Genomic DNA, 72089 nt, shown 5'->3' on the forward strand with positions numbered 1-72089 from the left:
GAGATTATTCAGAATATAAAAGTATTATAAAATTGAAGTGGTCAGAGAGAATTAAATATTTGGGAGTGGTAGTAAACGCAGACTACCAGTCTCTATATAAATTGAATTATGTCCTTTTATTAAAAAGGATTAAAAAGGATTTGATTGAATGGAAAGATTTTCCATTAACGTTAATTGGTCGAGTAAATTGTGTTAAAATGAATAATTTTCCTTGAATTCAATATTTGTTTCAGTCTATACCATATTCACTTTCAAAGGCTTTTTATCAGGACTTGAATAGGGCAGTGCTGGAGTTTTTATGGAAAGGAAAATTAGCCCGAGTAGCTTTACATAAACTTACATGGAAATATGCTTTAGGTGGACTGCAATTACCTCACTTTCAAAATTATTATGATGCAGCTCAGTTGAAATTTGTTAGCAGATTGATGGATATGAACCAACCTCCAAGTTGGGCAAAGGTGGAAATGGCTTGTATATCTGAAGTTGAGATACATCAGTTTATATTTAAATGGGAATGTGATATGCCGGATTTAAAACATTTGTTAAGGATATGGTTTAAAAGAAACAGGGTTTAGGATCAAAGGGTAAATTACCAATTCAAACCCCATTATATCATAACCAGCTTATTCCTTTTTCAATGTTCAATAATCATTTAAAGAGATGGAATTCTCAGGGCATAAAGATAATTCAGGACTGTTTTGAAGAAGGCCAGTTTCTTTCTTTTATTCAATTGAGGGAGAAATTTGATATATCTGTAAATTCTCTGTTTGTGTATTATCAACTCAGAGCTTTGATAAAAGATAATTATGGTAAAGAGATGAATTTACCCATGTTGATGAAATTTGAGTCTTTGATTTCTTCTGTACCTACGAAAGGTTATATTTCAGATATGTACCAATTGTTACAGGATAGTATGGATTAACTGGAATGTGAGAAATCTAGGCTTAAATGGGAAAGTGATTTAACATATTTTTCCAGAAGATAATTGGGAGGTTATGTGTTCTGATAGTGTAACTAAAGTAATGAATGCACATTATGGAATGGTCAATTATAATTTTTTACATTAGTTATATTTGACTCCAGAGAAATTGAAAAAATATGGATTCAGTAATTTGGATTCTTGTTTTAGATGTGGACTATGTACTGGGACTTCTTTACATGCTGTATGGTCTTGTTTTAAAGTACAACCATTTTGGGAAGGAATTAGATTGGTTTTGGAAAAATTATTTAAGATTAAATTACCTTTAGACCCATCAATCTTTTTGTTGGGATATATGGTTTCTTTGAAAGGATTAGGGTTGGATAAATTTCAAATTGCATTTGTACGTTTAGTGTTATCTGTACTTGGAAAGATAATGTGGAGGTTAATATAACATGCTGACATAATAAATTGAGAAATTGTATTATTATGGAAAAAATTACATGCAATCTGCATGATAATTATTCATTTTTTGTTAAAATGTAGTCTTCTTATTTGGAGTATATGTATTTAGAAATACTTTGAAATATTCTTTATAATCACTGTATTATCTTTATATTTGGCTCCCCTTAAGGGGGCTGGCTGAAGGAGTGGGAAGGTTTTTTTTAATAGGTAGATATATATGTATATATATATATACATACACATACACAAAAAAAATTGTTATGTTTGATTGTGTTGTTTAAATTCTTTTAAATAAAGTTTTCAAAAAAAAAGTTCTTAATTGTAGAAAGCAGAAGAATGTTCGGTTTGACAATCCAAATTTGATCTTCACCTGTTTGAATGGCATCAACTACCCCTGATCATAACAGTCTCTGGTACACCTGATCCCTTCTGGTACCAGGTGTCCAGGATCTATTGCCCAGAGTCATGGGTATTAAATTGTTCCGGGTCGAGGACATATTGGAAGACCTTCAATCCGATATATTGATGTATTTTATGCCATGCCTGGCATATATGTTTCAGTATGGTGTTTCTGTCTTTTTTATATTAATTTAGTGTCTCATTTGAATATAAATTCTCCTGCTATCTTTTCCCCCATTGTGTGTAGTCCAATTTGTGCTCAGGAAGAGTGCCCCCCCTCAAAGTGTGAGGCACTAAACCTCACCTGGCATGCCCAGAAGTATTTCTTCAAATCTGGCAGTGTTAGGCCTCCTAAATTGTATTCCCATGTCAACTTTTCCATGGAGTCTATAGCCATCTTGCACAGAATTCCTGACACTCTCACTGAGCCTCTCAAAGAAGCACTGGGTTAACGGGATGGGCAATGTTTGAACATATTTTGTAGTCTTGTCATCACAGTTCACTCTACCCACTAATGTTATGGGCAGTGTTCTCCATCTAACCAAGTCCTCTTCAATCTTCTGGAACAAGGGGAGATAATTTATCTTACATACATTGTGTAAGACTTTGTCCACTTTTATCCCCAGGTATTTAATGCCTTCCTGTGGCCACTTAAATCGACTACCCTTTTGGCAGGGTCTATAATCCCCTTTCATTAAAGGAATGATCTCGCTTTTGTCCAAATTTACTTTATACCGTGAGACCTTCCCATAATCCTCAATGTGATCCTCAGTCTGGCCAATAATTCCCCAGGGATCATCAAACACACTATCAATCGTCAGCAAATAGATTGATTTTGTGTTCCACCTGGCCCACCGTGAATCCCTTTTTGTCTGGATCCCACTGAGTGGTTTCTACCAGTGGCTCAACAGCCAGAATGAACAGTGCTGGGGACAATGGGCAGCCCTGTCTACTGGATCTACTCTACAGGAACCCTGGAAACATCTGCCGGTTTGTAATAATTTTGGCCTGGGGTTTATGATACAGTATTCTCACCCAATGTTTGTCCCAGACCAAATTTCTCCAGTTCCTTGAACAGGAAGTCCCACTCCAATCTGTCAAAAGCCTTTTCCTCATTCGGGGATATGGCTCTTCTGGGTCTACCCCTGACTGTGCTAGATGTATTATAGTAAGCAATCTATCTACATCGTCTGCAGATGGCCTTTTTTTTTTAACAAATCCAGCCTGATCTGGGTTTGTTAATTTTGCCAAATGTTTTGCCAACCTATTGGCCAGTGCTTTTGCTATAATTTTAAAATCTGCATTCAATAGTGATATAGGCCATAGGAGGCAGCTTCAACGGATTCTTTTTTCGAGATCATTGTGATAATTGGTGTTGAAAAAGACTCCGGGAAGGTTATGTGTTTCTACCTGTTCCACTACCTTCATAAGAAGAGACTTTAAAAGGTCCTTAAATTGTCTATAAAATTAGGCGAGGAAACCATCCTCTTCTGGAGATTTACCCACCTGTAGAGTGCTCAGAGGGTTCAATCTCTTCTCTAGAAAAGAGGGTATCAAGTCCCTCTCTCTCCTCCTGATCCAAATTTGGCAGTTCCAATGGAAGCAAGAAATAGCCTGTTTTAGCAGGGTCTCTCCCCCTCCCCATTCTGATTTATACACTTCTTTCTTTGGCTTGGCTTCGCGAACGAAGATTTATGGAGGGGGCAAAAGTCCACGTCAGCTGCAGGCTCGTTTGTGGCTGACAAGTCCGATGCGGGACAGGCAGACATGGTTGCAGCGGCTGCAGGGCAAAAATGGTTGGTTGGGGTTGGGTGTTGGGTTTTTCCTCCTTTGCCTTTTGTCAGTGAGGTGACACTTCTTTATAGAATGTACTAAATGTATCATGTATTTATTTATTTATTTATTTTGGCTAATACAAAATCTTGCCTTCCCCCGTTTAAATTGGATTAATTATCCTTGAGACCTCTTTCACCCTCACCTGCCAGGACAAGACCTTGTGGACCTTTGCCCCCAACTCATAATATTGTTGCCTAGATCTTAAAATCAAACCTCTCCATTTTATATGTTTGCCACGTATTGTATTAGAGTTATTTATTTATTTATTTATTGAATATTTTATTTAAAAATCTTAAAACCACAATTACTTTTCAATTAATGATGAATTTTATATATATATATATATATAAAATATATGTGTTAGATAAATCATGGGAAGCTCCCAGTCCCCTCCTCTCCCTGTTTTTTGCTTCTCTCCTGTCCATGGTGACAGGCCTCCAGATCGACTCTCTCCTTCTTGTGCATCACTTCCCAATGCTCTGTGACTGCCTCTGCCACCTTTCTCACTGCCTTCATTGCTGAATATCTCCTTTTCCATTCAGCCCTTCCTTAAACCCCTATCTCTCTGATGGATTCTATGTTTCCACCACCCTCCTCCCCCGCCCAAACTTTAGTTCCATTAGACCTCTTTTACCAGTTGTTCTCCCCTGTTGGTAGATTCCAGTGTGAAAATGGACCTGAGATTACTTGACAAATGAACACATTATCTGAAATAATGCCAGGGTTAGCATTTTTAGCCAATTAAGCCCAATTTCCTCTGTTAATTTAACCAATTTCGATTTCTATTCGCATGTACAACTATTCCTGCTGCTTGTGGGTGATGGAAGCAGTGGAACTGCTGATCTATCGTCAAATCTTTGCATAATTCTTCATTTATTTTTGCAACGTGGAGTCCATTGACTGAACTTAACATCAGGCAGTCCATAATGTGGGGTAATTTCTCGTGGCAAGATTTTACAACAGTCAGGGCAGAATTACTGGAGGTAATTGCTTCAATTTACTGACTAAACACTTCCACAGTTACCGAACAATATTTGTAGCAATGCAATAAAATCAAGTTGCAAACATGAGAAAGATCCACTTGGCAAAGGGGGTCTTCCTGGTGGAACAAAAGAGTTCCCTTTCCAACACAAGGCATTCTTCGTCCCTCCCTTTGTGGCAGCCTGATGAACCCACCAGGTAGTAAAAGGCTATTAACCATTCCTTCCTTGTCAAGGTGGGTACAAGTATGTACATAATCAATTAACAGCGGTAGAAATTTGGCGAGAACACAAGCCTGACCTACCAGTGTCGACCACAAATTTGTGGTGGGCCCAGCAGTGAGGTGACGTCCACATCAACCATTCAATGCACTCCTGTAGCCGTGGTCACTGCTGCTGCAATCAAGTCAGCTTTCTAGAGAGGAACCTCTGAAATCCAAATGACTCAGACAGAGACCTGCGTTGTGCACTGAGAGCCTGTGCAGTTCAACTAGTGGCGGTATTCACAGATATCTCCCTACAGCATGCTGCAGTTCCCACTCGTCTCATGAAGGTCACCATCCTACTAGTAGTAAAAGCACATTAACTGGACTAAATAACCATCGATCAGTGGCTCTGACACAAGGTAACAAGATAAAGGAACAGAAGAAGGCCACTTGGCCCATTAAGTCTGTTCTGCAACTCTACCCTAACCTGAACTATACTCACACCTAGTTCCAATTTCTAGCCTTTTCCCCATATCCCCTAATGTCCTGACCAATTAGATACTTATCAATCTGCTTAAACTCTCCCAGTGATCAGGCCTCCACCAGTGTATGCGGCAAGGAGTTCCACAAATCCACAACCCTCTGACATTTTTTCTCATCTGTTTTAAATGGATAACTTTTAATTTTAAGACTTATCCTTGATTCACCAACCAAGGGAAACCTCTTCTCTATATCCACTCTGTCAAAACCTTTCACCATTGAAAGGTTTTCAAAACCCACCATCAGGAAGTGCTTTGAGATGGTTATCATCTTCTTCATTCCACCCAGTCTTGACTCATTTCACTGTCTATTGTTCAAACAGACACCATCTTCCTGCTCCTCCACTCAGCCCTGGAGCACCTGAACACCAATGTCACACAGTGAGGACAACCTCACCTACAATATCATAGTTCCTGGCAAACCCATCCCAAAGTTTAGGATCTAGGCCAACTTGCTGTTTGATGGACCCCAATCATTGAAAATGATAGGAACATCTAATCACACCCAACAGTGGTGGGCCTTGAGGATGTGTACTCAGTTTCTATACTAACATCATCAATTGTACAGCTGAGTACCACTCCAACTCCATCTTCAAATTTGCTGATGCCATCACAGCAATGGGCTGGATAGCAAACATTGATGAGATAGAATACAGGAAAGAGATTCGGTCTTGTGGCCTGATGCCAAGGTAACTTCTCTCTCTTGTTAGGATGACAAAGGTAATCAGCAATGATCAGAGAGGGTAAGGGACCACATCCCTGACACCACCAACAGCACTGAAGTGGAGAGAGTAGACCACTTTAAGCTCTTGGGAGCAACCACATCCAGTGACCAACGATGTTGACCACGGTCAAGAAAGTGGACTAGCACCTCTATTTTTATATGTCCCTCAACAACTTCTACAGGTTCACCACTGAAAGTATTTTTTTGCCCTGGGATAATATAGTATCTAATTTTTGTATTTATTGAACCTTTAATTCATTCAAGTTTACAGTGTCTGCAGACTTGTGTTTCATTATTGTAGATTTTTAGTTTTAATAGTCTTTTTTTTAACGAAGTACCTGCTCAGCTGCGTAAGTAAGAATTTGAGTGCACATGTACATTGTTCAATGTGTTTGACAATAAACTATCAGTAAACTCCAACCATTTTGAAATTCCAATGGTTCTCTGGCTATCACTGATATTTGTCACATTTCCCTCGAAAGGGCCCCCTGGATCGCACACTCTAATCAAAGATGTTTTTTTTTAAAGTGAATTTATGATGTGTTGCAATATTATGACCAGATAGTGCAACACAAGGAACTTTGACCCACTCCCTGCACCGACCATGAATCTAATGTAAGCACCTTGTTTACCTGCACATGGTTGTATTTCTTATTCTAAATGCTTAAAGATTCCAATCGTATCTGCTTCTACGTTCTCCACCGATGGTGCATTCCAGGCACCCACCTCTCTATAAAAAGAAATACTTTGCACATCTTTAAGCTTTCCCACTCTCACCTTAAAACTATGCCTTCAAATGTTTCTAATATCCATCGTGGGGAAAAGACTATCCTAGTATGGCCTCTAATAATCTTATGTACATGTCAGATGCCTCCAGAGAAGACAATCTGCATCTTTCCAATCTCTCCTCATGCACAGAATACTCCAAATGTGGCTTCACCAAGGTTTCGTCCAGTTGTATCATGACCTAGCAATTTATTTTTATACTCAGCACCCTGTCTGATGAAGCAAAGTACTTTGAATGCCTTCATCACCCTGTCCATTTGTGTTGCAGCTTTCAGGAAGCTTGAACCTGAAGATCCCGCTGTATATCAGTGGTCCAAAGGCTTCTATTATTTATTATATGCTTTCCCCTTACATTTCGTCTCCCAAAGTGCCAAGCCTCACACTTGTCCAGATTAAACTCCATCTACAATTTCTGCTTTAGCTTATACCTTGCTGAATCCTTTGACAACCTTCTTCATTATCCACAACCCCATCAATTCTTGTGTTGTTTACAAACTAATCAGTCTTCCTATATTTCTATCCAGATACTTAACGTATTGTATATCATAAGTGAGATGTCCAAACCCTGATCCCTGAGGAACACCTTCTGTGTTCTATGGCCAAATCAATTTTGAATCCAATCTAGTAAGTCTCAGTGGATCTCATTTCTGAATCTTATATTGCAGTCAACCACGAGGGAATCTGATGAAAGCTCTATCACATGCAGTGCCCTACCTCACTGATCATCACTTCCTCAGAAAACTGAATCAAGTTTGTAAGACATGACTTAGTGTATGAGTGAAACACAAAATTCTACAAGTGCTGTGATTGTAGTGAAAACACACAGAAATGTTGGAGGAACTTAGCCAGTCTTTTCAGTGTCCATAAAAAGCAAAGATAAACATTGCCAACATTTCAGCCTCAGGCCTGCAAGGAATAAGTGAGAAGCAGGAAATCTCTGGATGCAAACAATGCTGGCTGAGGGAGGAATCCAGACCAATAAAAGGTGTGAATTGGACATGATAAGAGGAGAGGTGAGAATTGATCAGGTCTGTGCAAAAGGAGACAGGGAAAGGAGAGACAAATCTGGGGGAAGGCAACAGGGAAGAAGTGAGGGGGGTTATCGAAAGACAGAGAAGTTGATATTAATGTCATCCATTTGGAGGGACAGCATATAAAGCCATACTAACTATCACTATCTCTTTGCTTTTCCAGATGCAAGTACATCTTTAAGAATCTTCTCCAATAACTTGCCTGCCACTGACTCAAGTCTCAATGGCCTATAATTTCTCAGTGAGTCTTTATTGCCATTCCTACACAAAGGAACAAGCTTGGCTATTCTCCACTTCTCTGGGTCCTCTCCTGTGGCTAAAGATCTCGATGAAGACCCTGTGATTTTGCTGTGCTCAGTATTTGTTGTGAGGGAAGAAACAAGTTCAACAAGTCCTAAGAGAAGCAAGTCTGAACACAGGCTGGCTGAATGGTGGTTTTTATTCACATGTATAGGGGAGTTGCACCAGGGATAAAAGGCACACACACTCACCAGATCATATGATACTCTCACAACCGCTCATAATGGAAAGCTTTATAATCAAGTTACAACCTACGTTACCCATCAGTCCTTGAGACAGTGCAGGAATAGCTCGTAACTACTCTAAACTAGGGACAGTGATTTCTAAACACAACACACAGCTCCCAACCCTTTGTGTACACCTTACCAATGACTCCAGCATCGCCCACTGCTCACAATCTAGAAGGGAGCTGGGGTTCATCCCAGAAGAGAAAGAAGCAGATGGCTCACACCTGCTGGGCTTTAGATTCCCATCAGCTGGAGAGTCCAGCCCGGGTGTCGATGAGGCAATTAAAGAGGCCAATGGCTACGTGTGAGCTAACCTGTGGGCAGGGCTTGAGCTCGATTAGCAAGTGAGGTGACTTCTGACTATGTTCCCGATGGAGAGGTCTTATGACCCTCTACAATTCACTCTTTGGTATTCTAGGATAGATCCCATCAAACTCCAGGGGCTTATTTACTCTAATATTCTCAGGAGCTCCTACACCAGTGGTTTTCAAACTGCCCCCCCCCCCATCCCTACGGCATAAATGCTCTGTGATTAAGGTGGTATGTGAGTGGAAAGAAAAAGGGTTGAAAGCCACTCTTTTAATCGTATCTAATTGACTCAGTTTCATAACTCCAAAGAAAATGGGCAATTTTCTCAAGCAAAATATTTCAGTAACTATTGGGTCTAGAGCAATGATTCTCAACCTTCCCTTCCCACTCACAGACCACCTTAAGCAATCCCTTACTAATCACAGAGCACTTATGACACAGGGATTACTTAAAGTGAATGTGAGTTTGGGGGGGGGCCAGTTTCAAAACCGTGGTCTAAATTCATCCCTTTAATATCAGCATACCCTCACTGATCTGGCAATCCTGTAAGTCCCTGCTGAATTCTGATGCGAAGTGCTTGTTTAGTACATTGCCCGATGTCATGATAATGAATATGCATGAGATGTATTAACCTGACCGGAAGTCAGATGGTATGCACTGGAGTTGGAAGGTGCAGGATGATGAAATAAGGGAAGCAGGAAAATAAAGACACGGAGATGTTCAACTGGTAAAGCACGCGGTGATGGTGTTATTAATTTCACATTTCGGGCCACAAATGTGACATTGGCGACGTGGATAAACATTTTGGATTTTAAATGTGATAAACATTTTGGATTTTGAATTGGTGGCTTTGAGCTGGAAGGTTTTCTTCATGGCAGTCACAGGAGCTGAATTTCTAGCACTTCGAGGTGTTCCTCATTTTGACCCGACGGGTGATGCAAGCACTGTGAGTGTGAAGTGGAAGGCATGGCTGGAAGAATTTGAAGCCTACGCCGACAGTCGTGGCCTATTTCTTGATAGCAGTACGGCGGAACAGAAAACGCAGCGGAGGGCGTTACTTCTCTTCACCACAGGACCCGCAGTTCGGGAAACTTTTAAGACGCTTTCGAATACTGGAAGGAAGGAGGAATACCAGAAAGCCGTGGATGCATTGAATGCACACTATGTGGTGACACCGAATGCTACATTTCAAGGCCATTTGTTTCGCAAAACAAAACAAGAAGATGGAGAAACGGTTGCCCAGTACGTGACGAGATTGTGACAACTGGCTGTGGGATGCAATTACGTGGTAGCTGATTTGGACAACCAGTTATTGGATCAAGTTGTGCAGCACTGCAGATCAGACAAACTCAGAAGGCGACTGCTTGAAAAAGGGGGTGAGTTGAAACTTACAAATGCTTTAACAATGGCTGCTGCATTAGAGGTTGTTGAGGGGCAATTTCATACCATGAAACTGAAAGACAACTCAAGCCAGCCCAGTAAAGACAAAGTTGGTCAACAAGTAAATAGGCTCTCACATAGCCATAGCCAGCCAAGAAATATACCGACACATGACTTGGAGTGTTACAGATGTGGAAACAGGTCATTTTGGAAAAGACCCATGCTGCCCAGCAAAAGGCAAAGTTTGTAGAAAGTGTGGAGGTAAGGACCACTTTGCAAAGAAGTGCAAAAGCAAGTCAAATGCAAACCAGAATGGGAAGAGTACAGCTTCTAAGGGCAAAGCTTGGGGGAAAGGAAAGTATCCTGGAAAGAAAGGCACTATTCGCCATATAGAAGGTGACCCAGAAAGTGATGATGATGATGACAACCAGGATGGGCAGAAATACTATCAGTTGATGTACATCATGAGAAGGTCCCAGTGATAATTGGTGGTGTGACAGTTCCGGTCATTGTAGACTCAGGCAGTGACAGTAATGTAATTGACCGACATTTATGGGAGAAATTGAAAAGAAAAAATATCATTTGTACATCAAAGAAGTGTTCAAAGAAACTGTATCCATACACAGCAACCAAGCCATTGCAGACCATTGGATGTTTCACTGCAACTGTTGAAGCTGGTGACAAGTACACCGAAGCAGAGTTTGTTGTCATAGACGAGAGGGGAGAATCATTGCTGAGTAGACGCACGGTGCAAGACCTGGCAATACTTCATATTGGAGCTCGTGTCAATTCAGTTCATTCATATGAGAATATGAAGCAAGAATTTCCCGCAGTTTTCCAGGGAGTAGGAAAGCTAAAAGGTCGACAACTAAAGCTACCAGTGGACAAAACGGTCAAACCCAAGGCGCAACCAGTGCGCAGAACTCCATTTGGACTTCGTGGGAAAGTCGAGGCCAAAATCAAAGAGTTGATCGAGCAAGACATTATTGAACCTGTAGAACATTCAACACAATGGGTCAGCCCAGTAGTGATCGTGCCCAAACCAAATGGTGACATAAGACTGTGTGTTGATATGAGGATGGCCAATTAAGCTATAATTCGAGAATGACACCCCATACCAACAGTGGAGGAAGTACTTCAGGAGTTAACTACCAGTCAGGTGTTCTCAAAAATTGATTTAAAATGGGGCTATCATCAATTAGAGCTGGACCCAGAATCCAGGGACATGACAACATTTGTGACTCACTGTGGATTGTACCGGTACAAGAGACTATCATTCGGAATCAATGCAGCTCCTGAGATCTACCAGTACGAAATCCATCGAGTGATTCAAGGCATTCCTGGAGTTGCCAGCATTTCTGATGACATCATAGTCCATGCAGCTACAAAGGAAGAGCATGACAGACGGTTGAGGTGTGTGCTATCCAGACTACAGGGGGCAGGCCTTACCGTGAATGGAGACAAATGCCAGTTTGGTGTCTCAGAGATGGACTTCATGGGACACAGGCTTACACGGGAAGGACTGAACCCAGCTGATGCCAAGGTGAAAGCTGTTGCAGATGCACGTGAAACCCAGAATGCAACAGAGATGAGGAGGTTCTTGGGATTGGTCAATTATTGCGCAAAGTTCATCCCTAACTTTGCTACACTGGCAGAACCATTGAGGAAACTAACCAGGAAAGGTGTACCATTCCATTTTGGCCCTGAGCAGAAGAAAGCATTCACAGCTCTGAAACAAAGTCTGACGAATGCCGATACTCTTGGATATTATGATCCAGCTGCACCAACCAAAGTCATAGCAGATGCTAGTCCTGTTGGTTTAGGAGCCGTGTTGGTCCAGACGCATGATGAAGGACCAAGAATCATTGCCTATGCCAGCAGATCTTTAACAGATGTTGAAAGGAGATATTCTCAGACAGAGAAAGAAGCACTCGGACTTGTATGGGCCTGCGAGAGATTCCATACATATTTGTATGGCATTGAATTTGAATTCATCACAGACCATAAACCATTGGAGGTGATCTATGCCGCCAGGTCCAAACCGTGTGCCAGGATAGAACAATGGGTGCTCAGACTCCAACCGTACAAGTACAGAGTAGTCCACATTGCTGGGAAAGCAAACATTGCTGATCCGCTGTCCAGATTGTTGAAAGATGGATGCCCACAATCCAAGTCAGAATTGGGGACAGAAGCAGAGAGTTTTGTACGTTTTGTAGCTATCCAGTTGACACCGGGAGCTGTGACAATGAGGGAAGTCAAGAGAGAGTCCGAACATGACTCAGAACTCATGGAAGTTAGAGAATGTATCCAAAGTGGACAATGGGACAAGTGCATTCACAAGGCATATATTCCCATTAGCGACTAACTTTGTTGGATCAGGCAGTGTGTATTGAGGGGGTGTAGATTGGTGATTCCACAGAGGTTGAGACTGAAGATCGTATCATTAGCTCTTGAAGGACACCTAGGTATTGTTGGTACCAAGCAAAACCTCAGGAATAAAGTATGGTGGGGGCGCGGCAAGATGGCGTAAAGATCAGATGTGCCTTCCAGTCCTCTCCTGACTCTATCTTATTGTTTTGTCTAGAAATGCCCGTTAAAATTCTTTAGAAGTTTAGATAATTTCAGTGCTGTTAATTTAACTTATGATGGTACAGTTGGTGGAAAAGAGCAAAAAAAACGACAACAGATCATCAAAAAACTACATTTTCCAAAAGTTTTGGAGCCTACCTACAGGAAAGACACCGGGACTCAGCGTGAAATGGATCCCAGGAGAGAGGTACAGTGTTCGGATGTAGAGCTCTATGTTACATCGGTAGAGCCCCCTAAAGAGGGCGCCAAACAGCCTTTAGAACAAAGAGTTACTTAAAGGCATTTGTCAGCTGTAGAGGTGGCGCTGCAAACTGCATCTTTTGAGATACAAGAACCTATACAACTTGATGTACTGGGAGAATTTAATACATTGTGGACTGGGGAAAACCCCGGCCAGCGTCTTCCAGTCATTGCTGGAGAGGCTGTGGCTGGGGTTTCCACACGCAGTCATACTACAAGGAAGGCAACCAGAATGAAGGAAGGAATAGAAGATCCTTTGGAGAAGAAACAGGAATCTGTTGAGCCAAAATCTCTTCCAATTGAAAAGATTTTTGTGAATCTTGAATCTAAATTATCTTATACAATGCAGGGATTATCCAAGATTGTGACTGATCTTGGTACTAGGTTTAATACTTTGGTGAAAATACATTCTCAACAGATGGCTGAGTTTGGAGCTTTTAAGCTTGAAGTGAGAGATAAATTTAATTCGTGTCAAGAAGATATAGACGAAATACGGGATCAAGTTTTTGATGTGACCAAAATGGTCGAAGACTTACAAACTCAAAATAAAAATTTGGTGAAAAAGATTGATTATTTGGAAAACCAATCCAGACGGAACAATATAAAGATTATTGGTTTACTGGAAGGTATGGAGGGACCAGACCCAAGAAAATTTTTTACTGAATGGATTCCGCAGGTGTTGGGTCAAGAACATTTCCCGGAAGGTATAATACTGGAACGTGCTCACAGAGCCTTGCGTAGAAGACCTATTTCAGGTCAAAGTCCAAGACCTGTTTTGGTTCGTTGCTTGAATTATTACGACAGAGAAATAATTTTACGAGTGGCTATTAGAAATGCACAACAGAGAAAATCACCCTTGATGATTCAAAATAATCGAGTTTTCTTCTATGCGGATTTGAGTCAAGAAGTTATGTTCCAACGACGGGAATTCAATCCTGCTAAAGAGTTGTTGTGGAAGAAAGGTTATAAGGCAACCTTTAGATATCCAACTGTTTTGAAGGTTTTTCAAGATGGTTGCCAACCAAAGTTCTTTGATTCTCCAAAGGAAGCTATAGCATTTGCTCAAGAGCTGCCAATTACTCAGTTTCAACAGAGACATAGTCCGCTGCGATCTCTAAGGAGACAAGAGATGGAAGAAAAGAGCCGTGCTCCAAGAAGGAATGGTTGTAATGGTGACAGCAGTTGGAGCTGATTAAAAGAAGAGTTGTCCTTTTTTTTCTAATGTTTTTTTTTAAAAAAAGGGATATTAAATAATGATGATGTTAGTTTAAGATGAAGTGAGAGTTGGGGGAGAGAACTGGATAGGCACTATTTCCTGAAAGTCATCTGCTACGTGTGAGTTATCTCACACCCATTTTTTTTGGGGGGAGTTACCGCATTGCGCGGTTTAGACGGGAGGGGGTATTTTTAACCTCCTACCCATTTTTTTTCCTTTTTTTGTATTATTAGATTAAAGAGTGAAAGGGGTTTTTTTTGTTTAAATATAAAAAAAGGCATAAGAAAGTATTTGATAGTTTAAAAAACTAAAAATTGATGTGGTTTTTTTTGTAAAGTTTATTCAGTAGATAAGAAATATCTGAAATTTAAATGTGAATGGGATGGATAAGTTTTTTTTAATATATTTTTTCTTTAACTTTAAGGTGAAAGGAGTGGTAATTCTATTGTATATTATTTTGCTATTTTAGTTATAGAACGAAGGGAATAATGGTGAAAGTTATAAATTGAATTGTATAATTTTTAATGAGGCTTGATTTTGTTTGTGGTTTATGCTCCATTTGTTTGAAGATATAGATTTCGTTGTAGATGTGTTTTTATTATTCGGATATCTGAATTTTAACGTAATGATTGGGGATATTTATATGTGGTATTGGAGCTTTTATTGGATAACTATTTAAGAGTAAAGGGAAAAATGGTGGAAGAGTACTAAAATTGAATTGTACAATGCTTAATGAGGTTTGAATTTTGTTTTAAGATGGTGGTTTATGTGACTAATATGATGATAGATGTGAAGTTAGGTGATATTTGGTGAAGGTTTATCTCAATAGAGAAAGTTTTTTTTTCATCTTTTTTTTCATGCTATAATTTTTTTAAGAATTGATTATTGTTTAAGAATTTTTGATAGATAATGTTACTAACTTTAATTTTTTATATTAAGTTTGAGTTAAATATATGTTTCATCTTAACTCCGTTTGTTAAATATATGCATTTAAGTTTGATTTAAATATGTTTTTTAAGTCTGATATTTTAGTATTAATTACTTTTCTTTTTGTTAGTATTTTAATCGATTATGTTTTTGTTTTTTTTTTGTAAGTGGATTTTTTTTCTCACATATATTATTAACTTTATTAATTCTTCACTCTTTATTTTGGGGGAAGGGGGGTTGGACTAATTTGAGTTGGGTTATTAATGTGTAATAATTATTGGGGAGGGTATAGTTTATTTAGATTACTGATATTGTATTGTAATTTTATTATTTTATTCTTAATTTTTTTAAATGTAATCCTATATGTTAATTATGTTATAAAATCTTAAATAAAGTTAAAAAAAAAAGGAGTAAAGTATGGTGGCCAGGTTGTGATAAAGACGCAGAGAAATTCGTCAAAACCTGCCATGGGTGTCAACTCACAAGTAGGAGTAATCCTCCAGAGCCGATCCTGAGTACGCAACTCCTGACAGGACCGTGCATCGATGTAGCTGTTGACTTTCTCAGACCTTTACCAACTGGTGAGACAATCATGGTAGTGGTAGATTACTACAGCAGATACTATGAGTACTCTGTGATGAAGTCAACGACCACTGAAAAAACAATACAAGCATTGGCAGAGATCTTCGCGAGATATGGATTGCCTGTTACGCTATACTCTGACAATGGTCCACAGTTCATTTCTGAGACATTTGCTGAATACATGAGGACCACAGGTATCCACCATCATAAAGTAACTCCTAAATGGCCGCAAGCCAATGGGGAAGTTGAGAGACAAAATCAGTCCATCGAAAAACGATTACGGATTGCTCATGCAGAAGGACAGAACTGGAGAGAAGCATTGCTATCCTATGTAGCTGTTTATCGGGCAACGCCTCATGCAACCACAGGAAAAAGTCCAGCAGAAGTACTTTTTGGGAGGAAAATCTGCACAAAAATGCCCGAAATAAAGGAAATCAGGGATGACCAGGAGATGAGGGACCACGATGCTGAAAAGAAGGGAGCAGCAAAGCTGTATGCAGACTCGAGACGTGGGGCCAGGAACTCAGACATCATGCCTGGAGATAATGTTCTTGTAAGGCAAGAGAGTGGTGGTAAGCTAGACACACCTTATTACCATCAACCCTACACGGTTGTATCCAGAAGCGGCAGTATGGTGACAGTCAAGTCTCCAGCTGGAGTCCTGTACAAAAGAAACGTGTCTGGTGTCAAAAAGTACCAATCCAGAGCGACACCAAGTGAAGTGGTTGGAAGTCCAATACGAGATGCTCAACCTGAGGGACCAGATGATGTTCCAGAGGTAGTTACCAGCATTCCCGATGAAGTGGCCAGAATACCAGAAACACCAGAGGCCGCAGCAAGCAGTGTTTCCGGTGCTGAGGGTGAACAACCAAGTTGCGACAGTAGCACTTCAGGAAGGCCGAGACGGGACAGGAAACCACCTAAGCGATATGAAGATTTTGTGCCATACTTCTAATTGTGCCTGCATTATCACGAAAGTGAAAGTTTGTGATAGTTGGAATGAGCTTCAATGAAGCGCAGTAATGTTACTCACCAAGGAAGAGAAATGATAATGGGAACATTTGGACAGTGATTTGATCAATACATCATAAAGTGCATGTATGAGTGCTGTGTGAATTGCATTTTGTTTAGTCGACTATTTGGTATTAAATGAAAAAAAAGGATTTTGCATATGAGGTGAGCATTGTATTAGTATAATTACAGAAGAACAGTTGAGCTATTATATTACATTGGGTTATAACATGTTTATGTTACATTTTGTGAAGAGGGAATTTGAAGTTGTTTTTGTTTTGAATTTGAAGTTGTTTTGTTGGTTCAGAAAGCAGAAAAATGCTATTGATAGTGTTAAAGTGTTTACATTTAAACATAAAGATATAAAGTTTATTTCTGGTGAAAGGAGGGATGCCATGATAATGAATATGCATGATATGTATTAACCTGACTGGAGGTGGAAGGTACAGGATGATGAAATAAGGGAGGCAGGAAAATAAAGACACGGAGATGTTAAACTGGTAAAGCATGTGGTGATGGTGTTATTAATTTCACATTTCGGGCCACATGTGACACCCATTTCCCCTAAATGCTCCTACCTTCTTCCAAGATTCCCCCTTGGTTTTATATAAATTAAATCCTACTTGCAATGGCCCTTTTGGCCCTCCTGATTACCTTTATTTTCGTCAAGGACCCTGTCCGATATCAGCTTCCTCAACCTTGCTTATGGGGAAATAGGAATAATATCCAATATTCTGGAGGGGGTGGGTGGAAATTCTGGCACCACAAATATCCAAAGCAACTGGATGATCAGAATGTTACATTTGCCATTTAATGTAGTCAATCACCCCATTAGATCAAGCGTCAATGGCTCCTCCACTGTAGCCAGGAGAGCCACTCACTTTATTGCAGAAGTTTAAAATGACCTCCCAACCATCAAGTTTTGTCTCCCTTTCCCATACATCACCAAGTGTAGGTTGGCAAAGTGGCCAGTGAAGGAAATTTCAGTGTAATTCCACCTGGTGTAATGATTTCACACCCATCTGTCACTCCCAGCGACCATCTCTGATTCAGTGGGTTATCCAGATGCTGATTTTTAATTTTAAACCTAAAAAAAAATTTCACTTTAGAAAAACAGCGTGTTCTCAGGAAGAACATTACCAGCTGACTACAAGGCAGCAGAAAACATCAGCACTGGAAAGCTGGATCTCTGGACAATAACTCGGTAACTTCTGAATGCTGGGTCAGGACCTCCAGCATTTCCACCATCTTATCTCCACTAACGTCCTTTGTAGGGAAAATCAGCCTCATAATCTTGTTGCTAACACTTTGGTTAATGGGAACAGAGAAATGAAGGCTGTTGTGTACCTTAGAGTCAGGCATGGAAAGGGCCCAGAGGTTTTCCACAGCAATCATGAATCCAATTCAAAAATTGTGAAAATGTAATATTTCATTTAAGGGAAATGCTTCACTCTGATTAATTTTAAGTTAGTTTTTACAAGAGGTGTTGTACAAAGTGGGCTGACCGGCTGCATTGGCCTGGATTTGCAGCAACATCTCTGAGCAGAAAGCTCTGCGAAAGGTAGTGGACACAGCCCAGTACATCACAGGCACATCTCTCCCCACCATGGAGAATATCGGAGAGCAGCAGCAATCATCAAAGATCCACACCACCCAGGACATGCTGTGTTCTTGCTTCTGCCATCAGAAAAGAGGTATTAGGTGCCACAGGACTTGTATCACCAAATTAAGGAATCGTTGATACCCCTCCACCATCAGATTCCACAGTTTGATTCAAAGACTCATTTAAGGACTCTCACTTTGCTCATTATTTATTACTGAAAACCATATTTATTTTTCTTGATTTGCACAGTTTATTTACATTTCTTTCTTCTTGTGTATAGTTACATTTACCTGTAATTAGACATTTTGCTTGGCCTTCAGAAAAATAATCTCAGTTTTGTATGTGATGTCATCTACAGGGCCCTCAAAAGGTTTCAGGTAAAGACATTTTTTTCCTTTACTTGATCCTGTGCTCCACAATTTTACATTTGTAATCAAATAATTCACATGTGATTAAAGTGCATAGTCCAGATTTTATTCAAGGTTATTTGTATACCCTTGGTAATGTACATACTCTGACAATAAATTTGAACTTAGACTTTGATGTCGCCTGGATTGGAGAATGAGGCCAGGTTAGCAGACCTAGGGCTTCTCCCTTTGGAGTGAAGAAGGATGAGAGGTGACTTAACAAGATCATGAGGGGTTTAGATAGGGTGGGCAGCTAGCATGTTTTCCTGGGTTACATCAGCAAATACCTGAGCACATCCCTATAAGGTGAGGGGAGGAAAGTTTAGGGGAGACATCAGGAGTAGTGGGGCCTGAAATGCATTGTCAGGGGTAGTGGTGGAAGCTGGTACTATAGGGACATTTAAAAGCCTCTTAGCAGATGATACAAGAAAAGGGTTGAGTATGAGGTAGGGAAGATATAGATGTAGGTTTATATCGGTCAGCTCAACGCCGTGCACTGTGCTGTAACGTTCTATGCTGTGTAGAACGAGAATTCACAGACACTTCCAATATCAGTTGTTTTCAACAAAAGATAACATTCCATTTACAGGGACACATTCAGCGTGGATGCTCCCCACCTAGCCAAAAAAACGACCATTTAAACTAATCCCATTTTATTCTCACATTCTCATCAACTGTCAGATTTCACCACTCCGCTACACACTAGGGGCTAATTATAGCTCAGGTCACTCATCGGAATGCTACTGGTACGATGTAACCCAGTACTACCTGTCACATGGGTGGATGGTCGGTGTCTAAATTGATTCCCCCACCAGGCTTGCCTGGTGAGGAGGGTGGCTGGATACCCTGCAGGATGAAAAACAAGACTTGTCAAAGGGTGGATGAACCCTCTCGTGGAATCAACAGCCGTCGAGCAAACGTGCCATGAAGTGTGGAAAGGGCATCCTTGCATCGAAGTTTGGCCAGGCCAGGGGGGCGTGGCAAGATGGCATAGAGGGAAGACGTGTGGTTCCACCTTTCCCCCAGTTAGACTTCTAAATACCCTACTTTAAAACTTGTAAAAGTGGTTAAAAATAGTATCTACATATTTTGGAATAGTGAAGGATTGAAATAGCTGCAAACGTAAAAAAATCAAAAGCTCAATTGCAAAAGAAACTACTTACAAAAGTGTTGAAGAATTGAGGCCTACCTATCAAGTTGAAGCCACAGAGTTATCGATTGGAGCCCCCAAGTCTCAGAGGACTCCTGCTCTGTTAAGTATTACGCTGGTGCCAATCGCGCATCCACAAGATGGCGCCAGTTCAGCGACGAGCTTGGCCGGTTCTGACTCGTGCACCCGTGAGTCTGGGTGCATGGGCAAATCGGCCGAGCGAGGACAGACCCGCGAGCCCACAACATTGCCTAGTGGTCCAGGGGTGCGCAGTGTAGCATTGGAAGCCGTACCTGCGTGGTCGGTGGTTCTGCCGGGCATACGTGGTGCATCGCGGGTCCGTGAATTATTGGATAAGGTGTGGGCTGTGGGGGAGCCCGAGCGATGGCAGGCTGACGAGGTCAGCACGCTGTCATCGGGTGTCCAAACTCGCAGCCGCACCGGAAGAGGACCTACTGCGTTTGAGGAGGAAGAGAGTTCAACTTTATTGGAATTTACACAGGAAGAAATGGGGCCTGACATCAGAGAAGGTAGGCCTCAAAAGGAGCTGATGGAACCTGGACTGGATTCTTTGTTTACAATCTTGGAAGGGATTGCTCATCAAATGGAAAAAAATGTCAATGCAGATGTCTACTTAGATGACTCAAGGATTTATGGAAGTGAAAACTAAAATGAATACTATGTGTAAGAAATGACTTTTATGAAGTAAGATATTACTGTAGTTAAAAGTGATGTTAGTAGATGTATAAAATCAGTGGATACTGTACAAGATCATTTAAAAAAGATTGAAGAAGCTTTTTTTGAATGTAAGAATCAAGTGGAGCGTAATAGAGAAAAAGTGGAGGATTCGTTCGTGGATTGGGAATTTTGGAAGAAGGAATTATTAAAGAAGATTAATTCATTAGAAAATCAAAGGTGAAGAAATAATGTAAAAATAGTAGGTCTTCCAGGAGATATAGAAGGTTCTGATCCAGTAAAGTTTTTTAAGAAATGGATTCCTGAGGTGTTGGGCAAGGAATTCTTCTGGATGGTCTGGTGTTAGATCAGGCACACAGAGCATTAAGGAAGAAACCGTTTCCAGGCCAATTCGGTGTTTGAAATATCAGGATAGAGAAATGATATTGCGAATGGTGGTGCAGAAGGCATGGCAAAACCAGGCTACAATGATGGTCCAGAATAACAGGGTGTTTTTTGATGCAGATTTGAGTCAAGAAATTTTTAGAAGGCGCCGAGAATTTAATTCAGCTTAAGATGTATTGTGGCAAAAGGGATATAAATTTGCCTTTTGTTAACCTGCTGTGTTGAAAGTTTTTATGGGAACTTTCAATCTCAATTCTTTGAAAATGACCATGATGCATTAATCTTTGCTAATTCATTGCCAGATTTACGAGGAAATGGACGATCACCACTATTGTCACCTAAGAGGAGGGTAAATGGGAAGAATGGAAAACACGGAAAGAATGGGAAAAGAGTTGAATTGACGCAAAGTCTTCTTGATATTGAGGACCTGGAACAATCACTGGGACTGGAATCACTGGGTTGACTGTTTTTGTCAAAGTACTGTGTGAAAGTCTGGGTGGGGGTGGATGACACTGAGACCTTTAGTCACCTGCCACTAGTGGGTTTTACCACACCCAGAATTTTAGGGGACTACTACCCTTTAGTAGTTTGTTTTGGGATTTTTTTTTTCTTTTCTTTTTTTTGGAGTTTTTATATAGGGGGGAATTAGAATATTAAGGGAATTAGAAGGGGAGCATTATTTTATAGTAGTGGAATATATTATTAGATTAAGAAATGTCTAATTTGAATTTTGAAACTTTTAATGTCCAGGGTTTGAATAACCCAATTAAACGCAAACGAGTTTTGGCTTATAAAAGAAAAATGAAAGTTGATATTGCTTTCTTGCAAGAAACACATTTGACCGAAAAAGAACATTTGAAATTGGAGGGAGAGTGGGTTGGTCATGTGTTCTCTTCTTCTTTTAATTATAAGGCGAGGGGTGTTGCGATTTTAATTTTTAAGAAATTACCGTTTGAATTGGAATCGTTTGAGGGAAATGCTGGGAGGGTTTAGATGGTTAACTGTAAAATTTTTGCTGAACCATGGACTTTGTTAAGTGTTTATGCACCTAATGTAGATGATGAATGGTTTATGTCGGAGGCTTTTTTATTGCTTAATCAGACCAATAATAATATTCTGGTTAGGGGAGATTTTAACTGCGTTTTGGATCCTTTATTGGATAGATCTCCAAAAAGTATGAGGAAATCAAAGTTGGCAATACAAATAGGAGCTTTGATGAAAGATTTGAATTTGGTTGATGTTTGGAGGAGAGTGAACCCTACAGAGAAAGACTTTTCTTTTCATTCATCTAAACATGATTCATTTTCTAAAACAGACTTTTTCTTGGTTTCGGCACATTAACAGGATAGAACACTACAGGTTGAATATAAAAGTCGGGTTATATCGGACCATTCTATGTTATTTTTCTCCTGTGTAAGTCCAGAAGTGGTGCAATCGTCTTACAGATGGAGGTTCAATACAATGTTACTGAAGAAACCAAAGTTTATTACTTTTATTAAGGAGCAGATTACTTTGTTTTTGGCTGAGAATGCCAATTCAGTACGTAGTAATTTTATACTCTGGGATGCTTTGAAAGCATATTTACGAGGGCAAATTATTAGTTATACTACAAAAGTTAAAAAGCAATATGTGTCGGAAAGTTTAACATTGGAAAAAAAATTACTGAGTTGGAAAAGGATTTACAGAAAGATGTTACAGAAAATAAAAAAGTTGTTTTAACAAAGTTGAAATTACATTATAATACATTACAAACTTATCAGTATGAGCATTTGATTTAATGATCTAAGCAACGTTATTATGAATTGGGTGAGAGAGCTCATAAGGTACTAGGTAAAAACAGAACAGACATTCCAAACTATTAATGCTGTGACAAAGAATTCAACGGTTACCCATGAACCTCAGGAAATTAATGACCAGTATTATTCATTTTACCAGAAATTATATACTTCTGAGGGAAAGCAGGACGTTGGTTCTATTGAATCTTATTTATCTAAATTAAATTTACCTGTTTTAGGGGAGAACGAGGTTAAAGAATTGGAAGCTCCATTCACAGATTTTGAGATTAAAGAGGCTATACAGGAGATGCCGAATGGAAAGTCGCCAGGAGATGATGGATTCTCAGTTGAATTCTATAAAGTATTTTATGAAGATTTATCTTCTATATTTGGAGATGTATTGCAGCAAGTAACTGAGGAGCAGTTGTTACCAGAATCTTGTTCAAGTGCTATAATTAGTGTGATTCCTAAGAAAGGTAGGGACTCGTTGAAAGTGTCTTCGTATAGGCCTATTTCCTTATTAAATGTAGATTATAAAATTATAGTGAAGGTGTTAGCAAATAGACTTTCCAAATATTTACCTCAGTTGATACATATAGAACAAACAGGTTTTATTAAAAATAGAAATGTGTCTGATAATATCTTCAGATTGATAACATTGGTCAATCCATTTAGACAGCAACCCAACCACCGCTGGATGCGGTAAAAGCCTTTGATAGGGTTGAGTGGAATTTTTTAATTTAAGGTGTTAGAGAAGTTTAATTTTGGCCCTTATTTTATTGGTTGGGTTAAGGCTTTATATACAAACCCAATTGCTGGGGTGGTGACAAATGGCCATATTTCTTTACCATTTAAATTAATGCGATTGACTCGACAAGGTCACCAGCCTTATTTGCATTGGCTATCGAACCGTTAGCTCAGACAATATGAACAGAATGATAAGATTAAAGGAATGAAAATTGTGGATGATGAATACAAGATTAATTTGTTTGCAGACGATGTGTTGGAATATTTGACAGAACCGGAACAATTTTTGAAATATTTACGATTGTTTGTTAAAATTTGGGGAGTTATCTGGATATAAAGTAAATTGGGATGAGAGTGAAATATTGCGAGTTGGGGATGGAGATTATTCAGAATGTAAAAGTATTATAAAATTAAAGTGGTCAGATAGAATTAAATATTTAGGGGTGGTAGTAAATGAAGATTATCAATCTTTATATAAATAAATATAAATTAAATTATGTTGTTTTAAAATGGATTGGACTAAATGGAAACATCTGCTGTTAACATTATTTGGTTGAGTAAATTGCATTAAAATGAATATTTTTTCTCGAATTCATTATTTGTTTCAGTCGATACCATGTTTACTTTCAAAGGGTTTTTTCGGGATCTGAATAAAGCAGTGTGGGAGTTTTTATGGAAGGGAAAATTAACACAAGTAGCTTTGCATAAACTTACATGGAAATATGCATTAGGTGGATTGCAGTTACTTCATTTTCAAAATTATTATGAAGTAGTGTAAGGTAAAACATCATGAGATGGGAATGTGTAAGGAGTTACCCTGCCCTGTACAGGGCTGTAACAAGATGTAAATGCATCCTTGTACTTACAAGATAAGAGAGACATTGATGGATTGAGAGGCAGGAAGCTAGCAGGGAAAGGATAGCAACAGTTTTAGTCATTGGACAAGTAATGATATGATGATGTTCTAAGCACATATCCAAGGGTATAAAAAATCACCATTTTGCTGATAACGGCAGAATGCATTCTCCGACTAACATGTTTAGTCGCAAGTGTTACAATCCGGTAATAAAGAACAAAGAACCCTGATTTCGACTCAGCCTGGTGTTTGTCTCACTCATTCATGAACAAAGCAGACCTAACAGTAGCTCAGTTGAAATTTGTTAGTGGATTGATGGTTATGGACCATTCTCCGAGTTGGGCAAAGGTGGAAATGGCTTGTATATCTGAAGTTGAGATACACCAGTTTATATTTAAGTAGAATGGGAATTTATTGTGGGAATATAATATGCCGGTACTAAAACATTTGTTAAGGATATGGGTTAAATGAAATATGGTTTTAGGATCAAAGGGTAAATTATCAGTCCAAACCCTCTTATATCATAACCAACTTATTCCCTTTTCAATGTTCAATAATCATTTAAAGAGATGGAATTCTAAGGGTATTAAGATAGTTTTGAAGAAGGCCAGTTTCTTTCCTTTAACCAACTGAGGGAGAAATTTGATATATCTGTCAACTCCTTATTTGTGTATTATCAACTTAGAGTTTTGATGAAAGATAATTATGGTAAAGAGATGAATTTACCCATGTTGATGAAATATGAGTCTTTGATTTCTTCTGTACCTAAGAAAGGCTATATTTCAGATATGTACCAATTGTTACAAGATGTGATGGATAAACCGGATTGGGAGAAATCTAATCTTAAATGGGAAAGTGATTTAACTTATATTTTTCTGAAGATAATTGGGAGGCTACGTGCCCTGATAGTGTAACTAAAGTGACGAATGTGCGATATGGAATGGTTAATTATAATTTTTTGCATCTGTTTTATTTGACTCCAGAGAAATTTTTAAAATATGGGTTTAGTAATTCGGACTCTTGTTTTTGATGCAGACTATGTATTGGAACTTTTTTACATGCTGTCTGGTCTTGTGTTATTGTACAACTGTTTTGGGAAGGAATTAGATTGGTTTTAGAAAAATTATTTAACATTAAATTGCCATTTGACCCATCGATTTTTTGTTGGGTTATATGGTCTCTTTGAAAAGACTGGGATTGGATAAATTTCAAAATTTGTACGTCTAGTTCTGTCTGTAGCACAAAAATGTGTGGCTAGTACTTGGAAAGATAATGTGGAGATTAATATAACACGCTGGCATAATGAATTGAGAACGTATTATTATGGAAAAAATTACATGTAATTTACATGATAATTATTTGTTTTTTGTTAAAAAGTGCTTTCCTTATTTGGAGTATATAAATTTGGAAATATTTTGAGATATTCTTTATATTAACTGCATTGTTTTTATATCTGGCTCCTCTTAAGCGATCTGGCTAAAGGGGTGGGAGGGTGGGTGGGGTTTTTTTATATAAAAATTTGTTCTTCACTTTTCTTTGTTATGTTTAACTGTATTTTGATGAAAGTCTTTAAATAAAGTTTTCAAAAAAAAAAGAAGTTTGGCCTGGCCATTCACTGCAACAGAACTTCCCCCACCATGGACCTCACCATGTCGCTGGATCCGGGAGGGGATGTTGAGAGGGTGAGTCTGGACTGGTACAACTCACCTAAATCCATTCACGCACATGCTGTTCCTTTCTGAGGAGAGGGGTATCCTCGTATCAAACCCCACAAACTGACTGAGAGGAACCATCATCCTATGGGATGAAGAGCCATAAAAATAAATTAACTATAAAACTGGAAAGGATGCAGAAAAGCTTCATGAGCATTTTACTCACACTGGAAGGTTGGGGTTATACGATTGGCAGTTTTATTCCCTGATCTATGAGGCTGAGGTGTCACTTTATACAGTCCTGAGGGGTGTAGTAAAGCTAAATAGCTATTTTTCCCAGGGTAGAGGAGTCTAAATTTAAGGTGAGCAAGGAAAGCTTTAAAGGGGACCTGAGGGACAAATTTTTGCATAGGGAATGAGCTGCCAGAGGATGCTGTGAAAGTGGATATAATTTATTTAAAAAGCATCCAGGCAGGTGGATGGATATCGGAAAGGTTTGGAGGGATATGGTCCAGACATGAGCAACTTGGTGAGCAGGGAAGAATTGGGCTGAAGACCATTTTCCTGTGTTGTCTCTACCAATGCACACACCTTTGGAGTATAAAAGAAAACTGGAATAGCTGGAGGAAACCCACATGGTCATCGGACATGCAAGATCTGCACAGACAACAGTGAACTAGTCACCATCGAACTCAGATCGCTGGAGCTGCACCACCATTGATCAGAGTGTTGGAGTAGTTCAGATTGTTGCAGTTCCTAGCCTAGAACACTAGGTGGCAGCAGGCACCTATAGTAGAGGGGACTGAACATGGGCGGAGGTGGCAGCAACATTTCCATCATTTACCCATTGGGCAGCATTGGGAAGCAAACAACACAGATTGCAGGGAGAATCACGAAAGTCTGCAGATGCTGTGGTTGTAGTAAAAACACACCAAAATGCCGGAAGAACGCAGACGTTTTTGTTTCAGTGTCTACGGGAGATAAACATACATTGCCAACGTTTCGGCCTGAGCCCCTCTTCAAGGAATAAGCAGAATGAGTGAGAAGCAGGAAATCTCAGAAAGTCTCTGGATTTAAACAATGAGGGAGGAATCCACACCAAAAAAATGAATTCATTGGATATAAGGGAGAAAGGAAGAATTTATCATGTTTGTGCAAAAGGAGACAGAACAGAGGGATAGAGATAGGGAAAGGCAATAGGGGTTTTAACAAAAGCCAGAGAAGTTGCTATTAACACCATCTGGTTGGAGGATTCCCAGTTGGAAGATGAGCTGTTGTTCCTCCAATTTGGTCTCAGTCTGGCAGTGCGTGAGACCATGGACAGACATGTCAGCAAGGGAATGGGATGGAGAATTGAAACAGGTGGCCACTGGGAGATTTATGCTATTGCAACAGGCAGAGCCAAGGTGCTCAACAAAGCGATCTCCCAGTCTCTCCGATGTAGAAGAGACCACAACAGGAGCACTGGATGCAGTAGACAACCCCTGCAGATTCACAAGTGAAACGCTGCTTCATTTGGAAGGACTGTTTGGGGCCCCTAATGGTGGTGAGGGAGGAGGTGTGAGCAAAAGTGGAGCAGCTCCTGCTGTTGCAGGGTTAAGTATCAAGGGGATGATTGGTAGGGAGAGAGGATTGGACAAGGGAGGCACAGAGGAAGCAGTCCCTGTGGAAGGCGAAGAGGAGAATATGTGTCTAGTGGTGGGATCACATAGTAGATGGCGGAAATGGCAGAGAAGGATGTGTTAGATGCCAGCTTACATTTTGTACCCAGTTATGTGAAGAGTGACCAGAATTCACATGTTGAGGGATAGAAGGATATGAGGTTGGACCAGCATCAACAAAGTCTCCAGATAATCAAGGCGCTGTTCCTTGAACACAGCGCACGGCCTGAAGAAGCCATTATAACTGATCTGGACACAAAAACCTTTGATGACCAAGAGGAAAAGTGATGGGAAGTTCAGCATCGAACTGTGTGGTACACGATGGTTATAAGCTGTCTGGTTGCAGGTTGGGAAAGCAACAGAGTGGTAGGGATAGAGGATAGAAGGTCCTACCCCAAAACATTGACTGACCATCTCTCTCCAAGACCTGACCCACTGAGTTCCACTAACTTTATTCACACAGAGGAAAAGGCCTGGGTCAATCAGAAGAGTCTGGATTTTGGACCAAGTAGATTGTTCTTATTCAACATTATCACCCTCCATACCTCGCTTCCCTTCCTGAATGGCTTCTATTAGGAATACTTACAACCTGCAGTTGTCCTACAGCTAACTCTGTTATTGCCAGAACCTCACAGTATCATGTAATTTAGAGTGCCTGCAACACTGCTTTCTGGTTTGCTTTGTGCACTGTAGACCTTGGTTAAAAGCTCCATCAACAATGGTCCTCTCCACCCCTCCCCCCTCAGTGCTGTTCATCTCCCAGCTCTTTGTGCAGTTTTGTCACCTTTTCTTCCACCTCCCCATTCAACATACGCTTAGTCATGGTGCCAAATTAATTTACACATCCCCATAAGTACGTTAGCTGTTGAACTGTAGTGCCAAGGCAGAAAAGCACCCTCCACCCCACAAACTAGTCCCAAGGGCCCAGGAATCCAAGGGCCCAGGAATCCAAGGGCCCAGGAATCCAAGGGCCCAGGAATCCAAGGGCCCAGGAATCCAAGGGCCCAGGAATCCAAGGGCCCAGGAATCCAAGGGCCCAGGAATCCAAGGGCCCAGGAATCCAAGGGCCCAGGAATCCAAGGGCCCAGGAATCCAAGGGCCCAGGAATCCAAGGGCCCAGGAATCCAAGGGCCCAGGAATCCAAGGGCCCAGGAATCCAAGGGCCCAGGAATCCAAGGGCCCAGGAATCCAAGGGCCCAGGAATCCAAGGCCCACCCTCTGCACCACCCCTGCAAAACAAAAGCTATGCAGTCTTTAATACTGTTCACCTATCTTAACCATTGTACACCAATTGTCGCTTCAATATGATCACTCAGTGACCTCCCATTACCTACAGTCGCTCACCAACCTTCTGCTCTGTATGGTCACTTGCCAACCTCTCATCACTCACCAACCTTTCTCCCAGTCGCTTACCATCTTCTGCTCAGCAGTCACTCAATGATCTTTCTTGCCCTACAGAAAGTTAGTGACCTCCCTCTCCCTACAGTTACCTGATGGCCTCCCTCTACCTATATTTGCCCACTGACTCATGCTCCCTACAGTTGACTATGAACACCCTTTCCCTATGCTTGCTCTCCAACCTCCCTCTCCCTACAGGTGAACTCACTCCACCAATTTTTGTCATTGTGCAGACACCTGGTACTTTCTTGCAGCCTAATCATCCACTTAACATAATTAGAAACCTAAATCCTTTCATCTGTCTCATTAGTTAGGAAATATTCATACAGGAGCTAATGCAAATCCCTGCAAAAACCTTTCAACCTGGAAAAAAAGAAATAATTCCAACTTTTTAATCAACCATCTGTCCTTCTCGAGTCTATTAAATTTCACAGGCACTTCTTTCCCTTCATCACATCATGTTTATTTTTCTGAACAGTTCCATGATTTCCTGTGCGCTTTTACCACGTTGGAAACTCAACCAGCCTGACGAGTTGATTCAGGGGAACCATCTTTTGAGACCTTCCAATCTACAGCAACATTTCCAGAATCCAGGGAATCTCCAAAAACACCATCACATTCTGAATCTAAGTGGTCTCCTCCTTGCAAACACTGGGACAAAGGCTGGTAAGATGGATAATGTGATGCATACCTTCGGGGACATGGTTATATCTGGGTATAATATCAAAACTCGTACTTCAGATAGCACAGTTGTCAGTGACTTGAGTGCAATTCACAAACATGCTGGAGAAACTCAGCAGGTTGCACAGCTTCCACAAGAAGTAAAAGGTAACCAACGTTTCAGGCCTGGGCCCTTCATCGGCAATTGGGCTCAGGCTTGGCACTTTGGTTGCCCTTTACTTCCTGCGGATGCTGCGGGACCTGCTCAGTTTCTCCTGCACTTCTGTATACTGCACCTGATCCCAGCATCTGTAGATTTATTTTGGTTTAACTTCACTAACTTGAACTGGAGGATAAGAGAGTATCCGGGTGTTAGTATAATACACAAAAATTCTGGAGGAACTCAACAGGTCATGCAGCATCCAGAGAAAGCAAAAGGCAGATGGAATTTTGAGCCACATGTTACGCAATTCATTTTAGTTGCTTTTCTAACTCATCAGCTTAGTGCTGGATGGCCAACTGCTCCCAACTGGACTTTGTACGCACATTGAACACAGGTGTACTGTGATACCTGCTTCAACCAACCAGCACCAACTCATGAAAAGCAGAGGGACTGATCCCAGAACTGCTGGATAGTTCTTCTCCCCAGTACAAAGATTTGATGCTCATGAGATAGTCCAACGTTTATTGGGAATTAATCTAGCTGTGTGGTCAAATTCCCAACCAGAAACTCTCTTCAGCTGAGACTTAAACAAGGAATTGATGGTGGAAATTTCATATCATTTCACAGGGACTCGTACAGGCTGTGGGTTGCTGGAGACTGGATCATGGGAATCATTTATCGGAGCCAGGATTTGAGAGGGCGCTGAGGGCAAGAAGGGCTCCTGAAGGGCCTTGGGTGCTGGAGGCTTCCCGATTGCGTTGAAGGTTTGGATCCATAGCTTGATGGATTGAATGGAAGTCTGTGCGGCTGCAGAGACTGTGGGAGGACTGGAGGCAAATCCGCAGACACTCAATGATGGCGAAGAGACTCTCTTTTGCTTCTGTTTCTGTCCTACTGTAAGGGATACCGGGCAACTAATGGAAACTCCTTGTCTACCTTTCGGAAGACAGGAGGCAATTTTATGTAATATTACATGTTCTGTACTATTATATGCCAAAAAAGGAATCTTGAATTGGAAATGTCCATGCAAATGTCTTCCTATCAATGCGTTCTCGATTTCATCCGTGTATTGTTAAAACTTCACTCACAAAGGTTTTCTATTGACGTGCAATCAGACCAATGACCTGCAGATAGATCAAAGTGTTGCTGGACACGAAGATTGGAGGAGTACCTCAGGAAGGTCACAACCACTTCTCACCGCTCAAACGTGTTGGAAGAACTCAGTAGATCATGCAGCATCCATGGAAAGCAAAAGGCCATTCAGCACAGAACAGAGCCTTCTGTCTAACTCATCCAAGTTGGCATTCTGGGTTAGTTCCATATCCTTTCAAAGCCCGTTTCATAAATTTGTGCCTTTTGAACCTTAAAATAGCATCCCCTTCTATAGTTTCCTCTGGCAGGTCACTCCAGATAAGGACCATCATCTCAGTGAAATCTTTGCCCCGTGGCCCCCTCTTAAATCTCTACCCTCTCACTTGAAATTTTTGCTCTCTTTTAAAAGTTTTACTGCGGGTCTGGACTCCCAGCGACGGCACCCCGACTTCCTCAGGGGGTCGCTGCTGGTCTCCCCCCGTATCTTGTTGTTTTCTCATCAATTCGTGAAGAAAAACGATTTCTTCAGATTGAAATGCTACCTGATGCATTTCCAACAATGGAGTCGTCCGCCTGCGTGCTCCCTCCATTGAAATCGAAAGGCTTTCCAAATCGGGGTCCACTTCTTGGGAACACGCACCTTCTTCCGGAGAACAGGTAATTCCAGCGCCATCCTTTATTTTGTGAGCAATAAGTTTTTTTTCAGCCCCCATAGGCGATCTTTGGGATTTAGGTAATGAAGAAATTGAGCCTGGGGCTGTTTCAAGTCGTCTAGGCCCCAGATCTTCAGCACTTCGAAAATGTATCTTCTTTTGAACTTGAGGTTTAGTCTTTTTACCATTAGTGGCCATAATAATTCCTTAATACTTTAAACTAAAATTTTAAAAGTTTAAACTTGAAAACAAAGGGTTAAAAAACAGGTATTTAAAAGTCTGGCCAGAGAGGTCGAGATTCCGACATTGCATGTCTAGACTTAGGGTTGGTGTAGCGGTTAGCACAATGCCTTTACAGCACCAGAGATCAGGATCGGATCTGGGTTTGAGTCCCGCACTGTCTGTAAGGAGTTTGTATGTTCTCCACGCGTCCACGTGGGTTTTCTCTGGGGCCTCCAGTTTCCTCCCCACCCTTCAAAAATTTACCAGGGTTAATGGGGTGTAATTTGGGTGGCACGGATTCATAGGCCATAAGGGCCTGTTACCAAGCTGTATGTTTAATTTTTTTTAAATTAATCTACCCTGGGACAAAGATTAAGCATTAATTTTATCCATGCTCCCCTCATGATTTTATAAACCTCCATAAGGTCACCCCTCTATCTCCTGCATTTACGGAATAAAGACCCGGCCTATCCAAAGGCGAAAATACATAACTGACTTTTCAGACTTGAGCATTTCATCAAGGTATGGAAAAAAGTCGCCAGGCATCTGAACAAAAGAGAAGGGAGGGAGGCTGTGGTCACAAAGGCAGGAGATGATAGGTGGAGAAGGGAGGGAGGGGACAGCAGCAATCAAGGGGAGGAGGGGTGGCTGGCTGAATAGAAAAAAGGAGAGGAGAGCTGGAAGGGGAGGGGGAGGCAAAGGGGGATAGAGGAGAGCAGATCGACAGAAAGCTGAAAATTCAATATCAATGCCATCTGACTGGAGAGTGCCCGAGATTCTGTGCTCTGCCCCAACACATGAGGTTCTCTGCTCTGACCCAACGCCCGAAGTTTCATACTCTGGCCCTCTAATGCTCAACATCGCATTCACTGCCCCCGAACACCTGAGGTTCAAAAGACATTTGGACAAATGTATGGATAAGAAGGGTTTAGAAGAATCAAATCAAGCAAATGGGACAGCCCTAAATAGCAACTGGTTTGCATTTATGAATTGGCCAATAGGGCCTACTCCCACTAGGAGTTTTCATGGCGGGTCTCCGCTTTGAGGCCGCTCCATCCACGGAGAAAAATTTGAATGTACCTTTTTATGAAGCAGCCCTAAAAGACTGCTCCAGCATTGCTTTAATGCGGAGCAGTGTCTTGTCGCATTCTCCGGAACATAAGGAGGTAGGGCAAGTGGTGCAGTAGCATCACTGCTTCGCCATATGCGCTGAGCAATAACTGTCTTCACTACCGATAATCCCCCATGCAGCTGGACCAGTCTGGTGAACGCACGGCAGTTCCAGCTGTATAGAGAATTATGGGTAACGAAGACAGCTATTGATCATTCTTCTGCCCACTCTGCCAGACACTCAGATCCCAGAGACTCCAGTATTAGTTATCACTGTGGCACCTGACACCAATTGAAATAAGAAACTGTGGTTGGAGTTTTATCATCGGTGTGTCCCCCACACCCTGCCCATGGATCACCCCCTATTCAGGGAAGTATCTGTGATATCTTTTCGCCCAAGATCATTCTTTCTAACTAAAGTTTGAGCAAGTCTCTGTTTCTGCCTAACACTTACTTTTCACCGTGTGTTTCCCATCCCGATTTGTTCTCGTTTCTCCATCTCTGTGCTTCCATCGTTGGCTCTTGCTGTGCTCCTCCATCTGTCTGCATTCTCCACACCTGTCTTTCCCTTCCCTTCGTCTCTGGTTCACTTACTCCTTCCTTTTCTCTCGATCAGACACCAAGGTGCACAGCAAAGAGAAAGTGGGGCAATGAGAAGAGAGGGGGAGAGAGAGAGAGAAAAGCGGTGTGGAGAGATGGGAATGGGAGAGGATGTAAGAGGGGAGGGAGAGAGAGGGGTGGGGCACCAAGAACAAGGGAAGAACTGGGGAGAAGGGAGAGAGGGAAAACGAGGGAAGGAGGTTGAAGAATGTGTGTGGCCAGCATAAAGTGCTCAACAATTTGATACAATGTGCCAGTTCATGTCCTGGTTTCTACTACTCGATTCTACCTTCCCCTGGCACCTGCTCCATTCAACCTCTGCCTCCTCTCCTCATTGCCTGTAATCCTCATTCTTTCCCCTCACATCTCCTCTCTCCTTTATATTGTGTATCCAGGTTCTATATTTAATTCTTCAATTTTGCCTTAAACATTATTTTTTTCCACTTGGCAAGTCTTGAACATTATTTTCAGATGTGAATGTGAGCGTGGAGAGTTGGCGACATCACTCATCGCAACCCCACCAGCTCTGCCCTTGTCTCCATGTTTGATATTGAGTTGGGGATATTCTCAGGTTGCTGGCTCTAAGTCCAAACTGAGCGGAGGACTATTGGAATATATATGTAGTATTCAATCGGTAGGTAGTGGGCCCATCTTCTACTTGGTCCCGGGTCGCGGGCTGATGGCGTCAACACGACGTCATCAGCCCTCCCCTTGCAGTTGCAGTACATTAATGAGACTTGGTTGAGGATGGATCGTAGTCTCTGCCTTGGAGCTGCTTATGGACCATTTATGATGGTAAGTTCTGCGACGTAAGGGTGAAGAATCTCCATCTTTATAGTCAATAGAAGGGACTTATGACTCAGGTTGGATGAGACCTGTTCTAGTCCACCAAGATAATCTGGAATTGGGAGTGAAACCTTTGTGTCAGAAGGGAACACTTTCACTCAAACCTGAGGCAAAATCCCCAATATTCAGAATTGACGAGAATTATTTTACTATTGCTGTGTGAATTTTACAGTAGTACCCCGAGGGAGCTGTTAAAAACATTTGGGGAAGGGGAATTGCGATGAACTGCACTCTGTGGTTCCTGAAAGCATTTAATTGAGTTGCAGACTGAAGCAATTTCTTCATTAAGGTCCTTAAAGGTTTAAGTGTGGGGGAAATGAAGAATTGTACTACATAATGGTGTTCTAAAGACTGCAAGTGTATGGACTCTGAATCTATATACGTCACCCACACTCCCTTCCAGGGAAGACTCAACCCAACTCTTTATTTCACTCTGCTGTTTGAATGAGATGTCCATTTAGAAAAGATGAATTCTAATTAATTGGCAGAATTAGTCAGATTGAGGCTTGTGTTAACTTTAATCTCAGCGTGCCCTTTTTAGGTTCCTTCAAGGCTTTAGTTCAGTGTTTTACTTGATTTTGAATTGTTTATGCTAATCAGAACATTTAATGAAGATCTTAATTAATGGGTGACCTATTAACATTTCCAATTGGAAGATTCAGGCGGGAGAGTTGCTGAATTTGGTGTTATTAGTATACTGATCAAAGGATTAAACCCTTGTGACCTGCCATTCAGGGCTGCAGAACTGAAATTAGCTTCTGCATTAAACTTTGGCCATGGTTCAAATATGACACTGATTAATACCAGTCAAAGATCCGAGTAAAGAGTGTATAACAATCAATCAGGATGTTTTTTTTTAAATTATTGAGTTTGAGAACTCTATATGTTGTGCAGGAGACATCAGAGTTGAGCTGACTCAGAAACTTGGCCTTCTCAAGCTGCCATGTAAAATCGGGTTAACCGGCCAATTTGCCTGGTTAGCGCCTCACTCACATGACAGCTTGAAAGGGTCCAACCTGGTCAGCTTGGTCCTAATCCAACCGGGTCCCTGATCTACCTCAGAGATAGTCAGGGAACCCAGTTAAACCTAACCAGGATGCGTCCTCCGGCGCCTTGAAAATGAAAATGGCCGACCTGGTTTTCTAGTGATGTCAGTGCTTGCGTGTGTGCATCACTGGGCTGCATCTACTGAAATGTGCTCCTCCAATGACTGCAGCATTCGCCTGACCGCGGTGGTCACAACAGTTGTTGATTAGCCAGCATCTGAAGTTCATTCCCATTCGCCATTTGGACTTCAATTCATCACTTCCGGTAGTACTTCTGGTAAGTGTGTGGCACATCATTCAACACGTCATTGCAGGGGCATGATCCCCCTTAAATCGCTGGGTTGGCGATTTAATGGGTTGATCCCCCTGCAGCTTAAAAGGTGCTGGAAGCACTTTTGCTCCAGTAATCGCACCTGGGTCCCAGGAGGGTTACCAAGTGCTGCAGCTTAAAAGTGCCTAGTGAGAGCAGTTCCAAATGGTATGAAAACCAGTGTAGTTTAGAGCAGTGTAATGCTCAACATGGAAATTATAAAGCAGGGTTCACCAAAGTGGTCAATATCAACCCCTGGGGGTTAATAAATGCCAGGGGGGTCGTTAAATGGCAGCAGCTGAGTCGATTGGTGGTCAAAAGCAGGGGCGTGTCTATGGAAAATAGTGCCTATGGCAGGGGTACCCAACCTCTCGTGAGAGCTGGTCTTGGTAGGAACCATGTTGTATTTGGCTTTGGCTCTTAATAAGAAGAAAGTGAAGGACTGACGGAATGGAGAAGAAAGAGGTAGGTGTCTAACACTGCTGCCACCCTCCCCCCAGCACCGCTACCACCACACCACACCCCCTTCATCTGGCACTGCCAACACCCCAAGAATTCCACGTCTTGGGGTTGGGGTTGGTGAGGGATCAAAGATTCCACGAAGGGGTCGATGGTCTAAAAGGTTCGGGGACCCCTGTATTAAAGGGTGATCACTGTTGTAAGGTGTGCAAAAAAATATATGCATAGAAAGATTCTAAAAGAGATAAAATTCAAGGGCTAGTGTTTCATTGTTGAAGAGTTGGGCATGATATCTAGAGCAAACAAAAAATTCTGGAAGAACTCAGCAGGTCGGCCAAAATCCATGTGCACAAATGGTCAGTCATGTACTACCACATTATCTTTCACATCGATTGAAGAAGGGGAACATTTAATTTACTTTTAAGGGACTATATCTTCAATCTTGTAACACAGCTGTAGTTCCACCACATTGTAGTCTGGGACTGGATTTTGGGCACTAATCTCTGGGATGGGGACCTGAACCTACAATCTTCTGACCCAGGCAGAGGTGGGATCAGGTGACACCAAACTTCGTTAATGGGACAGTCGAGAAGTTCTGTGGAGGAGATCGAATATCCTGAGTGGCATGTTGCCTCCCTGGTGCCAGGGTTCGAGATACCTCAGATCAAGTTCACAGCATCCTCAGGAGGGAGGGTGAGCAGCCAGACTTCATGGTCCATGTAAGGACCAAATGACATGGGTAGAAAGCATGAGGAGGTCCTGAAAGGAAAGTTCAGGGAGTTAGGCACTAGGTAGAAGGACAGGACCTCCAGGGTAGTGATCTCAGGATTGCTGCCCATGCCACATGCTAATGAGGTTAGAAGACATGGTGTAGGAGGGAGGGCTTCAGGTTTCTGGACCATTGGAACCTTTTCATCTAAACTGGAGGGGGACAAATATCCTTGCAGGTAGGTTTGCTAGTGCTGCTCTGGGGGGTTTAAACTAGATTTGTAGGGGGATGGGAACCAGAGCATTACAGTAAATAGTGAGGAGGAGGAGGAGAAGGATAAAGACCTCATGAGGACTGCATGTATAGACAGAAATCAAAGGTTTGTAAGTGATAGAAATGTTCTCAGGTGTAATTATTTCAATGAAAGAAGGATTGTTGGAAAGGCAGATAAGCTTAGGGCATGGATTTCCGCATAGAATTATGACATTATTACTATTAGTGAACTTGGTTGCAGGAGGACAGGACTGGTAGCTCAATGTTCCAGGGATCCATTGTTTTAGTCATGATAGAGGGGGAAGGATGAAAGGGGGAGGAGTGGCACTGCCAGTCAGGGAAAATATCACAGCTGTGCTTAGACAGGACAGCCCAGAAGGCTCGTCAACAGAGGCCATATGGGTGGAGCTAAGGAATGAGGAAGGTGTGACCACACTGATAGGGTTGTATTATAGACTGCCCAATAGTCAGAGAGAATTGGAGGAGCAAATCCTTAGAGAGATAGGAGACCAGTGTAAGAAACAGGAAGTTGTGATAGTAGAGGATTTTAACTTTCCACATATTGACTGGGACTCCCATACTGTAAAAGGGATGGATGGGTTGGAGTTTGTGAAATGTGTTCAGGAACGTTTTCTAAATCAATACATTGAGGTACCAATGAGAGAGGATGCAATACTTGATTTCCTATTAGGGAATCAGACAGGGCAGAAGTATGGGTAGGCAAACATTTTTAGTCCAGTGACCATAAGGTCATTAGTTTCAAGTTAATTATGGATAAGGATAGGTCTGGTCCTCGAGTTGAGATTGTAAATTGGAGAAAGGCCAATTTTGTGGAAATGAGAAAGGATCTGGGAAGAGTGGATTGGGATAAGTTGTTTTCTAGCAAGGATGTGTTCGGTAAGTGGAAGGCCTTCAAAGGCAAAATTTTGAGAGAGCAGAGTCTGCATGTTCCCATCAGGATTAAAGGCAAACCAGGAACCTTGGTTTTCAAGGGATATTGGCGATCTGGTTAAGAAGAGAAAGGTGTATAGCAGGTATAGGTAACAAGAAGCAAATAAAGTACTAAAAGAACATAGAAAATGTAAGAAAATACTTAAGAAGGAAACTAGGAAGGGAAAAAGAAGACATGAGGTTGTTTTGCCAGATAATGTGAAGGTAAACTCAAAGGGTTTCTACAAGTACATTAAGAGTATAAGGATAGTAAGGAACAAAATTGGTCCCCTAGAGGATCAAAGTGTGAAGCCTCACAACATGGGGAGATCTTAAAGTTTTTTTGCATCAGTATTAACTCAGGAAATTGGCATGGTGTACAAGGAAGGGGAACAAGCAGTGAGGTCATGAAACATCTGGAGATTAAAGAGGAGGAGGTGTTTGCTGTCTTACAGCAAATAAAGGTAGATAAATCACCCAGGCCTGGCATGGTATTCCTTCAAACCTTGAGGGAGATGAGTGTAGAAATTGTAGGGGCCTTGGCAAAAATATTTAAAACATTCATATACATAGGTGAGGTGCTGAAGGATTGGAGGGTGGCTCATGTTGTTCCGTTGTTTAAAAAAGGCTCCAGAATAAGCCAGGAAATTACAGGCTGGTGAGCCTGACGTCAGTCGTCAATTATTGGAAGGTGTTCTGAGTGATCAGATATACAAGTATTTGGACAGCCTAGGGCTGATTAAAGATAGTCAATATGGCTTTGTGTGTGGAAGGTCATGTTAAATGAATCTAAGAGTTTTTCGAGGTTACCAAGAAAATAGATGAAGGGAAGGCTGTGGATGCTGTCTGCATGGCCTTTGACAAGGTCCCACATGGGAGGCTAGTTCAGAAACTAGGTATCCACGGCGTTATGAGTGAGGAAACAGGTTTGGTAGGTCTCAAAGGCAAGGACTCTGAACACAATTTAAGTAAGGAAGGATTTATTTACAGAAGGCAAGTATGGAAAATGGTGGTAACTGATGCAGCACACCCACCCCCCCCCCCCCACACACACACACACACACACACACACACACACACACTTCACAGCAGTCGTGGGAAAGAAATAGCTGACAATTAATAACGAAACTGGGGAAAATAATGTGGGAACAAAATACACACACACACACAATCCTGGAGTGAAGCAGGGTAGTCAAAAACTGGAAAAAAAGAGAGAACAAACAGCACATGGCGCCTTTATAGTGCTGGAGGGTCCAGCCCAGATTGTTAGCAGGGTACAAGTACAGGCAGGCTGGAAAGTCCAGTCCAGGTAATTTACATGAAACCAACAGCAAAGTAAGCACTAATGGGTGGGGTGGAACCAATCCTTGATTGGCACTTGATGTGTCCTCCGACTAAGTCACGGACAGTGCTGTCATGTGACAGCCACAGCCTTTCCCAATTCACATGAAGTGATTGTAAACTGGATTCAAAATTGGCTGAATGGGAGAAGACATGGAGCGGTAGTGGAAAATTGCTTGTCAGACTGGAGGCCTGTGACTAGTGGTCTGCCTCAGGGATCAGTGATGGGGCCCTTGTTGTTTGTTGTCTATATCAATGATCTGGATGATAACGTGATAAATTGGATCAGCAAATTTGCTGTCGAACCTAAGATTGGAGGTGTTGTGGACAGCAAGGAAGGCTTTCAAAGCTTGCAGAGGGATCTGGGCCAACTGGGAAAATGGGCAAATAAGTGGTAGATGGAATTTAATGCAGAAAAGTGTGAGGTGTTGCATTTTGGAAGGACAAACCAAGGTAGGACATACACAGTAAATGGTAGGGCACTGAAGAGTGCAGAGGATCAAAGGGATCTGGGAACACAGATACATGGAACTCTGAAAGTGGCATCACAGGTGAGACTGGGTTGTGAAGAAATCTTCATCAATCAAAGTATTAAGTACAGGAGTTGGGATGTTATGGTGAGGTTGTACAAGACATTGTGAGGTCAAATTTGGAGTATTGTGTGCAGTTCTGGTCGCCAAACTACAGGAAGGATATCAATAAGATTGAAAGAGTGCAGAGAAGATTTGCCCAGTCTTCAGGAGTTGAATTACAGGTTAGAACTTTTTTCCCTGGAGCAAAGAAGAATGAGGGGAGATTTGATAGAGGTTACAAAATTACGAGAGGTATGGACAGAGTGGATGTGAGAAGGTTCTTTTCACTTAGAGGGCAGTACATTTACACATCGACAGGTATAATGTTGAGGTTCTGACAGAGTCATGGCTAAAGGATAGGCAGGTGAGCAGAGAGGATGGTGTGGCTCTGTTGGTAAGGAACATTAGATTATTAGAAAATGGTGGACATGGGATCAGAAGATATAGAATCATTGTAAAATAAGTTTTGAAAGATGGCAAAGGTAAAAAGACACTATTGGCAGTTATTTGCAGACCTCCAAACAGTAGCCAGGATGTGAACAACAAATTACAACAGCAAATAGAAAAGGCGTGTCAGAAGGGCAATGTTGTGGTGGTCATGGGGGATTTTAACAAGCAAATCGATTGGTAAAACCAGGATGGGATGGGATCTCAAGAGAGATAATTTGTAGAAAGCCTATGAGATGGCTTTTTAGAGCAGCTCGTTGATGACTAATCAAGGGATCAGCTTTACTGGATTTGGTGTTGTGTAATGCACCTGAGATGATTAGAATTGTTTTCCCTTTTCAACTGGATACTCGTTCTCCAGCATCACAACCTGGTTTGGTCATTCAAGTCAAGGAACCATTAGGAGGCAGGGATCACAATATGATTGAGTTCAATTTAAAATTTAACAAGGAGAAACTGAAGTCAGACATGTCATTGGGAGTAAAAGGAATTACAGTGGCATGAGAGAGGCATTGGGAAAAGAGTTTCTGCAAGAAATGAGAAAGGAGCAGGATAAATTCCAAAAATTAGAAAATATTCAACTGGAAAAATGTCAAAACTGTGGCTGACAAGGGAAAAGCCAACATAAAAACAAAAGAGAAGGCATACAAAGAGGGAAAAATTAGTGGGAAGATAGAGGACTGGGAAGTTGCAGAGGGAAAAGATGAAGAATGAATGTAGGCTGGCAAATAATATCAGGGGATACCTAAAGCTTCTTCAAGTAGATAAAGAGAGAAAGAGGTGAGAGGGGTGTAAAGAACCATTAGCAAATGGTGCAGGAGAAAACAAGGAGATGGCAGAGGAACTAAACAGGTTCCTCTTTACTGTGGAAGATATTAGCAGTGTGCCAGATGTCAAAGGGTATCAGGGAAGGGAAGTTAGAGTAGTTATTATTTTCAAGAGAGAAGGTTGAAGGGTGGATAAGTCCCCCAAACCAGATGGATTGCAAGCTTGGGTTCTGAAAGAAGTCGCGGTAGAGATTGACTAGGGATTGGTAATGAGCTTTCAGGAATCCAAAGATTCTGGTATGGTCCCGGAGGACAGGAAAACTGCAAATGCCACTCCACTATTCAAGAAGGGAAGGAGGAAGCAGAAAGGAAATTATAGGGTGGTTAGCCAGATGTCGGTGGTTGGGAAGATGTTGAGGTTATGGAGAACTTTGAGGCTCATGACAAGATAGACCAAATCCAACATGGTTTCCTTGAGGGAAAATCTTATTGACTAACCTATTGGAATTCTTCGAAAAGGTCGCAAGCAGGCGAGATAAAGGAGATGCAGTGAATGCTGTGTATTTGGATTTTCAGAAGGCCTTTGACAAGGTGCCGTACATGACGGTACTTAACAAAAGAGCCCATGGTATAAAAGGGTTCATACTAGCGTGGGTAGAGCATTGGCTGATTGGCAGAAAGTAGAGAATCAGAATACAGGGATCATACTCTGGTTGGCTGTCCTTTGTTAATGTTAGTGGCCTGTATTTTGCATGTATTTAAGACAGAGATTAATAGGTTCTTGATAGCCAGGGCATCAAAGGTTATAGGGAGAAGGCCGGGCAGTGGGAATGAGTGGGAAAGTGGATCATTAAATGACAGTGGACCTGATGGGCTGAATGGCTTATTTTTGTTCCTATGTCTTGTGGCTTCTCATAAATGTCTACAATAGATGGGATGGACTTAGCTATGTTTGCTGGCTTATGTATTCCTGGACACGTGAATGACCAAACCAGGTTGTGATGCTGGAGAACGAGTATCCAGTTGAAAAGGGAAAACAATTCTAGATGTTGTCAATGAACATCACCCTAGCTAAGAGTAGAAAGTGGACCTAAATAGGTCTTTAGCAGGTTGTGACTACTGCAGTACCACAGAGGTCAGTGCATGAGATTCCCAGTTGTTCACAATGTTAGGCCAAGGGACCAAGGGTAATCTACTCTAGTTCAGTGATGACACAAAACTGTGAGCTAGCATGCAGGTTCCACAAGCTGTGAAAAAGGCAAATAGCATGTTGGTCTTCTTGAAAAGGGGACTGGAGTATAGGAGTAAAGATGTCCTTCTGCAGTTGTACAGGGCCCTGGTGAGACCACACCTGGAGTACTGTATCTAGTTCTGGTCTCCTAATTTGCGGAAGGACATTCTCACTATTGACGGAGTACAGCATAGATTCACAAGGTTAGGGCCCGGGATAGCGGGATTGATGTATGCTGAAAGGTTGGATAAACTAGGGTTGGAATTTAGAAGGATGAGGGGAGATATGATTGAGGTATATAAGATTATTAAGGGGTTGGACACGATAGGAACTGTTCATATGTTCCTGATGCTGGAGGAGTCTAGGATTAGAGGCCATAGTTTAAGAATACAGACAAGGCCCTTTGGACAGAGGTGAGAAGATTTTTTTTTTACCCAGAGTGTTGTTGGTCTGTGGAATGCTTTGCCACAGTGGGTGGAAGAGGCAGGTTCTCTGGATAAATTCAAGAGGGAGTTAGATAAGGTTCATGTGGACAGGGGGATTAAGGGCTATGGGGAGAAGGCAGGGACAGGGAATTGATAGTGGAAGATCAGCCATGATCTAAATGAATGGCAGTGCTGGCTCGATGGGCCAAATGGACGACTCCAGCACCTATTGTCTATTGTTGTGAGTAGTGTTCGGAAAAGGGTTTTGGGAAGTTCACTGAATGCAACACGTGGCAGATTGAATCCAGTGTGGAAAAATGTAAGATTGGTTGAGAGATTAAGAAATGTCCTTGAAAGTTGACATGTGGTTAGTTGTAAGAGAGGCAAAAGGTATGTTGGCCTTTTGTGAATATTTAAAGATGCCTTATTACAACTGTATGGCTTCAGCGAGATCACATCTGGAACATTGTATACAATGTTGGTCTCTTTACCTAAATCAAGATATATCCGTGAATGAGAGAATGTAATAAATTTTCAGCAGATGACCTTATGGGATAGCTGGACTTTTTATATGAGGAGGGATTGAGGAAATGAGGCCTCTTGTTTATAGCATTTACAAAAATGTATATGTGAATAAAGTCACCTTTCATTCTTCAGAATACCAGGAAGAACCAATCCAAACTTTACATAAAGTTACCCTCTCAGCCTACGAATTAGTCAGGTGAATCCCCTTAGAGCTGCCTTCAGTGCTACGATATCCTTTTTGGTAGGTAAGGGGACCAAAACTATGCTTGTATTCCAAGTGAAGCCTCCCCAATACCCGCGGTACAAATTTCAGAAAAAGGTCCTATATAGAAACTCCAGCTTCTTTGTAATAAAGGTCAAAATGTTGTTTGCCTTCTTTAGCACTTGTTGAACCTTCCTGATAACTTTGTGATTCATGGTCTCAAATGTGAAGATATTTAAAGACTATCAGGCTATAGATAGTGAGGGAGTGGGTGGAAACTTGGCAAATGGAGTTTAATGTGGGGAAGTGTGAAGCTGTGGAACTCAGTAAGAGATCTAAATACAGATTATTATTGAAATGGAGAGAGACTTCAGAAGAATGAAATGTCGAGGTGTCTAAAGTTAGCAGACAGTTGCAGCAAGTAGTTAAGTAAGAAATGTTGGGCCTTACTGAGAATTGGGTTTAGAAATAGAGAAGCATTATCGATGTACATCACCCCCAGGTTTAGGAATTGTTTCTTTCCAACAGCTATCATAATAATGAACTCCCCACAGTAACCTCACTTTTGACGCAGTACAACTTACATGGCACATTTTTATTGCTCCATAACCAACTAAATAGTTATTATTTTCTTTTCTCTTCTGAGGTGTTAATTTTAATAATTTGAATTTAAGTTAGAGACACAACACAGAAACAGGCCCTTCTGGTCCATGAGCCCACTCTGCTCAAATACACCAAATGTCTTTGGAATGTGGGAAGAAACCAGAGCATCCAGGGAAAACCCATGCAGACAATGTATAACCCCAGGCTGGTGGCGCTGTAATAGTGTTGAGCTACCCATTATGCTAGCGGAGCCACGCATAACTGTGTATTTGATGTACCTGGGCATCAGATTTCCATGGCATCTGTATATTGTACTTCTAATCAAATGGAGCACCAGAACATTCCAGTGCAAGTTGGAAAAGTTGCAGAGGAGGTTCACCAGGATGTTACTCAGACTTGACGGCTTGAATGATCATACCTTAGGTCTGTCCAAAACTTGTTGGTCTTCTCGTGACAGGAGATGTCCTCGAGTGAATACAACCGTCTGGAGTATTCTGAAGTGCAGAGATACATGGTTGTGGGACCCAGCCAGGTTTCATTCCACTGGGCGTGTCTTCACTGACATCTTGTTTCATGTGGCTTCAAGCTTCATCTTCCAGTTTGTCTCCAGCCAGGTTATTCATTATGTATGTCCACCCATCACTGGTCCCAAAAGCTCTCCTATACTCCACAGGTCCTGTGCTCCAGGATGCCCGCTAGCCCACCTCCTTACCCAATCCCTGGACACCTCCAATTACTCCCAATGTTTCACAGCCCTCCTCCCCATCTATTATCATACCGAGTGTCCTGGTGTTCCACTTGGATCACCTCCTCCTTTCTTCCCACTACCCTGCCTCATCTTTCAGCAAACTCCCCCAGCTCATATTCCATCGCCAATATCTAAACCTCCCCTTACTCCCCACCCTTCATATTTAAGATCCACCTATGATTTTTTGTTAGGAAGGGATATATGGGTTGGCACAACATCAAGGGCTGAAGGGCCTGTCCTGTGCTGTATTGTTCTATGTCCTATACAGTACTTTACGCCCCTCTATTCTTCATCAGCCTCTAATTACACCTCTTTCGGGCAGATCAGCTACAATGCACAAGCCTTCGGCCTCCCCCAGCTAGCACAAGCCTTCAGCCTCCCCCAGCTAACACAAGCCTTCGGCCTCCCCCAGCTAGCACAAGCTTTCGGCCTCCCCCAGCTAGCACAAGCCTTCAGCCTCCCCCAGCTAGCACAAGCCTTCGGCCTCCCCCAGCTAGCACAAGCCTTCGGCCTCCCCCAGCTAACACAAGCCTTCGGCCTCCCCCAGCTAGCACCAGCATCAGTTCTGTCAGCCTTCCCATTACAGCCACTTTCAACAGCATTCCTTTTATGGAGGAAGTGGAGCGACTACACTCCATCATGAAGTGAACCCCCCTAGATGGATGGAAGCTGGAGCATATTCCAGCAATCCATCTGCCTTCGAACCTTTCCTGGAGGTAAGTGGAGCAAAGCAAAGATAGAGAATCCCTGTCTTTACATTCACCTCTTTTTCTCAGTCCTGCAGATGCCCCCTGGTTCTTTCCAACTTGACTTAAAACAAGCTGTTCCACCTCTGCATTGCCATTGTTCAATTTTTATTTCAGATTTTCACATCTGCAGTTTTTTGCTTTTCAATCAGAATATTTTTGGTCAAAACATCACTTTTCCCTTGGAGCTGGATGCAATCAGAGGGCATTTCCAGGTTCTCTCATATCATTCTGAAAGCTCAGCTAGACAACGTTTTGAGTCATCTGGGATCATTCCCACATCAAAGTGGGTGTCAAAGGCTTGAAGGGGGTCCGCTTAGAACAGAGATACGGAGGAATTTCTTCAGCCAGAGGGAGATAAATCTGTGGAATTTGGTGCCACGGGTGTGTTGAAGGCCGAGTCATTGGGTGCATTTAAGGCAGAGATGGACAGGTTCTCGATTAGCCAGGGCGTCAAAGGTTATGGGGAGAAGGCCGGGCAGTGGGGCTGGGTGGGGAAATGGATCAGCTCATGATGAAATGGCAGGGCAGACTCGATGGGCTGAATGGCCTTCATCTGCTCCTATGACTTATGGTCTTAAATATCCATATGATGCTGCCGCAGAATATTGCCATGGATTATCTTCACAAGACTCTCATTTATGGTGGTGGCATAGTTAACATTCCCTGAGAGTGTACAGTGATGGTGAACCATGAATAATTCAATGTGCTCTGCCCATTAACAGAGTAAAAAAAAACCCTCATTCTTTAATAATGGAATTGTAACACTATTCATAATAGCACTACGGGCCCTTAAAGGGGTTGTAGAACAACCATTAAATAATGGAACAATTTGTTGAGAATAAATTTCCAAACAGGATTGGTCATGAGGTGCACCCACAGTAATAGGCCCTTCCAGCCCACAATCCTGCGTTACCCAAATACACCAATTAACCTACAAGCACTGTTTTTGGAGGGTGGGAGGAAACTGGAGCAACCAGAAAAAATCCCAAGTGATCACAGGGAGAATGTACAAACTCCTTACACACAGTTAATCAAATCTCCATTCCGATTGAATGGAAAGGAATGGTCATTTACGGACCCCTGTAATAGTCTTGGGAAATTGAGTGGCGCTGAGTACAGGAGGCCCACTTTAGAAAAGGGGCAAGAAACCTAGAAACTAGGACCTAGCCAAAAGTTCGCTCAAAGGTAGGTTCAAAAGAGAGTCCGGGCCACAGAGGAACGAGCAAAGTGGTGACAGGATCCTAATTAGGGATCTGCAAAACTGGCATTGAAAGTGAGTCATTATCAACCCCAAGTGGCAGCTGGAGCAAACTGAGGAAGGATATTCCAGAGTCTGTGCGAGCACAGGCAAAACCAGGCAAGACGGATAAATAACTGTAGGCAGCAGGGTTTAGGTAACGAGCGGGTAGTGCAGAATCATTACCAACAACAGAGACCCAGCTTCGAATCTGATGCCGAATGGTAAGGAGTTTGTCCATTCTCCCCATGACCTGCATGGGGTTTCCCCGGTGCTCCAGTTTCCTCTCACACTCTAAAAGTGTGTGGACCTGTAGGTTAATAGGTTGACATGGGCTCGTGGACCGGAAGGTCCTTTTTTCTTTTTCTTTCTTTGGCTTGGCTTCGCGGACGAAGATTTATGGAGGGGGTAAATGTCCACGTCAGCTGCAGGCTCGTTTGTGGCTGACAAGTCCGATGCAGGACAGGCAGACACGGTTGCAGCGGTTGCAGGGGAAAATTGGTTGGTTGGGGTTGGGTGTTGGGTTTTTCCTCCTTTGCCTTTTGTCAGTGAGGTGGGCTCTGCGGTCTTCTTCAAAGGAGGTTGCTGCCCGCCAAACTGTGAGGCGCCAAGATGCACGGTTTGAGGTGATATCAGCCCACTGGCGGTGGTCAATGTGGCAGGCACCATGAGATTTCTTTAGGCAGTCCTTGTACCTTTTCTTTGGTGCACCTCTGTCACGGTGGCCAGTGGAGAGCTCGCCATATAACACGATCTTGGGAAGGCGATGGTCCTCCATTCTGGAGACGTGACCCACCCAGCGCAGCTGAATCTTCAGCAGCGTGGACTCGATGCTGTCGACCTCTGCCATCTCGAGTACTTCGACGTTAGGGATGAAAGCGCTCCAATGAATGTTGAGGATGGAGCGGAGACAACGCTGGTGGAAGCGTTCTAGGAGCCGTAGGTGACGCCGGTAGAGGACCCATTATTCGGAGCCGAACAGGAGTGTGGGTATGACAACGGCTCTGTATACGCTTATCTTTGTGAGGTTTTTCAGTTGGTTGTTTTTCCAGACTCTTTTGTGTAGTCTTCCAAAGGCGCTATTTGCCTTGGCGAGTCTGTTGTCTATCTTGTTGTCGATCCTTGAATCTGATGAAATGGTGCAGCCGAGATAGGTAAACTGGTTGACCGTTTTGAGTTTTGTGTTCCCGATGGAGATGTGGGGGGTGCTGGTAGTCATGGTGGGGAGCTGGCTGATGGAGGACCTCAGTTTTCTTCAGGCTGACTTCCAGGCCAAACATTTTGGCAGTTTCCGCAAAACAGGACGTCAAGCGCTGAAGAGTGGCTCTGAATGGGCAACTGAATGACCGGAAGGTCCTATTACCTCACTATATGTCTAATTTTTAAAATAAGACAGCCACAGGAAATGAGATTCTCTGTGAATTCATGCAAATTTGCTTTCTCTCTCCCTTACTTTAGAAAAAGGGTCCAGAGTCCTGAAATCTTAACCGTTCCTCTTTCCATAGGCGCTGCCTGACCTGTTGTTATTGGAATGGGGGGATTCCAATGGGGATTGAACATTGGAGGTGTTATGGTGAGAGGTAAACGTAAGGCTGAATTTGTACAGGAGGTAAAGATTCACACTCCAATATTTTACAAACTTAACAGCTACTGAACTTGAAGCCCATGTGCCATTCCAGGCATTGACCCTCTCATGTAAGATTTATTTCTTTACCTGGTTGAAATGATTTAAATATAACCATATAACCATTTACAGAGCGGAAACAGGCCACGTCGGCCTATCGAGTCCACACCGGTTCACTAGAACAACGCCACTAGCTCAACCCTCCTGCTCTCTGCCAATAACCCTCCAACACCCTCACCTCCATGTACACATCCAACCTTCTCTTAAATGATAGAAGGGACCCTCCCGGAATTATCTCATTCAGAAGTTAATTCCATTCTGCCACCACTCGCTGAGTGAAAAAGCCACCTCTAATATTTCTCCTAAAGTTTTTCCCCCTTACCCTTAACTCATGGGCTCTTGTTCCAACCTCCCCTGCCCTCAGGGGAAAGAGCTGTTTATGTCTAGTCTATCTATTGCTTTCATAATTTTAAATACCTCTATCAAGTCCCCTTTCAGTCATCTACATTCCAATGAATAAAGTCCCAGTCTCCTTAATCTCTCCCTGTAATCCACATCCTTGTAAACCTTCTCTGCACCCTCTCCACCTTATCTATATCCTTTCCATAATTTGGAGACCAGAAGTGAGCACAGTATTCTAAACCTGGCCTCACCAATGCCTTAAACAGCTGCAGCATCACCTCCCAGCTCCTATACTCTATACTATGATCTATGAAGGCCAGCATACCATATGCCTTCTTATCCACCCTGTCTACATGGGAATCCACCTTCAGTGAACACTGTACCATAACCCCCAGGTCCCTCTGCTCCTCTGCGTACCTCAATGCCCTCCCCTTAACTGTATATGTCCTTTTCTAGTTATTTTTACCAAAATGCAACACCTCACACTTGTCTACATTGAATTCCATCTTTCAGCCCACTCTTCCAAACAAACCAAATCCTTCTGTAATCCAAGAAAATCTACCTCACTATCCACCACTCCCCCTATTTTCGTATCATCCGCATATTTGCTTACCTAGTTAACCACATCTTCCTCTAAATCATTAATATAAATGATAAACAACAAGGGACCCAGCACCGATCCCTGAGGCATCCCGCTTGCCACAGGCTTTCAACCTGACAGACAGTTGTCCACCAAGACTCTCTGCTGGCTTTCTCCCAGCCACCTCTGAACCCATGTCACAATCTCTCTACTAATTCCTAGTGACTGAACCTTCCTTATTAACCTTCCATGCGGAACCTTATCAAAAGCCTTACTAAAATCCAAATAGATCACATCAACCGCCCTTCCTTCATCCACCTTTTTTGTCACTTCCTCAAAAAACTCAACAAGGTTCATCAAACATGACTTTCCTTTTACAAACCCATGCTGGGTGCCACTAATCAATCCCTGCCTATCCAGATATGTGTATATACTATCCCGAAGAATACCCTCCTTAACCTTCCCCACCACCAAAGTCAAACTTACTGGCTGATAATTACTTGGCCTGCACCTACTGCCTTTTTTGAACAACTGAACTACATTTGCAACTCTCCAATCCTGTGGTACCACCCCCTCTTCCAGTGATCTTTGAAAAATCACGGTCAGTGCCCCCGCTATTTGTTCCCTGACCTCCCTTAAAGTCCTGGTAAAAATCCCATCATGACCAGGAGACTTATGCACCTTAATTGACCCAAGAAGCTCCAAAACCCTCACTTTACTAATCCCTATTCTCTCCATAACTAAGCCCTTTGCCTCACTTATCTCATAGAGCCCAATGTCCCTTTCCCTCGTGAATACAGACGAGAAAAAATTGTTCAATATTTCTCCAATCTCATACGGTTCCTCACATAGTCCACCGGTCCCATCATCCAGTGGACCTACTCTATCCTTAACCCTCCTTTTACTGTTCACACATCTGTAAAAACCTTTAGGATTCACCTTCAGCTTATTAGCTATGGATACCTTATACCTTCTTTTTGCCTTTCTAAGGTTCTTCCTGCAATCTAAGTAACGACCATATATCTCCTCGATCCTTTGTTTTTTTATATTTAGTATAGGCCTCCCTCTTGTCCCAAACAAACTTCTTAATTTCACCAGAAAACCACGGCTCCCTCGTCTGGACTGGAACATAAAGATCCTATACTCTCAAAATCTCACCCCTAAATTCCCCCCAAACTTCCTCTATATCCTTTCCGGCAAAAATATCAGCCCATACAACTCTCTGCAAATCCCTTCTCATTTCTCCAAATCTGGCCTTCCCCACTCGAAGACCTTCAACCTCAGATCTGACCTATCCCTTTCCATCATTAAGCTAAAGCTAATGGACCCACGATCACTGGATCTGAAGTTCTCTCCAACGCTCACCTCCGTCACCTGCCCCATTGCATTCCCAAACAACAGATTTAACACCACTCTCCCTCTAGTTGGCATCTCAACATATCGCTGCAAAAAGCAATCCTGAACACAATGCATAAATACTAAGCCATTATAGGTCTCTGTTTTGGGAGGGCACAACACTAACATTTACGGGTGAAATAGAAATTAAAAGAGGGGTCCCACTCTTCTGCATTTTGTGCACTTGGTGTGGCCTCCTCTACATTGATCAGCCAACTGCTTTGTTAGATTCCTGCGCTCTGCCATGCCCTCGGGAAAAGCATCTCAGAGTTGCATGTGATGTCATGCATGTACACTGACAGTAAATGTGAACTTTGAACTCTGTCTGTGGGTCCAACCATTTTAACTTGCCTCACCATTCCCACACAGGCATCTCTGTCCTCAACCTCATCCATTGCCAGGGTGACACTAAATGTAAACTTGAGGAGCAACATACCATCTTCCTCCTGGACAACCATAAGCACAATGACATAAACATCCATTTCTCTTAGATATTCTACCCCCACACCTATCTGGTTCTACTGTTTCCATCTCTTCCATCTGCCCCCTGCTCGACTCACTTTACACCTTTGACAGTGTGACTCGGTACAGCAACAACACCATCTACAAATTTGTTGATGACACCATGGTAGTGAGTTGTATAAAAGGGGATGATGTGTCAGGATACAGGAGGGAGACTGAAAACTTGGCTGGACGGTGCACCAACAACAACCTCACAATGTCACCAAAACCAAGGAGCTGATTGCTGACTCCAGGAAGGGAAAACTAGAGGTGTACGATCCTGTGATCGTTGGGGGATCAGAGGCAGAGAGGGTGAGCAAATTTAAGCTCTTGGGAGTCACTATCATGGAGGATCTTTCCTGGACCCAACACACTAATGGTGTTGTGAAGAAAGTCTCTAGTTCCTCAGGAGTTTGTGGAAGTTGGGTATGACTCTGGAAACACTGGCAAATTTCTGCAGATGTGTGGTGGAAACTGAGCTAACTGGCTGCATCACGGTCTGGTACGGGAGACACCAATACCCCTGAGCATAAAGCCCTGCAAAAGGTAGTGAACACAGCCCAGGGCATCACAGGCAGCCACCATCGAGAACATCTACAGGGAACACTGCCGTCAGAGAGCAGTAGCAATCATCAAGGATCCAAATTACCCAGCACAAGCTCTGTTCTCGCTGCTACCATCAGGAAAGGTTTCAGATTTATTACCTGAGTACATACATGACATCTCATGCTACCCTGAGATTCCTATTTCCTGTGGGCATACAGAAGTACCACTAATTGGTAGTGCAAAAAATAAATTGTACACAGTGTAAAACATGTAAACAAATAAAAGAACTGTAAAAGGGTGCCACAAGACTCAGATCTCAGTTCAGGAACAGCTGCTACCTCTTAACCATCAGACTCCTCAACAACAAACTCAATCAGGGACTGATTAAGACTTTGCACCTTATTGATTATTTTTCTGTCTGTATTGCACAGACTGTTTACATTTCTTTATTTGCTTACATGTGTATTTTGAGCACCGTTTCTTTTCACTACCAGGAATTCTGCCTTTGCCCACAGGAAATAGAATCTCAGAGTTGTATGCAACATCAGGCAAATATTCTCACAATAATTCTGAAACCTGAATCTTTTTAGCCTACCTCGTTTCTTTTCATTCTAACCTTTCCCACCTCCACCCCCCTCCCATCTGCCTCCCAGTGGCTCTCCCACTACCTGTCTCTCCACCTCTCCCATTCTATACCCCATCATGTCTTAAACCCACCCCCCATCCTCCCACCCCCTTCTTTTTCCCTCCTTGATAAGCTTGATGTCACCCCTTCCCATTTTAGTCTCTATATCAGCCCCCAACTCAAAATGTTGGCTGACCATTTCTACTCATGGATCCTGCCTGACCTGTTGAATAACCCCAGCAATTGTTTGCTAAAGGGAAGGGTTAATTAGTTAAAGAAAGAGAAGGTTGTAATGAGGGAAAGCAAACCCTGTGATGTCACTTCAAAGTCAGATGTAGCCAGTACAGGTGTATGTACCCTCTCTCTTAACCTGTCATGGTTGGTAGAGGGGCTGTGTGCTCTCAACATTGGTTGTTTAATGCCACGTCTTGTAAACTGCCTTTGTTTTTAAATCCTATGGGTCACTGAATCTCAGGTGCTGGTAGCTGAATGGTTTCTAACTGTATTTTGTTCACAGCTCTTGAGCACACAGCTGTAAAACTAAATTTATTGCACGGATATCAATGGAGACTGGGAATGCACAGCTGGAGAAACAAATGTTCCAGATTTAAGGAACACTGAATACACTTGCATTATGAGTGCCACTACCATGGGATTGTTTGAATGTGTGGCATTTTCATAATGCCAGTTTCAGATAAATCCATTCTATCTTGTGGTTTAGTCACAGCAGAGAAATCCTTTAATGTGAATAACCTAAATCCGGGTTTAGCAACAAGAAAGAAGAATACACAGTAGAGTCCCCTCTGGGCTGTTGGATCAAATGACCCCAGGGCATGGACTGCACACTTAGTCACCCTAGCCCATTAAATAGTCCCAGGGCAGGGGCACCACAAATTAGGGACAGAATAAAACTCTTCACCCTGCCCCATCAAACTGTCCAAGGGTAGGGATAGCAGTTGGTGTGAGGTCAGTGACTCTCCTTGAGGCTTTGGTAAGATGTGGTCAAGTCCAGCACCCATCTGTTCTGTCAGGGGTACACAAAGAGGCAGATCATGACTTGATAACTTTGAGAAAGAGGTGCTTGTAATACCAACCAGGTCCAGGGCCTGTACAAAGAGAAGAAGATTGCTCCAAGACTTGCAACTGCACGGTCCCTAGGTGCACCTGTAAGGTCACAGGGAATTGGCAGAGGGACTCTAAGCAGCTTGAGGTGCTGCTGGCTGATAACATCTCATCATAGATTTGGAAGCAAGAGATGATGGCCCACTCTATTTACAGGGTCCCTTTGTTGAACCCTTTGCTCTGTCCACTGCAACAGCAAGGACCTCCCAGTGGCTAACCATTTTAGTTCTACACACCATTCCCCCGCCGACATGTCTGTCCATGGGTTCATGTCCTGCTAAACTGGGCCTATCATCAGAATGTAAGATCAATACCTCCTGTTACGTCTTGGCAGTCTCCAACCAGACAACATTAATATTGACTTCTCCAATTTCCATTAACCTTCTCCCCAATCTCTCTCACCCCCTATCCCTATCTCCTTTCCTATGGCTCCCCTTCCCTTCTCCTGGCAGAGAGCCACCCTTCTCACCACTCAACACTCTCCCCCATCTCTTCTCAGAGTTTTTTTATTCTACCCTCTCACCTGTATCCACCTTTGGCTTCTTACCTGCAAGGAGGCAGTCTATAAACCAGTAAATTCTGCTGGCAATTATCACTAAAACAAAACAGGAGCTTCTGAACATGGACTTCACTCAGACTAATGCAATGTATGTCATTCATTTGATGATATCACATGACTTGCTGATTATATTTACGCACATCATACCACAAGAGTGGGTCCTCAGTTGCAGAATAGAGGTAGTGGGCAATGGATACCTTAGGTCAGCCAAATTTTTTTTTCGACTATGGTCTCCCCTAGGACTCTGCTCAAAGTTTCTGGGCGCCTTCTCTGTGAGTGAAACACGAAAGACTGTAGATGCTGTGATTGTAGTAAAAACATACCGAAATGCTGGAGGATCTCAGCCAGTCTTTTCAGCGTCTACAGGAGACGAAGATCCATTGCCAACATTTCGGGCCTAAGCCCCTCTTCAGGGAACAAGCAGAATAAGACAGAAGCAGGAAATCTCAGAAAGTCTCTGAATTCAAACAATGAGAGAGGAATCCAGACCAACAAAAGGTGTTAATTGGATATGATAATGGATGAGGTAAGAATTTATATTTATGGGAAGGATGGAGCCGGTGGGGGGGGGGGGGGGGTGTTTTAACGAAAGCCAATATTAATGCCACCCGATTGGAGGATGTCCAGTCAGAAGATGAGGTGTTCCTCTAATTTGCGGGTGTTCTCAGTCTGGCAGTGCATGAGACCATGGATAGAATGTCAGCAAGGGAATGGGATGGAGAACTGAAATGGGTGGCCACTGTGACATCCACATTATTGTGGCAGACAGAGCCAAAGTACTCAACAAATTGATTTCCTAGTCTGCATCCAGTCTCTCTGATGTAGAGGAGACCACAGTGGGAGTACTGCATGCAGTAGATGACCCCTGCAGTGAAATGTTGCTTCACTTGGTAAGACTTTTTGGGGCCCTGAATAGTGGCGAGGGAGGAATTGTGGGTGGAAGTGGAGTATCTCCTCCGATCGCAGAGGTAGGACCCAAGGGGTCGATTGGTGGGTAGGGAGAAGTGGACAAGGGAATCACGGAGGGAACGGTAGCTGCGGATGGCAGAGAGGGGAATATGTCTAGTGATGGGATCACACAGGTGGCAGAAATGGCTTAGGAGGGTGAGTTGGATGAGTAGGCTGGTGGGGTGATAGATGAGGACAAGAGGAATCCTGTCCTTGTCGTATGTGGGGGCGGATAGAACCAGGGCAGATGTGAGGGTAACAGGATATGCGCGTGAGCACGAAGTTGATGGTGGTAGAAGGAAAGCCACATTGTTTAAAGGAGGAAGACATCTCTGATGATCTGGCGTAGAAGTCCTCATTCTAGGTGCAGACGGAGACAGAGGAATTTAGAGAATGGGTGTTGGTGAGCTCTGTGAAGCAGTAAGGTTTTAGTTTCTTCCATTCATCTCTCCTACTGACTACACACAAAAAAATTAACAATATGTTACATCAGGTGAGAAGAAAACAAGGTTTTTACTTAAATGTGCTGTAGCTCCCACCACCCCACCCTCCCTCCTCCCAGGAAGGGGGGGCGGGTGTGATGTTGCATAGGGTCCCCATTGAGAATGGCTGACTCAGGCCCCAGCAGCGAAGAAGAGAGCAATTAGTTTGGATGCAAGTTGGGCAGGTATTTGGTGTTGTTGGGCATAGCAGATCTGCATTTTACCTGATCAACGATGGGGTCATCATCCAACAATTCTCAGCCGAATCAGCTGGGACCACAGCCTTATATCACTGCTTGACATGTCCACAGCAGTGGGTCGAAGAGTAGCTTTGTCTGTTAGCAATACAAATGCAATTTCAAGGCTGTACTTTCCATGTTGTGGTTAATGGATTAATCTGAATTTTGAAAAGGAGCAGGGCATCAATGTTTGAGTTGATATTTAAAGGATTTGACATCTCATGGCTTTATTCTATTAATTATTAATTATCTGAGACTACCCTGATGGAATTCTCATTTCTATGTTTTCTTGCTGTCTCATGCTGTACCCCTGGGCTTTTGCTTAATCTAGAAACCGATGGAGTGTGATAATATCTTAGATTCAGTGTTCAAGGTTAGTATTGAAGCAGACTTAATGTTGCATTGTAGATTGCTTGTGGTTTTGGTTGTCTTGCAATATATTTACAGAGAGAGATTGGTTGTTAAGCCCAGTGGATCTTTGCCAGTTTTAATACTCCATCAGCTACTTTGCATTCTCCATTGCATCTCCTTCAATACGTCAGTTTTGATACCCTCAACTGCCCTAAAGGTTTTCCACATTTGGATAAAAACTTCGATTGAATTCCACAGAACCATCAAACACTACGTCACAGAAGTCTACGCTATACTATTTTTTGGCCTAGTCTCAATGAACTGCACCTGGACATAGCCCTCCAACCCCTTCCCATCCATGTGCCTATCCAAATTTCTCTTAAATGTGGAAATCAAATCCACATCCACCACTTGGTTGATCGCTAGTTTTACGTTCTTGACTCAATAGGGGCAAGTAACTGAGTGACAAATGTGTCTTTGTGATGTGTGAGGAAATTGGACCACCTGGGCAAAACCTTGCGGCAACAGGGAGAGCGTGCAAACTCCACACACACAATACTGGAGGTCAGGATCGAATCTGTGTCACTAAAGTAATAAAGCAGCAATTCCATTGACTCTGCCATTGTGTAGTAAAAAGACCATGACTATTTAGCTTGTTTTCACCACTTCATGAGGTCCCTCTCCAGAGAGAAAACTCAAAGTTCATCCAGCCTCTCTATAATTCAAGCCCACCTGTTGGAGCTACATTCTAGTGAATCTTTTTGGCACTTCTTCCAGCTTAACAATATCTTTCCTGAACCTAGATGTTTTTGTTTCTCCACCAATATTTGTCCAATTTCTTCTTGAAGGCCACAGTGGAACCCACGTCCACCATGACAACAAGCAATGCTCCTTAGATTCTGGCCACACATTACAAAGCACAGGCCTCCAGTCATATCAGATTACTAGGGAGTTCACATTTTCCTCAAGCAATGTAACTTGTGAAATATCCACAAAGGATTTGGACTCTTGTGCAAGTTCCTTACTCATTCCCATCTGCATCCTAGCTTCTGACCCACACACTTGCTTCCAGCTCACCTGCTCACTTTCCCTGTCACCCCTCGCCCTCCAAATCCTCCACCTAACCACCTATCCAGCCTCTCCTCCACCTTGAGGGCTCCCCCCTCCTTTTCGCCATCCCCATTTAATTTTTTTAAAAATAAATTAAGACATACAGCACAGTAACAGGCCATCTCTCCCTCCTTCTCGCCATCAGGCCATTTTGGCCCACGAGCCCATGCCACCCACTTTACATCCAATTTACCTACAACACCTGGTACGTTTTGAATGGTTGGAGGAAACCGGAGCCCCTGGGGAAAACCCACACAGACATGGGAAGAACGTGCCAACTCCTTACAGACAACGTGGGATTTGAACCCTGGCTCCAATCGCTGGTGCTGTAACAGTGTTGCGCTGACTGATATATATACCAACCATGCCAACCCCTAAAGGTGTCATGTCTGGAAGAGTTAAGAAGGGAAATCTGAAGCTTGGCTGCGAGCTGACAAAGGCACAGTTGCGTATCATGAAGGAACTTTTTAAAAATTGAGCTTGAAAACAACAGAATTTGTGAAGGGGGCTCAAAACTCCAGACATGGGACAAAGATTAAGGAGCATGGTTAGGAAAATAAGGCAGTGTATATTCAGATTGAGCTGATCTTGGGACAGCGTCTCTTCGAATGAACGAGACTCTCTGACATACTACTGTCATGGGAAACTGTGGAGGTTGGAGACTCTCTCACAGGACTGCTGAGCAGCCTTTCACTTGGGAATTGTCAATAGAAGGACTGGACCTGTGTCCGGCATCTGTTTTCAGCACTTGAATGTAATAACTTTATTCAGTTGTGTACACTATCTGAAGATTTAAGATTCCTTTATTATCATGAAATAGTACAGAGCAAGTGATATGACATGAAATGGCCTTCTGCCTGCATTAAAGCAGACAGAGTCATTAGTAGTGTTACCCGGTTCCCCTTACAGTTCGAGAGAATGACAAGCAAAAGAGAGTCCCTTCAGAGTCACTGAGTGTCTGTGGATTCACCTCCAGCCCTCCCTCAGCCACTCAGACTCCAGTTCGATTCATCGGCAACTTGAGCTCCAGATCCAAACCTCTGATATGATCAGGAAGCCTTCAGCTCCTGAGGCCCTTCAGGAGCCCTTCTTGCCCTCAGCACCCTTTTGAATCCCATGAGCCAGTCTCCAGCAGCCCACAGCCTTTGTGGGCCCTTCGATTGCAAGTCACCTGCAGCCTGTGTGGGTTCCTCAACCACTGGGCCCCTCATTGGTCTGCTACCGTGTTCACCATCCACCATAGTCTGCCTGCCAATTAGCCATGCTTACACTGGAGATCAAAGGATTGGTTCTCCTTGACCCTCCACGTTAAAGCACCGGTCGAACTTTTGTGCGACTGGGATGATGAATGGGCTGCCTTGATACCCAGAGAAATATTAAATTCACACATCCCAGTGTGATGGATTGTGGATGGGGGTTGGACAATTGGTGAGCATAAACACCAGCAGTGGGCTGAATGGACGGATTTTGTGCTGGGTAAGTATGTTGTAATTCTCCAGTCCAGTCATTCCTTCCAGTGGAGGGGCCACAAACTAGATTTGTACATTGATTGTATATTATCTGGTCAAAAAGGGCACAGGGGCTTCTGCCAGCCATTTAGGTGCAGGTCTGTTCAGCATAACATTGCAACGTGTTCCTCCACTGGCTCTTGCTTTGAACTTCCAGGCCTGTTAATGAAGTGAATACTTTAGTAAAACAGAAACAAAATGTCAAGGCTACCGAAGCTGAATAATGGCGATGCTGCCTCTGTGGGCCTGGTAGAGCAGGGAACAGGGACATGGCTCTTTTCCATGGGCTCCTGCTGCCTGGAAGTGATGCTGACAGCCTATAAAAGCGGGAGAATTATGTATTTTTTAAACACGGATATCAATGTCCAGGAGTCGAATCCACAGACACTTGGTGACTGTGAAGGGACCTTCTTTCTTTTGTTAATGCCTTTACGACAAGCAAAGGGCACGTTTTGTGGATGTTACATGACAATAAAGGATTTTTAAATAAGTGGAGTGTTTGGGTCTCTTTTCAAGATTGAAGGTTCTTTTATGGTCATGTACACAAAATATATAAATTTTGTTTTCCTTTGTTTGCCCTGTGAAACCACACAAAAAGGCACCACTAGTCCAGTGCCTCTATCGAGATGAGAATGAGAAATATAAGTGCCCTCAGAAACATTGAGTGTCCATGATCCCGCCATTTTCTCCGATGCCTCAATGACCTGAAATGTTGACCATTCTGATACTGCTTCAACCTGCTGAGTTCGTCCAGCAGTTTTTTTAAAACTAAATAATGATATTATTCACAAATTATCGACAACCATTCAAAGTCTTTTCTCGCCCTTAATTTTGTGTCTATACATTCCCATCACTGTACATTGTTGCATTTATTTTTATCTACACCATTACCACCAATGTGGCACCTGGTCATGACTCCCCCCCCCCCCGCCCCCCCCCCCCCACAACCACCGATGTTTGAGGGGCTTCCCCTCGGTTGGTCCCTCGATGCCTGGAAATGGGAGGACTCTAGACTGTGGTCATTCCCCACAGTGCCCTTTTGTTAGCTGTGCCCAACCTCAATGTCTCCCTTAACACGTATTCCTGCAGCCTGGTATGTGCCAGTGGGCAGCGTTCCCTCACTGACATCTCTGTGTGCTGAAAGACCAAGAGGTTTCAGGCAGGCCAAAGGGCAGCTCTCATCAGGTTGACCGTCTTACAGCAGTTCTGGAGTTCTGACTCTGTGCGTCCGCAGGAAAAGCCCGTTGAGCATAGAGTCGTCTGCCATGCTGCTGCTGGGGATGAACTGTGACTTCCATCCATCTCCACACGCTCTTAGCAAATCTGCATTTTTGCAAAGAGGTGGGCAACACTCTCCACTCCACTGCAGTCATCTTGAGGACAACGTGCATTGCAGGTGATGTTCTGGTTGAACAGGAAGATCTGTCTGGCAGGGCTCCTCTCACCACCAGCCAGGTGGTTCTGGTTCTTGAAAGAAGAGTGGACAAACAGATCATTTGGCTGGACTCGTGTTAATCAATGAGTGAGAGGACGTGATGAAAATCTCCATAGATTTGAAGAGGACAGCAATTAACATAACATGATTCTGAACTGAACACCAATCTCTTATTTACCTAACATGGAAAGGAAGGCTTTATAAATATTGCTCACATTCCTACACTACCGAATTCCAATTCAAGGACACGCTGAATCAATTCCTGCCATTGTAAACTGGATCAGAATGATGTCATTTGGTAAACACAGCTGCTCACACCTGCATTCATCAGACAATGCCTGAAGTCCTACCACTGAAATTCAAGCTGGTTTTGATCTTGGGTTTTAAGAGGCTTGACTTTGTGTCAACGTTTTAAATTAACAAAAGCATCATACCACAAATTATCCCTGAGGTATTAGGAGCTTTGATTTCACTTTCATCTGCCTTGATCTTCAGTGTCAGCTGTAACTCACACTTCTGTCAGACCGTTATGAGTTCAAATTCTATCCCTGAATCTTCATAAAAGTCTTTAGTGAATCTGAGCAGAGCTACTACATCGTCAGTGAATGGTGGCAGAGTGGCACAGCTGGTAGAGCTTCTGCCACATAATTCCAGAGACCTGGGGTCGATCCTGATATCAGGTGTGTGACCACATGGGGTTTGCCACAGATGACTTGTCCACAGTAAATTATCCCTTGGATGCGTAGTAGAATCTGGGAGGGGTTGACGAGGATGTGGGGAGAATAAAAACAGGGATTAAAGTAAGATCAGTGTCGAGGGTAAACACACGGGAGACTTTGGATGCTGGAATTGGAAGGTAAACACAATCTGCTGGAGAAACTCAGCAGCATGTGTTGGGAAATATAGTTGATGTTTTGAGCTGAAACCTCGATAAGAGTCTTGATGAAAGGTTTTGGCTTGAAAAGTCAGCCAGTCTTTGTCTCCAACTTGATGCACCAAGTTTCTCCAGCAGGGTGTGTGGAATGTGGGGGGGGGGGGGGGGTCTCAAGCTGAAACCTCAACCATCCCTCTGCTCCACAGATGCTGCTTTCTGCTTGGTGTGAACAGGTGGCACGGATGGTTGTGGAAAGGATCTGCCATCATGCCGTATCTCCCTCTCTCTCTGCTGCATGACATTGCCTGAGTCTCCATGCGCCTTGTCAAAGATCCCAAGGCACTATCTCAAAGAACAGCAGAGTAGTTCTGCTCAATTGCTCCGCAGCATTTATCAACCATTACTGGAAAACAAAGGTGGTGATGGTTGCATTGCCTCCTGGGTCCAAATGGATCATTCAATAAAGGGTTAGTTGTAAAGAATGTCAGGATATCCTGAGGTCAGGACAAGAGTTTCCTCTGTCCCAGAAGGAGGACAACTGGCTGTTTACTCATCTCTTGTTCATTGACCCTCAGACCACTAATATGACATGACTGAGTTCCACCTTTCGATGGAGGGGTTTGGAAATTTGGATGTTACGAAGTCTCAAACAGAAAGGGATAATAGGCTCAAGTCATGTCATCAATATCCATATTGCAAACTTTGGGAACTGAGTGAGAAGGGAGGTTGGTGCTCACCTTCCTGTTGAAAGGAAAATTAATGATGCTACCAGAATTGCTGAAACAGTAGTGCTGCCATGGGTGTGGCCCTGGGAAAAGAAGACAGAGCTGCTCAGTCCTATGTTTTTATATCACTTTTAGATTTTGCAGTTGGTTTGTTTAGATATTGTAGTTTTTTTTTAAAAGTTCCTGTTCAGCTGTAGTAAGAATTTCAGTGCACAAGCTCATTGTACAATGTGCATGACAATAAACTCATTTTCTTGTCTGTCAGACTGCATCGGTGGCAAGCAATGAGGGAGGAAAAAAAATTACTTGATCTCCTCACCAATCCACCTGTGGCAGGTGCACCCATTCCCTTGGCATTGGTAGAAGGGCAGTGGTAAGACCCAATGGGGAAAGGTTGCAGTTCAAGATCTTCTCATGATGGGGCCCTTGGGCTGGAACCCACATTTTAAAAAATGGGCTTTTACCTCAAGAAATCTGTCAGGAAGGTGAACCAGTGACTACATTTCCTAAGGAGGTTGATGAGGGCAAGGTTACCAGTCAACATCCAAACAAAGTTCTACAGGAGCATAATAGAGAGTGTCTTGTCTGGCGACATCCTACTGTGGGATGGTAGTTGCAAAGCATCAGATCAGAGGTCAATATGGAGCCAACAGTAAAGTCCTGCATCTGTGGGTCTCTGCCCAAGATGGTGGCATCTCTGCTTGGCAGCGGACACAGGAGGTCACAAACTCTGGGGAGGAGCAGACCACAAATGGGGAGAGCCTCCTCCATTGAGAAGGAGAAGCAGAGGAGATAACCCTACTGGGCGGTGACCACGGCAGCAGACTAGCGAGGGGCTCAGTGGCTGATGCTGCTGGACACTGCCTCATGGGAACCAGATATCGAAGCCGGGATTCGAGAGAGTGCTGAGGGTAAGAAGAGCTCCCAGAGGGCCCCGGGCACTGAAAGCTTCCTGACTGTGTCAGAGGTTTGGATCTGTAGCTCATGTGGCTGATGGATCAAAAAGGATGCTTTGCCATTGCAGAGGCTGTGAGTATCCTGGAGGTAAATCCATGATTGTGAAGGGATTCTTGTTTGTTTCTCTTTCTCTGGTACTGTAATATGCACCGGGCAACACTTTGCTTTACTGCAGGCAGATGGCAACTTTAGATTGTATTACAAGTCCTGTATCATACATGACAATAAAGAAAACTTGAAACATGAATCTCTTAAAGTATAAAATGCATGTCATTTGTGTGTAGGGTGTTCTGTGTGTGTGTGCACTATGGTCTGGATATACGCTGTTTCGTCAGGTTGTATATATCTATGTACATGTTTGAGCTGGAAGACGTTGCACGCGCGCACACACAAACACAGCCAACCCCCGCACCCACTCACCCACAATGCTATCTCTGTATTTGGCTCATTTGCAATGAGTTAAGATGGCGGCATTGTTGGAGCTACTGGAACAGCAGCGCTGCTTCTGTTGCAGACCTGCGGAGGGCAGGGAGTGGAGTCACAGCGCTTCTGCGGGGTCCAACTGCCCATTCCTAACAGCTGTCAGCTCCATACAAGCTTCAAGCAGCCTATAAATGGAGCCAACTGTTTTTTTTTCCAATTCTGTGACCACGGGGTCTGCACCCAAGATGGCAGCGCCTATGATTGGCAGTGACCATGGGGAGTTGCACACCCCAGAGAGGCGGAGGACAGGGAGTAGAGTCACAGCGCTTCTGCGGGGTCCAACTGCCCATTCCTACAGCTGTCAGCTCCATACAAGCTTCAAGCAGCCTATAAATGGAGCCAACTGTTTTTTTTTCCAATTCTGTGACCACGGGGTCTGCACCCAAGATGGCAGCGCCTATGATTGGCAATGACCATGGGGAGTTGCACACCCCAGAGAGGCAGAGGACTGGGGCAGGGGACCGGAAAATGGGGAGAACACACCCTGTTTGAGAAGAAGCAGAGGAAATGGTCCACAGGATGGTGACCACAGCAGCAGCCCAGTGAGGGGTTCTGCAGTGGAAGAAACACACAGCAGCGGGCTGTTGGTAACTCGAGGTGAGGAATCACACAGGCTGTGGACGGCGGGTGACTGTGGTTGAGGTATTCACACCAGGTTGTGGACTGCTGGAGACTGGCTCGACTGGCTGAAGGGGTACCAGGTATCAGAACTGGGATGGAAGAAGGTGTCAAAGGCACTGATTGTGTCAGAGATTCAGATCTCGAATCTAGAGCTCGAGCTGCTAATGGTTTGGACTGGACTCTGTGTGGCTGAGGAAGAGCTGCTGTAGAATCCATGGACCCTCAGTGACTCCGAGGGGACGCTCTTTTGCTTCTCTTTCTCTGACTGTAAGAGGCACTTCAGGCAATTTCTGCCGATGTCGAATCTGTCTGCCTTATGGCAAACTAAAACAAATTCCATGTAATATTGCAGTGTCTTTATTACATAACAATAAAGGAATCTTGAATCATTGAACATAAATTTAATAACTGTGAGAGGCTCTGAAACAAATGCAGTAACATCTGAAATAATTGCGGTCCAATTCAAATGCCTTAGACAGTGGAGGCTGTGAGTGGTGTTGGCACTGCAGTATCGTTACGACGGTTACTGTAATCCTTGGACACAGTGAATAAAAGCGGGACTGTTTGTGGCTGGTGTTGCAGCTGGGCGTGAAGCAGAACAAATGGATTTTGGAGAGGACACAATGCAGCCTGAGGAACAGACTCCCAACATTGGCATCAGGCATCCTGCTGGGAAGAGGTGAGAGGGGAAAGGAATCTGCTTGTGGGATCACTTTAACCAGAGAATGCTCCAGAGTCAGCTCTTGTAGCCATATGAGGTGTTTCAGGCCTTCATCAGGGGCCCCTCAAGACTAGGGAAGCAGTCAGCCCAACAAACAGATGGTATCAGGTTTTGACCCAGGGTTAGTTGATCTGCTGTCTGTGAGAGAGATATCCTGACAGTATCCAACCTTGTCCTTAACCATTCTGAGCTGAAAAGTATAACGTAGTTCTTCATCTCTGCCTGAGGTGCAGTTTGTTGGAACCAATCTTGCCTCCTGAACAGAGGTTAGAGCATAGGTGGTATCACAGTATCAAAGAGAGGTGCACAGCACAGTGATAGGGCACAATGGCTCTGATCCTCAATCAACTATCCCCACTCATTCTCCCCTAACCCCACACTCCCATCAGCCCCCTCCAGATTTTCCCACTCACCTGCACACCTGTGGCAAATTATAGCGGCCAATTCCCCCACCAACCCACCTGTCCTTGGGATGTGGAGGGAGGAAGCCCACCTGAACGCAGGGAGAACATGCAGCTTCCACAGAGACAGTGCCCAAGGGCAAGTCTGAACCCTTCTAGCTCTGCCATTGTGCCTCCCAAGGTGGGAACCTTTTGTCGAGCGTAAATTCTCCAGTGCCTTCAATACATCTCATGACCCACCACTCTCAGGTGCAGAGCATTTCACCACCCTCTGAGAGAAGAAATTTCTTTGCACCCACATTTTAAATGACCAGCTCTTTATCTTGTAATGATGTCCCCTTTATTCATTGCTTGAGCTCCTCCCACTGGTGGAAACATTTTCAACAATTACCATGACAAACCCCCTCAGGATCTTGTGTGTCAGTCAGGTCATTCCCTCATTCTTCTAAACTCACACAGTCTATAGGAAGGATGGGTCTAATGTAGAGAGAGTGCAGAAAAGATTTGCAAAGATGTGAGCTGGTTTAGAGGGTATAGGCTATGGGGAGAGATTGGACAAACTTGGGTTGTTTTCTCTGGAGTTTAGGAGGCTGAGGGAAGACCTGATAGAGGGTTGTAAAGTAATTGATAGGATGAACAGTCAGTATCTATTCCCAATGGTTAAATTGGCACACACTGGTGGAGATGCATATAAAATGAAGGGAGGGAAAGCATAAGGGAGATTCCCAAACATCTCATGATGAACAGGAGAGCCCCTTCCCACTGTAGTGTCCCGAATAATTTTTATCCCTCACCCAACAGCTGGAATGGACAAAATTGTCATTTGATTTATCATTGATTTCATGACCAGTACCTTACAAAGGTAGGCATACATTATGAGTTCACCACCAGCTATGATAGCAATGAAAGGATGTTATGGATGAAAGATTTTTTCTTTGGATTGCAGGAGCCTTTCTAATGTAATTCCAAGTTGCAGAAGGCCTGTTGATATTTATACAGTTCTGGTAAGGAATGCTAACCTGAAGCCATGTGAATTCCACCATCCCAGCCCATGACAAGAGGCCACATCCTTCCTGATGAGCCAGCTGGTTTTCCACATGGGTGAGAGCAACATGGTTGATGACAAGGGTTAAGTATGTCAAAATTCTTCCCTATCAAACCCCATGCTGACAGGCTCTGAATGCATTTCTGCAGAGCAATTGCTGTGACATTGCAGTCCCCGTAAAGTCTGTATCCACATCTCCAAACTCTGTGCTGCATCCTCCACCTTCCCCCACTACCTGGCCTCCAACGGAAAGGGGAAGGTGGACTCAAACCTTCCCCTCTCAAGCCAGGGACAGAGTGCGAGAACCCTGGATGTTAAGAAGCTCTGGCTGTAGCAAGGAGTGGGAAAAAAACCCAAAGAGAAATGATTTAATAAGACTGTTCCCGTGAGAAACTCGAATGTGATAATAAAGCTGTGCTTTGTGTCTGTGCTCTGGTGAGAAAGCAGATTCTGTCCAGCTGTTGAACTGATAAACTGTCCCCATTCATCGGAGAGGCTGTGGGGGAGGAGAGAACTGTGTTGCTGAACAGAGACACTGGGGCCATGTTGGCCTTCTTAAGCTTCACCTCCCAGCGGTCAACTCAGTCATAGCATATTGATGGAATGGAAACGACACTCCCGGGGTTGAGAGTGAAATGTTTGGGACATCCTGGGGTTGTGAGGGTATGCAGGGACACCTGACCAAGGAAGAACACAAGAAGGTAGCAGGAGGAGTTGGACACCAGGCCCTCAAGCCTCTCCATCATTCAGTACGACCTAAGATGGCCACAACTCCTTTTCTGCTCTAGTTCCCCATGACCCTCAATTCCTTGGTTTTACAAGAATTTCTCTGGATCAGCCTCAAATATATCTAATGATCTAGCCAACACCACTCTCAGAGGCAGACAGATCCAAAGATTCACCACCCTCTGAGAGAAGACATTTCTTTGAACCCACATTTTAAATAACCAGCTTTTTATCTTGTAATTATGTCCCCTTTATTCATTATTTAAGGACCTCTCACTGGTGGAAACATTTCGACAAGTACCCTGACACACCCCCTTTGGATCTTAGGTGCATCAATCAAGTGATCCCCTCATTCTTCTAATCTCCAGAGAACAAAGAGGGAGCAGAAAAAGTTCACAAAGTTTTTCTACATCAGAGACTGGTTGCAGATTGTGAGGTTGCTTCGCTGAGCACCTCCTCTCTGTCCATAACGACAGTGGCCCACCATTTCAATTCTGAGTCATACTCCCGGAATCACATGTCTGTTCATGGCCTTATGTACTGTCAACCCTCACCACCTGCAGACTGGAGGAACAGCATCTTATTTTTCACCTGGGCACCTTCCATTCAGATGGCATGAACATCGACTTCTCTGCTTTCTGTTAAACTTGCTCACCTTTTCTTTCCCCTCCCCTTTCCTTTTTTTTCCAGTTCTCTCTTCCCTTCGCATTTACCCACCCAGTCATCCCTCCTCCCCCCTCATTGCTCCTATCCCCTCCCTCCTTTCTCCATCTATCATCTTATGCCTTTGCCACCCTCCCTCCCCCCTACCTTTTTGTTCGGAAGCCTACTGACATTTTTGCGTACCTTGATGAAGGGCTCAAGCCCGAAATGTCAGTTATGTATTTTTACCTTTGCTGCATTAAGGACAACAGTTTGCTCTGCTGAGGTTCTCCAGTATGTTGCGTTTTTACTTCAACCACGGGGTCCACAGATTTTCATGATTTACTTCACAAAGATGTTGCCTGGTTTGAGGGTATAGGCTATGGGGAGAGATTGGGCATACTTGGGTTGTTTTCTCTGGAGTGTAGGAGGCTGAGGGGATAGAGGTTTATAAAGCCATTAATAGGGTGGACAGTCAGTATCTACTCCTCATGGTAAAATCGTCACACATAGCAGACATGCATGTGAGGGAGGGAGGTGTGTGGGGAAAATATTTTACATATGGTGCCAGGAATGGGTTTCCAGGAGTAATGGTGGAATCAGGTGCAATGGTAGCATTTCAGATGCTTCTAGACAGAGACATGAATGTGAAGGGGATGGACGGATGTCTATCTGGTGGATTCTGCAGAGGTTTAGTCATCATGTTCAGCACACAGATGGGCTGAATGGCCCGTTCCTGTGGTGTATGCTTCAGTGTTCCATAGGGTTGATAGTCTACCCAGTTCAGTGATCCAGAGGGAATAGGTTAAAGATGAGAGATGAAAGATTTAAAGAGGATCTGAGAAAGAAGTTTATCACACATAGGGCGGTCAGTATATGGAACGAGCTGCCAGTGGACAGGGTAGAGGTGGGGACATTTACAATGTTTAAAATACTGGTTGTTTGATAGGAAAGTTTGAGAGGGATATGGGTCGAATGCTGGGAAATGAGCGTGGATGGCTCAGCATGGATGAGGGCCTGTTTCCTCGCTGTATGAATCCATGAATCAGACACAACCAGGAGCCTCTCCTGATAGGACAACTCTGTCGACCCAGAAATTAGCCTAGTGAATTGTGTTTGAGGGCCTCCAGTGCAACTCCATCGTTTTTTAGGTAAGGGGACCAGGGATGGGTGAGCAGCTTCCTCAGTGATTGGACAGACTTGAGTAGAAAACCCAAGAGCGATAGCCAAAGGGGAGCCACAATGTTGGAAGCTCTGACTTTGGGTTGAGCCATCTGTTCCTCTGCAAAGGATCCTACCATGCCTTTCTTTTTTAATATGGCAGGGGATTTCTCCTCACTCTCCTGCTCAATATTTCTTCCTCCACCAACTCCTTGGTGGGGGAAGGGGGGAAGCTCGTTGCCCCAAAGGTAGTGCTGCTACCTTACAGCCCCGGTGACCCAGTCTTCAATCCTGACTCAAGGGATGCCTACCCTGAAGAAATTCTCCTCCTCTCTTTCTCCTCCTCTACACTCCCTGCTGCTCTAAACCTCTACACCCATGTACTCATCCAGACTCACGTGTCCTTCCTTGTGACTTGTCTCCACCGCCATCTGATGCCACGTGGCTTCCAGCCATTCCAGTTTGGCCCTACGCAAGGATTTCAGGTACCTGGGCTGCATTGACCGTTGCTAATACTTCACATCTGACTTTAAATACTCTCTGTGTGGAGTTTGCACATTTTCCCTGTGATCATAGAATGTTACGGCACAGAAAACAGGCCATTCGGCCATTCTAGTCTGTGCTGACCATTGTTCAGCTAGTCCCAATAATTTGCTCCCCTTCCATAACCCTCCAGACCTCTCCCATCCATGTATCTATCCACTTTATTCTTAAAACTCAAGATTAAGTCTGGTCCCACCGCATCAGATGACAGCTCATTTCCACACTCTGAGTGAAAAAGTTCCTCCTAATGTTCCCCTAAACCTTTCCCCTTTCACCCTAAAGCAATGTTCTCTTGTATTAATCTCTCCTAAACAAAGTGGAAAGATCCTTCTCATATTTACTCTGTCTATACCCCTCATAACTTTGTAAACCTTATCAAATCTCCCCTTATTCTTTTTCGTTTCAAGGAGTAAAGTCCTAACCTGTTTAAACTTTCCCTGTAACTCAATTCCTAGACCCAACAACATCTGAGTAAATCTTCTCTGGACTCTTTCACTCTTACTGATATCCTTCCTGAAGTTAGGTGACCAGAACTGCACACAATTCCAAATTTGCCCTCACCAATGTCTTTTATAACTTCAAAATAACATCCCAACTCCTATACTGTATACTTTGATTTATAAAGACTAAGATGCCAAAAGCTTTCTTTACAACCCTATCCACATGTGATGCCACCTTCAGGGAACAATGTACCTGTATCCCCAGGACTCTTTGCTCCTCCGCAGTCCTCAGTGCCCGACCATTTACAGTGTACGTCTTTCTGTGATTTGCTCTTCCAAAATGCAATATCACACACTTGTCTGCATTAAACGCCATCTGCCATTTTTTGGCCCATCCTCCCAGTTGGTCCAGATCCCTCTGCAAGTTTTGAATATCTTTCTCACTGTCCACAATACCTCCAGCAAACTTGTTGATCCAATTGATCCAATTGATCATTGATATAGACAACAAACAACAATTGTCCCAACACAGATCCCTGAGGCACACCACTAGTCACAGACTGAGAAGCGACCGTCCACTACCACTCTCTATCTTCTCCCACTCCGCCAATTATGAATCCATTTTACAACCCCTCTATGGATACCTAGTGCTTAACCTTCTGAACTAACCTCCCGTGTGGGTCCTTGTCAAAGGCCTTACTAAAGCCCATGTAGACAACATTCACAACCTTTCCTTCATTTCCCTTCTTGGTAACTTCCTCGAAAAACTTTACAAGATTTCTTAAACATGACCTACCACGCACAAAGCCATTCTGACTGTTCTTAATCAGCCCATGGCTGTCCAAATACCCATATATCTGATCTCTCAGAACTCCTTCCAATAATTTACCTAGAGTCAGGCTCACTGGTTTATTTTTGGAGACTTTCTTAAACAGTGGGACAATATGAGCTACTCTCCAAACCTCCAGCACTTTTCCCATGGCTAAGGACATTTTGAATATATCTGTCAGGGCCCCTGCAATTTCAACATTCGTCTCCCTCCCTAAGGTCCGAGGGAATATTATATCCAGCCCAGAGGATTTGTCTTTCTTTATTCATTGTAGAGCAGCAATCACTTCCTCCTCTTTAATCTCCATATGTTTCATGACCCTTCTGTTTGTTTCCCTTCCTTCCTTCTGCACTGTTGCCAGTTTCCTGAGTAAATACTGATGCAAAACAACTATTTACGATCTCCCCTATTACATGAGTCTCCACACAGAGTTGACCACTCTGATCCTCTAGGGGACCAATTTTGTCCCTTATTAACCTCTTATTCTAATATACCTGTAGAAACCCATTGATTTACCTTCACATTATCTGCCAAATCCCCCTCATGCCTTCTTTTGCCTTCCTGATTTCCTTCTTTATTCTCTTACATTTTCTATACTCTGCATTTGTTCCTTGTTGCCTCTACCAATCATACACCTCTCTTCTTTTTAATCATATCACCAATATGCCTTGAAAACCAAGGTTCCCTATTCCTGTTAATTTTGCTTTTAATCCTGGTAAGAACGTGCAAATTCTGCACCCTCAAAATCTTGCCTTTGAATACCTTCCACTTGCCAGAAGCATTCTTGCCAGAAAACAGTTTATTCCAATCAACTCTTCCAAGATTCTTTCTCATTTCCACAAAATTGGTCTTTCTCCAATTTAGAACCTCAACTCAAGGACCAGAAGATACTTATCTTCATCCATAAGTCTTCTTTCTTTTCTTTGGCTTGGCTTCGCGGACGAAGATTTATGGAGGGGGTAAAAAGTCCACGTCAGCTGCAGGCTCGTTTGTGGCTGACCAGTCCGATGCGGGACAGGCAGACACGATTGCAGCGGTTGCAAGGGAAAATTGGTTGGTTGGGGTTGGGTGTTGGGTTTTTCCTCCTTTGCCTTTTGTCAGTGAGGTGGGCTCTGCGGTCTTCTTCAAAGGAGGCTGCTGCCCGCCAAACTGTGAGGCGCCAAGATGCACGGTTTGAGGCGTTATCAGCCCACTGGCGGTGGTCAATGTGGCAGGCACCAAGAGATTTCTTTAGGCAGTCCTTGTACCTTTTCTTTGGTGCACCTCTGTCACGGTGGCCAGTGGAGAGCTCGCCATATAATACGATCTTGGGAAGGCGATGGTCCTCCATTCTGGAGACGTGACCCATCCAGCGCAGCTGGATCTTCAGCAGCGTGGACTCGATGCTGTCGACCTCTGCCATCTCGAGTACCTCGACGTTAGGGGTGTGAGCGCTCCAATGGATGTTGAAGATGGAGCGGAGACAACGCTGGTGGAAGCGTTCTAGGAGCCGTAGGTGGTGCCGGTAGAGGACCCATGATTCGGAGCCGAACAGGAGTGTGGGTATGACAACGGCTCTGTATACGCTTATCTTTGTGAG

The 72089-nt window shown here is 43.3% G+C and overlaps 1 long non-coding RNA gene across 2 annotated transcripts; it reads right to left on the minus strand.

Annotated features, from left to right (window-relative positions):
* Nucleotides 1-18138: 18138 nt before the first annotated feature.
* On the minus strand, nucleotides 18139-56087 carry LOC138762867 (uncharacterized). Of its 2 annotated transcripts, none has more exons than XR_011357223.1 (3): nucleotides 55924-56087; nucleotides 25992-26081; nucleotides 18139-18343 (listed from the first exon to the last, which is right to left on the minus strand). It is a non-coding gene; the product is annotated as an uncharacterized lncRNA (long non-coding RNA). The 2 variants fall into 2 exon arrangements; XR_011357224.1 differs by lacking the exon at nucleotides 55924-56087 and adding an exon at nucleotides 54258-54334.
* Between the last annotated feature and the right edge of the window lie 16002 nt (nucleotides 56088-72089).

The sequence above is a fragment of the Narcine bancroftii genome, chromosome 5 (assembly GCF_036971445.1).
Source record: "Narcine bancroftii isolate sNarBan1 chromosome 5, sNarBan1.hap1, whole genome shotgun sequence".
Taxonomy (NCBI): domain Eukaryota; kingdom Metazoa; phylum Chordata; class Chondrichthyes; order Torpediniformes; family Narcinidae; genus Narcine; species Narcine bancroftii.